Source organism: Pipistrellus hanaki (genome assembly GCF_964339955.1).
Source record: "Pipistrellus hanaki genome assembly, chromosome: 12".
NCBI classification, from domain to species: domain Eukaryota; kingdom Metazoa; phylum Chordata; class Mammalia; order Chiroptera; family Vespertilionidae; genus Pipistrellus; species Pipistrellus hanaki.
Genome location: NC_140514.1, coordinates 23054345 through 23126433, shown reverse-complemented (window position 1 = coordinate 23126433; position 72089 = coordinate 23054345). Strand labels below are relative to the sequence as shown.

Here is a 72089-nt window from a genome sequence, read left to right as displayed (position 1 = left end):
TCTGTTACATACTAACAAAGGGAATGACATGCGACTTTTTGATTTATTTTCTCTTTGGAGAAGTTCAATGTTTTCGAAAGCTAGGCCAATTTTTTTTTCCACCTTACTACTTTTATGAGATGACACTGTAATTCAGAGTCAGCTATGGATGTGTGATAACCACGCTTAATAAGAAAAATACAAATGCATGGCTGCATGAAAACATTTTTAATGAATAGTAGCATCAGCCATGAACAGCTCTCTAAGACTAAAGAATTTACTAAAAGAAAATGTTCACTTGAGTAGCTGTAGATCATGAAAAGTAAACCTTGAGCAAAAAAGCAAAAATAATAATAATAATAATAATAATAATAATAATACTGTCCGTTTCAAATGGGCATACATGTGCTTTGGTAACTTGTACTCAACATTCCGGTAAGAACACTTATTACTAAATGCCTCGTTTGCTACACTGACACTCAGGGAAGCAGACACTTGCCCACGGTCACACCAGCTCACTATTTCGACTCCCTTTGTCCCCCTCTTGCAGGAGAGAGAAAGTCATGCAAGCAATACAGCCATCTCTGCCTTCCGTGTGGGCAGGAGCTGGGGCCGGGGCTCCCTGTAGTTCAGGTTAGAAATCCCCAGGAAACAGCCCTCATAAACCAGCCCTAAGCCAGGAGCAAATGAGGATGAATCTTTCAAAAGGAGCAGCAATTCCGGAGTTCACACGGGGGTGGGGGTGGGGGTGGGGTATTGCTCGCTGACCCTCACTTCCTTTCCAGACCTGAGCCCATTTCACAACAAAGGGTTTTGTAAGAATGACGACTCCAAAAAGGAGCTGGGAAAGAGCCCCTGGCAATCACAGCGTGGCCATCAGGCAAACACATCACTTACCACATCCTCGGATATAATGACACCTCCGCTGGTGTTTGCTTTCTGTTGTCCTGGCAACGGCCATCTCCAAGCAGTCCCTCTCCCCAGCATCTCTGAAAGAAGATGGGCAGAGGGCTGGGGCGGGGGTTCGACCAAGACATTTAGACCAAGACATTTACAGACCTGAAGTAAAAGTTGCTTGACAATGATCTTGGGAGAAGGTGAAGATTTAAAACACATGGCAAGCCTTGCCTAAATGTGCTCGTTTTACACCCCTCTCTTTCCCCCAGAGGGATTCAAGGAAGCAGGCATAGCTCCTGGCAGAGTCCTACCCACAGAGAAGACAGTCAAGCAGCCTCTGTCGATTGGATGTAATGGAGTGACATGATTTTAGGAGGGTTGCAACATTTCCCACCCCCTTCACTGTGTCACAGATGAGAAGGCAGACACAGAGAGGTTAATCACTAGCCCAAAGTCACAAAGCAGCTTAACCACAGAGCCCAGCCCCAGAGCTCCTGACCATCAGCTGCTCCCCCACCTTCCCAGGAGGATCCCACTCGCCTCCGGGTTTGCACAGGAGGGTTCTCCTTACACACACACACACACACACACACACACACACACACACCACGTTGCTGGGCCAGGCTTCATGAGGGACACTGCTGCTTTGTGCTGCCTTCCTTGGCACAGAATGGAATCAGGTGGTCCCCACTCTTCCTGCTCCACGCTGCCAAATCTATCCGAACACATTTCCTGTGCACAAAGCCAGCTCGCCAATTATCTGCTCCAATTAGAGAGTGTGAGATGTGGTTAATTCAGTCACTCCTGTGAGGGGACCGAGGCGAACGGTGGGCTGGCCGTGCTGCTGCAGGCCCCCACGGTGGCCTGGGGGCTGAGCTGTCTGCCCTGGCACTCTTCCCCGACCCCCAGATGGCCACTGTGGGCTCTTCACCTCCCCTCTCCTTCCTTCCCGAGGCTCTGGAGTCCCAGAACTGTGCCTCGCTCTGCCTCCCCTTCTCTCAACAGACGATTCTGTCCTAATTCTGTGTCCTCTGACAAACCAATGTGTACAGAGCTGTCAGTGGTGGATCACGGACTAATACTCAAATCCCTCAGAGATAATTAGCTCTCAAATGACACTGCACATGAGGCATCTCCTGTGTTGATATCCAAAGCCAGACTCACCACCAATGAATGTAAAAATCATGCCTGTTTTGCTTTGACGTACAGACCCCAAACACTCAGCTCTCCATCACCAGTCCTTTCCGCCTCTTAGCGCCAGAGCAAAGAGGCAGACAAAGGCTGAGTGTAGGTCTAATTAGTTAGGACAATGGACACTGTCAAGACCAATGGCAGTCCTCCTCCCCTCTTTGTAGGGCAAATACTATGACCCTATGGTGAATTATGTGGATAATGAGCCTACCTGTACATACCTTCTCAAAAGTAATGGGCTTCCATGCAAGGCAGAGCGTGAAACCTCCTCACAATGATCTATTCTGACTAGATCCTGGTTCCTGGACAAATCTGGGGACAGCAGACTGACCTGAGAAGGGGCTCCAAACCCCAATTTAGCAGAGCTTCTAGTGTGAGAGATCAAGACCAGCCCTGGCTGGTTTGCTCAGTGGTTAGAGAATCAGCCCCCAGACCGAAAAGTCGTGGTTCAATTCCCAGGCAAAGGCAGGTACCTCTGTTGTGGGTTCCAAGCCCTGATCCCAGTCAAAGCACTTGCAGGAGGCAACCAATCTATGTATCTCTCTCCCCCCCGCCCCGGGTTTCTCTCTCTCTCCCCACCTCTTCCCTCCCTTCCACTCGTTCTGAAAATCAATGGAAGAAATATCCTCAAGTGAGGATTTAAAAAAAGAAAAAAGAAAAAGTAAGCCGAAACTGGTTTGGCTCAGTGGACAGAGCTTCGGCCTGCAGACTAAAAGGTCCCAGGTTCGATTCCGGTCAAGGGCATGCACCTTGGTTGCGGGCACATCCCCAGTAGGGGTTGTGCAAGAGGCAGCTGATCAATGTTTCTCTCTCATCGATGTTTCTAACTCTCTATCACTCTCTCTTCTTCTCTGTAAAAAAAATAAATAAAATATTTTTTTTAAAAAAAGAAAGTCGACAGTGGTTTAGCTTCTCACATCTGGCATTAGTCATTCAAATGCATGTATTTGTGTTATGTTTTCCAGAGTTTGTGCCAAACCCTTTAGGATTTCCCTCGGGGAGTTCTGTTCAGCTTCAGGAGTATGTATTGCAGCTACTGCACTTCTCCTGCTGTGTGCCAGCGATGCAAGATGAAGCCAACAAAGGCTCTTCCCTGGAGAGCCTTGGGCGTGGGAGAGGGGGAAGTGGGGTGAAGGGAGAGTGTTGGCTGGCTAAAGTGGTCAGTGCAGTGGAAAGGGACTGCAGGCATTGTCTGCCTGTGACAGCCAGCACAATGCCATTCCTTGTAGGTGCTCAATAAGCAGTTGTGTTTTGACTTGCAATTCTTCTCTGTGATGCTTGGAGAGAAACCTGTTCTATTCCAAGCAGGGCCTTCCCGGGCTGAGGAGTTGCCACTGTTTCTGTTACTGCGTGCTCTGTTTTCCCTTCTATTTCAGTCCACTATGCCCTAGAAAAGGTTTCTGAAATATGTTTTTATTTTCAACCTTGCAGAAATCCTTCTTGGGTTGAAGCTGTGCCAAAACTCTTGGAACTGGGAAATATCCAGAGAAATGCAAAGATGATTAAAAATAATCTCTGTACTTGGAAATTCCTAATTGTTCCTTTGCCTCCAAATCCCTCTAGAAGGCAATCTGGCAACAGTTTTCAAAGTTTTAAGGAAATGTTCATACCCTTTGACCCAGCAATTCCTCTTCTAAGAACTGTACCAAGAAAAGAATTAAGGATAGACACATAGATTTAAAAAAATAATAAATATGTTTGTTAGGGCCTGGTTTACAATCATGAAAGACTGGAAAGCACCTAGAGGTGGTTGTTTTCAATGTATTCTAACCAATAATAGGAGATCAATGAATACATATAATACATTCCATACAATAGCACTTGCATCCATTTGAAAATGATTCATTTGACAATGGCATATTGATCACCTGTTATGTACCAGGCACTGCTGTAAATAGAAGGATATACATTAGTGAATAAAACAGACAATGTGACTCTCACAAGTGGTCATGTGCCATAATTATATTTATTGACATAAAAATATGTTTAGGATGTATTGTTAAATAAAAAATCAGGTTATACAATTAATAATAATAATAGCTAAAAATTATATATACCATTTATTATGTGCTAAACATCACGCTAGAAGCTTTACCTATATTAAGTCATTTTATTTCTATAAGAAGCTGGGTAGGATCCAGCACTTGTTTAAAAATACTTGTGTACTTGTTCCCATTTTGTTGAACAAGCGGGGCACAAGCGCAATAATAAAGCAGGTGTTTCATTTCTACCACATTTGTTCTTTTCCTGTCCCTGGAAGAAATCTCAGGGAGGTCTCAAAGCTTTTCTGGTTCCTTTCAATCGGCTGGGCAGCTCACTTCGAAAATTAGAATGGCCAGTCTATTCTAAACTTCTTTCCAGTCAAAGGGAATCTCCTCCTTCAGGCCAACCTGTTTCCAGCTTAGAATTCTGGAAGGGTTAGTGGGCGCTGCCTCCCTCTCATAGGTCCTCCTCTTCCCTCCTCTCCGATTCCTCTGAGGCGGGCCCTTGGGTGGGACTGGGGGAGACTTCCTGTGTGTGTGGCAGCCGCACCTGTGCGGCCTCTTTCTCTGGCAGGCACCTTGTAGAGTGCTCCCAAGGTTATCTGAACAGGATGCATCTTTCCTCCAGCTGGAAGCTTCTAGTTCTGCCTTCACCATGGAGTTTCCAGCACTCTCCCTCCCACTAACCCTCTCCTGGGCCCAATGCCCTGCTCAGGTCCACAGGGCCCTTGGTGAAGCGCGTGCACCTTCGCCTGCCACTGCGCAAGTGCAGCCCCTTTCTCCTCCATGGCAGGCAGGCAGGCTGAGGTCCAGCCACAGTCTTTCACTGTAGGCCTCTCTTGGCCAAGGGGATTCCAGTCCCCAAACTCCAGGAAGCACATGTCAAGCTTTCTGATGGGCCTCTGGAAGGCTTGGGATGAAGAGATGTGCCCCTCTACTTCCTGTGAGAACTGGAGCAGGGCCCAGCCCACCAACGGGCTCCCCACGAAAGTTTCTCTCATTACTCTTCACCTCTCACTTTTATAGGCTAGAGGGGTGATGGCTTAATGCTGGCAGTACCTGCTTCTTCCTTCCTCCCTCCCTCCCTCCCTCTTCCTTCCTTCCTTCCTTCCTTCCTTCCTTCCTTCCTTCCTTCCTTCCTTCCTTCCTTCCTTCCTTCCTTCTTCCCTTCCTCCCTCCCTCCTTCCCTCCCTCCCCCTTTCTTTCTCTCTTTCTCTCTTTCCCTTTCTTTCTTTCTTTCTTTCTTTCTTTCTTTCTTTCTTTCTTTCTTTCTTTCTTTCTTTCTATTTCAGAGAGAGGAAGGGAGAAGAGAGATAAAAGCATCAATGATGAGAGGGTATCATTGATCAGCTGCCTCCTGCATGCCCCCTCCTGGGGATTGAGCCTGCAATCCAGGCATGGGCCCTGACCTGGAATTGAAGCATGACCTCCTGGTTCACAGGTTGATGCTCAACACTGAGCCACACTGGCTGGGCCAGACCTGTTTCATTATCTCTCAGTCTGCCCTGCATAGTTGCATAGGAGACACAGCACCTCAGTTTGGATGTTTAGGATGTAGGATCCTTGGGTACCTATTGTATTGTCATCTGTCATTAGGGCATCAGCCAAAAGTAAGCAGAAAGACTCCCATTTTAACATCCTGTTACATACATATATACGTACACTTTGAAGTTTCACTTCAAAATGTTATCAGTTATCTTCGGGTCATGGAGTTATTTTCCTCTTTTTTGTTTATCTTTATTTCTACCTGCATTGCACATATATTAAATGAAAAATAATTCTTAAAAGGAAAATATTTTTCCACATGCCAAAAATAGAAAGAAAAAAAAAAAAAAAAGGAATTGAGACCCAGACCTCACACCCCTCACAAAAATGAACTCAAAATGGATTGTAGACCTAAATGTAAAATGGAAAACTGTAAATCTATTAGAAGATTACATGGGAGAAAATCTATTTTGGGCCTTGGGTCTGGCAATGACTTTTTAGATACAACACCAAAAACACAATCCATGAAAGCAATAATTTATGAGCTATGCTTCATTAAAATTAAAGCCTTCTGCTCTGTGAGAGACAATGTCAGGAGAATGAGAAGATAAGCCACAGTCTGGGAGAAAATACTTGCAAAAGACAATCTGATATAGAACTATAACCCAAAATACATACACAAAAAAATCTTAAAACTCAACAATTAGAATAAAAACAACCCAGTTAAAAATGGGCCGAAGACTTTAAGAGACACTCCACCAAAGAAGATATACAGAGAGTAAAATAAGCATATGAAAAGATGCTCCACATCATATGTCATCACAGAAATGCAAATTAAAGCAAGATACCACTGCACACCTATTGTAATGGCCAACATCTGAAACACTGACAACACCAAATACTAGTGAAGATGCGGAGCAATAGGAGGTCTCGTAAATTGTAGGTGGGCATGCAAAATGGTACAGCCACTGTGCAAGACAGTTTGGTGGTTTCTTACAAAACTGAGGGTACTCTTATCACAGGATCCAGCAATTGAGCTCCTGGTATTTACCCAAATGAATTGAAAACTTGTGTCCATACAAAAACCTGCTTATGGAAGTTTATAGCAGTTTTGTTCATAATTGCCAAAACTTGGAAGCAACCAAGATGTAGGTGAATGAATAGGTAAACTGCAGTACTTCCGTACAATGGGGTATTCTTCAGCTCCTCCCCCCCCTCAAAAAAAAAGAAAAAAAAAAAAAGAACTATCAAGCCATGAAAAGACATGGAGGAACCTTAGTTGCATATACTAAGAGAAAGAAAGCCAATCTGAAAAAGCTACAGACCTGTACATTCTGGAAAAGGCCAACCATTAGAGACAGTAAAAAGATCAGTGGTTGCCAGGAGTTGGTATGTAGGGAGGAATTAATAGGTGAAGCACAGAGAATTTGAAGGGCAATAAAAATATTTTGTATGATGCTATCATGATGGATCCAGGTCATCATTAATTTGCCCAAACCCATAGACTGTACACCAAGAGTGAACCTTAAGGTTAACTATGGACTTCGGGTGATTATGATGTATCAGTGAAGGTTCATCAGTTTGTAACAAATGTACCACTATAGTAAGGGATGTTGATAATGGGGGGTGGGGAGGATATGCATGTGTGAGGACAGGGAATATATAAGAGATCTCTATCCCTTATTCTTAATTTTCTGTGAACATAAAACTTTAAAAAAATAAACTTTTTAAAAAGGAAAATATTCTCTTTTTTTCTTTCATTTTTTTATTAAGGTATTATATGTGTACATGTCTTACCAATTCCCCCCCCCCCATACCCTCTGTCCCCAGAGTTTTGTGTACATTGGTTATACTTATAGGCATGCATACAAGTCCTACGGTTGATCTCTTATCGACTCGATATCTCTCTACCCTTGCCGCTGTAATTTGACAATCTGTTTGTTGCTTTACTCTCTCTGTATCTATCTTTTTGTTCATCAGTTAGGAAAATATTCTTAAAGAAAAAAACATTTATGTACACACTTTTATTTTCTATTTCTTCTTGAGTCAGTTTCAGTAATTTTTATCTTTCTAGGAATATGCCCTTTTCATCTAAGTTATCTAATTAATTGCCATACTGTTGTTCATGTATTTCTTTATAATTCTTTTAATTAATTTCTGTAAGATTCATAGCAGCTTCCTGATTTCATTCCTGATTTCAGTAATTTGTATCTTCTCTGTCTCTTTTTTTTTTTCTTGGTTGGTCAATTAAGCTAAAAGTTTGTCATTTTCTTGACCTTTTCAAAGAATTCACTTTTGATTTCATTACTTTTCTCTATTGATATTCAGTGTATTTATTTCCACTCTTACCTTTGGATTTAGTTTGCTCTTCCTGTTCTAGTTTTTTAAGGTGGAAGTTTAGGTTATTGATTTGAGGCCTTTCTGATTTTCTAATATAGGCATTCAGCTATAAATTTCCCTCTCAGTGATGCTTTAGCCGCATCTCATTAATTTTTTGTGCACTGACTTCTTGTTTTATGCATTATTTTCCTACTTTTCTTATAAGTTTCACTTTTAAGAAAGCTTAGTTGACCAGACTCAAATTAATAATGGAAACCAGTCTAAATTCAGTCTACCTGTATGGTATCCCATCCTGCCATAATATTTTGGCTATCTTGGCTCCTCTTGGGATTGGTTTGAATAAAGGAGGCTGTTTTACATACCTATTTGCTGCTTAAAATTGCTCTCCTTCTGTTCACTGGGTCACATGGCTGTAGCCAGCTACCTCTTCAGTACTAAAATACAGGCAAATCTCCCATGTAACAAAAGCTTTGAAGATTTAAATGCATTTTTGTGTTTATTTTTAAATTTTACCCTTTTATTCTCTCAACAAATATTTACTGAACTAAGTACTGCAACAATCCCTGGAGACACAAAACTCTTAAGACCATTGGCTTTTCTTTTCTTTCTTTCTTTCTTTCTTTCTTTCTTTCTTTCTTTGTTTTTTTTTTTTTTTTTTTTTTTGTTTATTTATAACATTGGAGATCATATTAAAATACTTTAATTCAACACATGAACTTTAAGTGTATAGCACATTTACCTAGAAATGTAGAAATTTGAAAAAACTTTCCTCCACCCCTCATTCAAAGAATTCTAATACGTTACAGATGTTACAGAAATTAGTTTGTCAATTACTTTCCCCAGATATTGAATTTTGGCTGTCTAAAGGTGAAAAGTTTCATTTAGACATTTTTCATAAGTAATCTCAACATTCTATAGATAAACAAGGACATCCAATTCAGACTTGCTGATGTATACCTACCCAGTTTACAATAGTTAAATGCAAACAAGGGGTGTATGGATCAGGAAATGGGCCAAATGTTACATGGAGATGATACCATATCTGGGTGCTTAGGGATCATGCAAGAGGCACACCTAGAGAGAGCTTTGGGGTCAGAGAGAGAACGACAGCTACTGAGATCTGAATGTTGCTTGGTAGTCAGCCCTCAGGAGAGGCCAGGAGTGTGCAGCATCCTGTGCCACAAAAGACGGTCACAGGTCAGTTCAGCAGCCGGACTTGTCCAAAAAACACACACTACTTTAGAAGCTCACGGAGTGGTTGAACCCTTTGGAGTCCCTTCTACCCTTACCCTGTCATCTCTTGATGAGAGAAAATCCAAGACTTTTTTTTTTTTTTTTTTTAAGAAACAAACCAAAACAATTTGGACTAGATGAATCTGTAAATTCAGTTTGGAAACAATACCAGCAGTCTGACCTGCGTCTGTCCGGCCCTGTGCTAAATTCTCTAGCATAGCCGAGTGAAAAAGATGAAGGATAATAGTGTAGCACTTGCTGGGTAGTTGGAAAAATCAGCTGTATTTGCAGGGCCCCCCACCAAGAGCTCACACAGCAACTTGGTTTAAATTGGGGAAAAGCTCTCCCTTCCGGCAGAGAAATTACAAAATGGCACCCCATTCGGGAGATAAATTAGATGAAGGCACCTTTCTCGAAACTTCTGCAACAAGGGTCCCATGGAACTCAAACTGACTTCAGCTCCACTCCCCTCCCCCACCCAACAGCATGACTTTGTCCAAGGCACAGACTACACACCCGTGCGACAACCCGGCTTATGGGGAGTAACTGAGTAACCGTTCTAAGCACACAGAGGAGATAATCGTGTGGCTTATACTGTGACCCATGCGAAAAAGAGGCTTCAAAATGTTCTAACTTTGCCGATATTTTCTTTAAAAATCTTTTTTTTTCAATTACAGTATATATTCAATATTATTTTGTATTAGTTTCAAGTGTATAGCACCGTAACTTTACCAATCTTTTCAAATCAAGGAATATCCTTAGTCCTAAACAGAATGATTCTTCCCATTGCCTCTAGATACAGCTGTAGGGGGGGGGGGGGGAGGGAGCTGCATTATTCATATTAGTCCTTTTGTCCAGAGATTACTGCCATATCAGCAACAAGAAACCGTGACTGAGGGTGGGTTAAATGTTTGAAAATTCCCTTCCACCGAAGGCCGGATCCTGTTGCCTAGTGACTGCTGCGTTGCTGCTGCTGTCACTCACCTTGTCTCCAGAGAATTATCCCCCACTCTCTTAAGGAAGGTTATGATTGGACAAAGGTGACATCATAACACTTAGAGGAATGGCATCTCTTTGTCAAGACAGCGCCAATAAGATGACTCAAGAGTTGGTAGCAAAGTGTTTTGGTTCCTTTGTTTTGCTTCTTTAAGATAGCCTTAACAAATAGATGCAACACTTCTTTCATCTCTCGCAAAGCCAATTTTGCAGGTGGTAGTGGTGGATTTGTGCGCATAAAAATACTCCTCCGACAGCCCATGTGGATTATCTTCACATCCATTTAATCAGTGCTAGCCTAGTCAAAGCCTGTTCTCCCTCAAGCACTTGGTCAGCACTTGCAAAGTTGAATAGATTACAGGCAGAAAATGACTACCCCCGCAGCTCACTATCACACCATTGGTTGCAGAGTGGAATTTGACACAAGGCAGGTTCTTCTCCGTGCTTATTTGAGAGGTAGTACCTAAAGTGGTTCCAGAGCATCAGTTTCAAGGACAGCCCCAGAATAAGACTTCAGGGCACATACATAAGGCTTCAAAAGAATTCAAAACAAAACCTAGTCAAGTTGAAAGCAAGTCTATTTTTAAAATCAAGCAGTTGGAGAAATCCTTCTCATTTTAGATCATAAACAAGCATAACCTTTTTGGTTACTTTTGAAATCACATTACCCTTGCTGATACTGCTTTGAAAACTCAGCCCAATAGTCTTTACTTTTTTGTGCTGACTTGAGCTACCGGTGCACCCTTCAATATTTTAGCCATTGAAAACTAGCTATGTGATTGGAGTGTCAGTTGCAGACTCATTATGCCAGGCTGCTATATTAAATCATCTGTTAAATTTGTTCTTTTCTTGGTAAATATTCAGAATACAGTATAGGCACAGCTGGTATAAGTGGATAATTGCTTCCAATTAATGCTCTATTTGGAAAGCGGCGACTCCATATAAAGCTTATCGTTGAGCTGTAACAAAGGCAACCCCTCCTGGGAAACAGAAGAGAGCGAATTCCTTTCTGCAATTCTACTGGAAAACAGTTCCTTAAAGAGAGAGAGTGTGTACCAATAAATTATATATTGCTCTGCTCTTTACATCCACTGATAAAAGACCCTGTAAATATGGAAGTATACACTACGGGCCTTTCCTAAGAGCTGACTACAAGTATTTGAGTATTGCAATTTGTTTAAATAATCAACATTGTTCTTAAAATGAGGTAAAGCTGACCATACATTTCCTTGGGGGGCGGGCGGGGGGTGGGGGTGGGGGGGAGAGAATCAACTATAAGGAAGGAAAGGTAGATAGTATTTACACAGAATGAAGTTTCAAGGAATCACTTATTCTCAGAATTATCATCCAACCCTTACAACCAAGAAAAACCAATTTCATAGAGAATTTCCTTTAAGAATTCAGATTGGTGTGCAGGTGAAAGCAGAAAGTGGGTGGGGTTCTTTAAATGAAATCTTAGTAGATTGAAAGGAAAAGTTCTGCTGCTGACATGGTTCTTGCTCATTGGACTGGAAAGATACCAAGAATCTGGGCCTTATACAGAATTTGCTTGGTAGTAATAAATTATGGTGTTCTAAAATAGTGTTATAACTTGATCAAGATTCAGTTTTATATTTACTTTTATTTTACCCATTAAGAGATTTAATACTGTAAACAACATGAACAGGGTGTAAGCAAATATGCCTGACCTTTGCCCTAGAGTAGGGGTGTCGAACTCAATCAGAGAAGGGGCCAAAATCTAAAATCCAGCCTAAATCGCGGGCCGAATGGTTTACTGAACAGTCATAAACTGACAATGTCATAAACTGACAGCGGAGTGCAGTGATGACAGCGCGGTGCGGACCACATTGCAAGGCCTGGCGGGCTGGATTTGGCCCGCAGGCCTTGTGTTTGACACATGTGCCCTAGAGGGAGCCATTATCTTTATTATCCTGGATATCAAACAAATCTGTCTTCCACTTTAGAGAGAGACACTAGTCCTGTCTTCTTTGGCTGTTCACTATACAACCATCCCTGAAAATACAGGGTGGAGCAAAAGTAGGTTTACAGCCCTGGCATGTTTGGCTCAGTTGGTTGGAGGCTCATCCTGAGCACAAGTTGTGTGTCTGGTGCCTGGTTAGGGCACATACCTAGGTTGCAAATTCAGGAAGCAACCAATTAATGTTTCTCCCTTTTCCTCTAAGAAAAGAAGCACACACAAAAAAATATATCCCTGGGTGAGGATTAAAAAGAAAATTTTAATTGCATTTATTGGGGTGACATTGGTTAATATTATATAGGTCTCAAGTGTATTATTCTATAATATACCATCTATATATTATGTTTGTTCACCACTCACCAAATGGCTATACCATTTATTTTGAAGTATTTTTAAATTTTATTTTATTGTTACTACTTTGTTTTAGCACCATTTTTTTTATAATTTAAATTCTTTATTGTTTAAAGTATTACATGTCTCCTTTTTTCCCCATTGACCCCCCCACCCCCCGCCTACTCTCCCCACCCCCCACCCAGCATGTGTCCTCACCCCTCTACTGTTTGTGTCTATGGGTTATACTTATATGTATGCACTCAAGTCTTTGGTTGCTCTCTTACCCCCCTCTGCCTCCCCTGCCTCTCCGCTAAGGTTGGACGGTCTGTTGGATGCTTCGATGTTTCTGGATTTGTTTATGTTCATCAGTTTATGTTGTTCATTATATTCCATAAATGAGATCATGTGATATGTACCTTTCTCTGACTGGCTTATTTTGCTTAGCATAATGCTCTCCAGGTCCATCCATGCTGTTACAAATGGTAAGCATTTCTTTTTCACTGCAGTGTAGTATGCCATTGTATAGATGTACCACAATTTTTAATCCACTTATTTGCTTAGCACTTAGGCTGTTTCTAAATCCTAGCTATTGTAAATTGTGCTGCTGTGAACATAGGGGTGCATATATTCTGATTAGTGTTTCTAATTTCTTGGGGTATATTTCTAGAAGTGGGATTACTGGGCCATTTTTAATCTTTTGAGGAAATTCCATACTGTTCTCCATAGTGGTTGCATCAGTCTGCATTCCCACCAGCAGTGCACAGGGTTCCTTTTTCTCCACATCCTTGCCATTTATTGATTTGATGATAGCCATTATGACATGTGTGAGATGGTACCTCATTGTTGTTTTGATTTGCAACTCTCATTTGATTAGTGACTTTGAACTTATGACTCTTGGCCTCTGGTATGTCCACTTTTGAAGTGTCTATTTAGGTTCTTTGTCCATTTTTTTTTTATTGGACTATTTTTCTTGTTAAGTTTTATGAGTTCCCTATAAATGTTGGAGATTAAACCCTTATCGGATATACATTGGCAAATATGCAGTGGGCTCTCGTCTTATTGGTTTCTTTTGCTGTGCAGCTTTTTATTTTGATGTAGTCCCATTTGTTTATTTTCTCCTTCATTTCCATTGTCCTCGGAGTTTTATTGGTGAAGATATTGCTACCAAATGTCTGGTCTGATATTTTGCTGCCTATGGAGTCTTCTAAAGATTTTTATGGTTTCCTTTAAATTCCTTAATCCATTTTGAGTTTATTTTTGTGTATTATGTAGGTTGGTGACCTACTTTAATTTTTTTTGCATGTATCTGTCCAATTTTACCAACACTATTTATTGAAGAGATTGTCTTGACTCCATTGTATGCTTTTGCCTCCTTTGTCAAATATTGAGCACAATAGCTTAGATTGAGGAGGGAGAGGGAGATAGAAACATCAATGATGAGAATCATTGATTGGCTGTCTCCTGCATGCCCCTTACTGGGGATGGAGCTCACAACCTGGGCATGTGCCCTTAAATGGAATCAAACCTGGGACTCTTCAGTCTGCAGGCCGATGCTCTGTCAACTGAGCAAAACCAGCAAAAGCAAGCTATATTTTTAAAATGACTATTTCAAAGGGATGCCTTGAAAGAAGGGCTTAGAGAGGAGGGTGGCAGTTTAAAATCAAGATGACTATCTCACTGGATTTAAAAAAAACAATTCTATTGTAAATAATACCATTTAAATGACCAGTGCAGAACTTCAAAGGGAAATGGGGAGGGGGGATAAAAATCAAGATGTTGGTTGTAAATGATTCCATTTTACAATGGATGCTTCAATTTTTAAACATATGGTATTACTGGTATTTTAAGATAATCTTAATAATTTAATATATTCAAATTTTCTTAGTTGCATTTTAAAATATCTCATGTATATGTGACTTTGAAGTTCAACTTTAGGAAGAGAATAATTCAACACTACTTTAGCTGTCAATGATTAAAATGACATGTAAAAACCAAGAAAAACAATACTTTAAAAAAAAAAAACCAGACTTAAAATTTTCAAATTGAAACTTTATTTTTCTTCTGTATATTCCAACTTTGTAAAATGGAAAGTGTGTGTGTATGTATAGGAGTATGAGTCACATACATCTACACTACCCATACCAAAAAACAAAACAGAGAAAACACAAAAATGTTATAAAACAAGGTTTATTTTGCAATACTTTATCATAATGAATTGCATCTCTTTGATAAAAATAAACTTTATAAACATTTTAACAATCAGATTAGGTACAAAAACTAAACATCTGTTAAGTTGTTTTAATATGAGCAAAGACTGACAACTGAGAAATGGGTTCACTTGGGCTGGTCATCTACTGGCAGTTAAAACTCAAACTCAGGGCAATGTTTATGCTACATTAGAAAAGGGGATAAGGAAACAGTATCATTCAAATTTTTTTGAATCAAACAGCATCCTTACACTTTAATTAAAAATAAATAATAGTTACAATGAATTGGCAATTATACTTTTTATACACTATATGATGGCAACGTAATACTTTAAAATGAAGCACTTAGTTTAATAAGAAATGTACAATACAACACTTTAAAAATAAGTTTTGACAATGGCACTGGCAGTTAGATGCAAAAAAAATTGCTTTAAGAAAAAAATAATGGCAGGTATAACATTAATATACTTTGTTTTTCAATAAATATTTTGACCACATCATTAACATATTGAAGTAAACTTTGTTTAAATCAAAGTTTACACATTTCAAACAAAACCTATAAAATAGATGTAAACCAGAAAGCCTCAAAGTTATTTAAATGCTATGGTCTTCACAAAAGGTAAATTTGTCAAGTATTCACTTCTGTTGCTTAATTTGCTGGGAAAGGCCGGAGAAGGCCTCCTGGTCTACCAAGACACACACATTTCCTCTTTAACTCTTTCTCTAGCTTTGAGTTCACGCTAATATTATGTTTAACTGACCATCTAGTATGAACCTTTTACCTAATATACCAGAAAGTAGCAAAAGAAAAACATATATATCCTAAAACTTTACTATATACAAAGACACCTAAGTTAAGAGAAGCCATGCTGGCTATAAGGAGAGCAGAAAAGACTCAAAGGTGGAAAAAAGGAGGTGATCCACCAATAATTAGCTTTTCCATGAATAAGAGTATTGTTTCCTTTTCCTGAATTTGAAAATAAAATATTAACTAATTTAGTAAAATATTGCACAAATAAATTTGAAAACCATACAATATTCAAGAAACACTGATTATATTTGGGATGTGAAAGATGAAGATTGTGTTGAGGCTAAACTTTTACTAGGGATCTACTTATAAACTGGAATTGGTTTTAACAATTTATACTGGCGTAAGGCAAATTATAAGTTAGCTTCAGTCAGTTTTAAATTATGTTGGAAAATATTTACTTCTCCAGGATTGTTGCTTTTATTACAGTAAGATTTGTTGATGATATATTATTTATAAATACAATTTCCAGTCCACAGAAATTCAAGTGATTTTCCTTAACTGAGTGGTTATTAGCCATGTTTTTATTTCAATACACCTGAGAAATGGGATCATCATGCTTGTGGAAGTAATAACGAGGGACCATAATTATAAAGGTTCTTCCCTTTGAAAATAACTATGTTGGTAAATGGAAAGTCAGGCACTGAATTCTGTACAAGAATTAAGTGTAAAATATTGTGTAACTTTTCTGTTAGTTGTTAGTGCAAAATTGTTTATTGCCTTTGCTAGTGATAAATATAACTTCAATTTTTAAATTTCTGGGAATACATGAAGAGAAAAATCAAGCTTAAAGAATTAGTTACTCATATTAAGACAAAATAATTATGAAGATCTTATTAGAATTGAGAATGCCTCTCCCCCTCCTTATCTTCTTCTTCCTTTACTTAGAACAATTATCTCACTAACAAACAGGAACCAGAGAGCATATTTTTGGTACAGAATTTCAGCAGAGCCAGGCTTGTGTGGGTCCGTGGTTTAACACTGACCCACGAATTAAGAAGTCACTGGTACGAGTCCAGTCAGGGCACATGCCTGGCTTTTGGGCTGGATCCCCAGTATGGGGTGTGCAGGAGACAGCTGATTGATGTTTCTCTCTCATCGATGTTTCTATGTATCTATCCCTCTCCCTAATAATCAATAAAAACATATTTTAAAAAATTTCAGTAGAACAAAATAAACTGGAATCAGGTCATTGAAACACTGTTACTAAGGTCTATCGAGAGGGCCATGGTAAATAGTTTAGAAATATTGTTACTAAAATGATGTTTTATAATATGTGTATTATTTGATACTGTAAAGCAATTTTTGGTGTTAATATTCACTGTCTACAGTAAAAAGTGTCAACTTGAGTTAGCCACTTTCTGTAGTAGATGTCACATGTATGAAGAAAAATCCAAATAGCTTATCCTGCATCCTTAAGATTTTTCATTATTAGCAAATTTAAAAATTACTAAATTTCAACAGCACCGATTCTATGAATGTAGCTATCCAGGTTCTATTACAATTAACATAGAAACATAACAGATGACAGTTTTGCCCTAATAAAATTTAGAAGTTAAAATATTTATCTCTTTAAAAAAAATCCAAAAAATGCTTTATAGTCATAGAAATAGCTGAAAGTAACAAATCAAAATCATAAACCTATGTGTGTGTATAAATGTATATACACATATATGTATGTATATATGAAATTATCAGAAAATGAAAACAAGATCACTATGAAACAAGATGCTGGAAAGCTGCTCTGTCATTCTAAAAAGATATATTTAATAAATAAGTTTAGTTTTATTAGTATCCCTTATACCTTATGAATAATATAGTCAAACTATACAAATGATATGAAAAAAATGTCTCTTAAAAGCAGATTTGTTCAAATACTTAAAATGCCTTAGTCAATGTGCATTTGGAACTGTAATACAAAATCTTTAGGCATGGATTAATGGCACATAATAGGTATTATACTGCTTTCTCAAAAGGGTATAATGTGCAAGATTTAATTTTATATAAATTTTGAGATCTATGAAGGTATTTTATCTCTGTAGGTTTGTTATACCATTTTTAATTGGGTGTACACACACATTTAAGTCATACAAAGCTTGAACAGATTTTCTTTCCTAAATGATCTACCTTTATGTATAATGACATAATATTCAAAATATTTGCACTAGATACACTCCATTTGTACTACAAGATTTTCAGAATGCAGTATGTTTAACAAGCAAATAAAAAGGTTCTCTTATTGCAAGTGTGTCAAAATGGGTGTTAACTCCATAACACATTCTATGGCTATATCCTCTCATTGGGTAGTTTCTATTCAACAAAGACAGCTAGTGGCTAATATTTTAAACAATGGTTGCAATGCACTCTAGGAAAGAATAATTCAGTAAACGCTTAAGTTTTTGAAAAGTAAAATAAAATTTCAAAGATATTAAAATAGGAATTGGAGTGCTCTTAAATGAAATTATACCACAAAATGGCCTTTTTTACATCTTATAAATCTTTGCTGTACTCTCTGCCTATGTAACTAAAAGGAATTTTCTAGGCATTTAGGGTCTTTTCCAATTTATATTCAACTCTGTCATGCTTCAAGAAAAAAATTTAAAAACAAAAATTAAGACAATTAAAAATTCAAATATTATCCTACTGGATTGCATGTGTCAGGAGTATGTGAGAGACTGAGCAAAATTTTTAGCTAGATCAGCAGTTGATTACAGACTGAAAAAGAAAACTGAGTTGCCAATTACAATGTTTTGGCATATTAAGAGAATAAAAGATTTCTCCTACAAGTTTAAGATAGAAGCTATGGATTTTCTTGTATAAAAATTTCAAAAATCTTAGAAACACATCACCAAAACTACGCTTTTAGAACTTCATATCATGTTTATGGTTGGGCATGATCCTAACGGCAATTATTTAATAAAAACAAAAAAAAAACTGTTTTGAAATAAACAAGTAATTAGCATTCCTTCCCTCCCCCAAAACAAAAATAAGTCCATATGGCTTTGATATCCATTGTAAAGAATTAAGTAGAACAGTATTGCCACACTTTAAAATAATTTCACACTAACAGGTATTTCTATTTTTTCCGCTGCTTTTGATTTTGTGTCTTTGCAGTACTTATTAGGGAACCCAGACATGTACGAATTCCAGCAAGATGAAGTAGAGACCCAGCTGCCTCTTTGAGCTCCTCATCAATTTCTTGACATGACGTTTTCCGCATCTTTTTGCCTGGCTGCCCCTTTGCAGAGTTATCTACACAAGGCTGTGATACATAGCCACTGTCTCCAAGAGGATCATATTCGTAATCAACATCAGTATCTTCTTCACTGTGAAATCCTTCACTGCCATCACTTCCCACATGACTACTCTTTGGGATAAATTCATATACTTCATCCACAGAAGACAGAGAAGACACACTGGACCTGGATGCGCAACGCTGCGTTGCCATGCTATTTGCACTGTAATTGTGGTCTTCTTTTGGATCAATGCTGGTGGCTAAAGAATCACTCTCTTGTAATCGCATAGCACTGCGATGATTAAATGCATTGCCATAACTCCTTTTTTTCTGCATAGCTGTTTTAAGAGAAAGAGGCTTCTCACCTGTGGAAAATAAAACTTTCAATAGGTCAAATGCATTTGGTTGCAAAAACAAGCCATTTGAAACAACTATTGTATATCATTACTGAATATAAGGGCTGTAAAGTTAGAATGTTTTGTGGGTTCTTAAAAACAAAAACAAAAACATGCCCGCTGACATAACTCAGTGGTTGAGCATTGACCTATGAACCAGGAGGTCACAGTTTGATTCCCAGTCTGGGCACATGCCCAGGTTGTGGGCTCAATCCCCATTGTGGGTGTGTGCAAGAGGCAGCTGATCAATGATTCTCATCACTGATGTTTCTATTCCTCTCTCCTCCCTTCCTAAAATGAATAAAAATATTTAAAAAACACACAAAAAACAAAGACCATATCATTCTGTGGGTATTAATCTGAAACATTTTAACATCATTTAATGATATGTCTTGATCTTTTAAGGGAAAACAGAATTATTTTGAACTGCTTGCACAGAATGCCTCACTATGTATGTCTCTACTACATTAACTGTACCATTACAATGGTTTGCTAACCACCTCCTGGTTGGTATTTGTAGGTTGTTCCCAATTATTCATTACTACAAATAACATTGCAATGAAAATTCTTCTAGATGCCTTTTCTCACACAAATGCAAGTAATTTTTCGGAGAATATCAAGATATGGAATTATTAAGTAAAAGGATATGCACACTTAAAGATGCAATTAGTATTTCCAAATTGCCCTCAAAATGGCTGGACCAAATTTTATCCTACAGTCTAGGACAATACCCTGTTCCCATACTTAACACTTAACATTATAAATCATTTAAATTTTTCATAGTTTCATAGGGCAACAAAGCATTTCAATATTGTTTCATACTGCATTTCCTTGATTCTAGAGAAGTTGCATATCTTTTCAAATAAGTGTTGTCAATGTGTATTTCTTCTTGAGACCCATCTATAAAAAATGTCCTCCCAGTGTTTTTGCTTGTGTTACTTTTCTTAAAGACTTGTTTTGTCAGAACTCTAAAGTTTTTTCTTTCATGGATTTTGTACTTATATCATTTTTTAATTTTTTTAATTTTATTTTTTATTGTTGACTACAGACCCGCTGCACGAAATTCTTGCACTTGGGGGTCCCTCAGCCCAGCTTGCGTCCTCTCGCAGTCCAGGAGCCATCAGGGGATGTCCAACTGACAGCTAGGCCCACTCCCCTAGGCTATCAGTTGGACATCCTTAGCATTGCTGTGGAGATGGGAGAGGGTCCTGCCACCACCACTGTGCTCGCCAGCTGTGAGACCCTGAGCAGAGACCCTGAGCAACGCACCCCCTGTGGGAGCGCACTGACCACCAGGGAGCAGCTCCTGCATTGAGCGTCTGTCCCCTGGTGGTCATTGCCTGTCATAGCGACCAGTCATTCCATCATTCGGTCAATTTGTACATTACTCTTTTATTATATTGGACTAGAGGCCTGGTGCACGAAATACGTGCATGGGGGCAGGGTGGGGGGGTTGTCCCTCAGCCCAGCCTGCACCCTCTCCAATCTGGAACCCCTCAAGGGCAGTCGGACATCCCTCTCACAATCTAGGACTGCTTGCTCCCAACTGCTCGCCTGCCTACCTTCCTGATTGCCCCTAACCACTTCTGCCTGCCAGCCTGATCACCCCTAACCACTCCCATGCCAGCCTGATTGATGGCTAACTGCTCCCCTGGCAGCCCATTTGCCCCTAACTTCCCTCCCCTGCCAGCCTGGTCCCCCCTAACTGCCCTCCCGTGCAGGGTTAATCACCTTCAACTGCCCTCCCTCGCAGGCCTGGTCCCTCCCAACTGCCCTCCCCTGGCCATCTTGTGTCCGCATAGGGGCAGCATCTTTGACCACATGGGGGCAGCCATATTGTGTGTTGGAGTGATGGTCAATCTGCATATTACTCTTTTATTAGATATGATAGTATTATAGATGTCTCCTATTTTCCTCGTATTTTCCCACTCCACCTAGCTCCTGCCCAACTCGAGAGAGTCATAAGCATTAGGGAGAAAAGAGGAAAGAGATACTGAGAACAGTAGTTATAATTATTAATATGCCTCTGGACCTATTTTATTCATCAGTTTATTTTGTTCAATAGTGTCCACGTATAAGTGAGATCCTGTGATATCTGTCTTTCTCCGATTGGCTTATTTCACTTAGCGTAATGGTCTCTAGGTCCATCCATGCTGCTGCAAAGGGTAAGAGATCCTTCTCTTTTATAGCTGCATAGTATTCCACTGTGTAGATGTATCACAACTTTTTTATCCACTCATATACTGAAAGGTACTTGGGTGTTTCCAGATCTTAGCCACCGTAATAATACTGCTATAAACGTAGGGGTGAATACATTCTTTCTCATTGGTGTTTCAGGATTCTTAGAATATATTCCCAGAAATAGAACTGCTGGATCAAATTGCAGTTCCATTTTTAATTTTTTTAGAAAAGTACATTCTGCTTTCAATAGTGGCTGTACCAGTCTATATTCCCACCAGCAGTGTATTATGATTCCCTCTTCTCCACATTCTCACCAGCACTTGTTGTTTGTTGATTTAATGATGGTAGCCATATTTAAAGAAGACTTTTCCTATTCCAAGGTTATAATTATACTTTCCTATATTTTCTTACTTATAGCTTTCATTTTTTACTTTTAAATCTTCAAGCTTAATTTTTAAAAAATACGTTTGATTTTTTACAGAGAGGAAGAGAGAAGGATAGAGAGTTAGAAACGCAACCAAGGTACATGCCTTGACCAGAATCAAACCTGGGACCCTTGAGTCCACAGGCTGACGCTCTACCCACTGAGCCAAACCGGTTAGGGCCAAGCTTAATTTCTAAATACACTATTTCATTTCTTGGCCAATGTAATATGATCTATCATAGCATTAGTCTCAATCTTTCAAATGCTCAGTAAAGAAATGGAAATATAGTAAAACAGAAATTAAATTATTCAAATAAAAATTACAACTTAGCTGGAAAGAATAACTTGCTATACCATTTAAATATCTTACATTCTAAATTATATTGAAAAAGGCACTCACAAAAATGTATTTTAAAAATAAAGCATGATTACTTACATTCTAGAATTCCTTGTTCTATAGAAGTATTTAAGAGCATCATTGCAGTGGCAGCATCAATATCAGATTCTGAAAAAGGAAAACTAACAATTTTAATGTTTTTTTTATAATAGGCATTTGCATATACCCAAAAGTAACCAACATTAAAATTTTGGTATGTATTCTAATTTAAAAAAAGAATAGTGATGGAAGACTTGGGTTAGGATGGTGAACACACAATACAATTATGTAGATGATGCATTATAGAATTGTGCACCTAAAACTTAGGTCATTTTATTAACCAATGTCATCCCAATAAATTCAGTAAAAATTTTTTTTTAATTTTGTTTAAAAAAACTTAAACAAAATGAAGTACATATTTTGTCATCTGCTTTTGTTCACTTAAAATTATAAAGTTTTGTGAATAGTATTGAAAAAAGGAAGATTGTCAGGTATAGAGATAATAAAAGTTTTATTCTAAATTATTTACAATAAAAATAAAAACCTAAACTCCAGTTCAATGGTATTACAGATGTCTCCTTAAACAGACTAAATTACCTAGGAATATATATTAAGGCATTATTACTTTTTAACATTTAAAAAATATCCTTATCTATGCATATCTGCAGTTATAAAGTAATGCATTAATCACATGCTAAAGGAAATAAAAATAAATGTAATTGGGCAGTCTAGATCATATGACTCTACAGATGCTAAAGGAATAATTATTGCTGGCACAAAAATATTAGTACTAATATCTTTAGTCATAATTATATATAAACCTATGTGTACTATAGATTTATATAATATTCAAGGTCAAACATAATTATGAATATTCCATAAGAAAAATGGGCTGGTAAAACCAGCAGGTTCTTCTCCAGATAAGATCATTTGCTCTCATATCTATTTTTCTACTGAAAGACTCTCTCCATCTTAGTGATCTATTAATGTGAATAATTGTAACTGAATAAAAGTGAAATGGTATAACCTAAAATGTGAAAGAAAAGTTAAAAAATATTTAAACTTTTTAGATTATAAAGGATAAGTTAAAAATAAGACTCAGACATGAAACCTCCCATTTCTATCTGAAAGCTAGAAAACTTCTATTATCCCAGTTTTCCATTTTATTATACTTGCAATACCTAATTATAAAGTTATTTTAAATAATAAAGTCATGAAGATACTGACTTGTTCTTCCCCCAACTTCACTGTAAATTCCGTAAAGGCAGGCAATGTTTGTTGCTGACTTTAAGTAAATCAGAAGATGGTTGTTAGGAGGAAATACACATACTATTAGAGCTCTTTTCCCTTAATAAAATGTGACTTCATGAAACAAAGTCTACATGAATGCCTTTCCAATTAAATTGTCAGCTTCTTTAGGGTAGGAAACATCTTACCTTTTGTCTTCCACAATACCTGGGAACAACAGTAGGTCCTTAATAAATGTGGAAAGAGTAAGTGTATTATATCTTTGCCCTCCTTTCCTTAGATTAAGCTGAGTATCACTAAAATTACTAACTAACATTGAGTACTTTCAATTGTCTTGGAATATTTTAAGTACTATTAACTCATCTAATTTTCACAACTTTATGATATGTGTACTATTAGTATTTCCATCATAAAGGTGGGAAAACAGACACAGAAGGTGAATCTCTAGGAATGAGAAGTAGGATTTGAACCTCAGTAGTCTACCTCCAGAACTCAGGCATTCAATTTTTACTCCATCATCAGCCCTTAATAGGAAATTCTGCAGAAAATGATAGAATATACTGGAAATTCTTGATTCTGTTATTCATTCAATAAACCAAGTGTCCTATTATAAGCCTGACATCATCTCATATAGGAGAGAAAACAAAACAGGAAAATCCCTAACTTCTCAAAACACAAAGACATAATTAAAGTACAATAAGCCAGAGTCATAAGCACTAGGGAGAAAAATTAAGAGGAAAGGGAGATACTGAGAAAAGTAGTTACAATTTTTGATACAGAGGTTAGGGTAACAGTTGAGCAAAGACTTCAGGAAGGTCAGAGAATGAAGAAGCCATGTGCATATCTGAAGGAAAAGCATTTAAGCAGAAAGAGCAACAAGTGAAAAAAAAAAAAAAATCAATGATTCCCACATGTCATAGCCACGAGGCTAGCAAAACAAAGACCTCTCCTATTCCTTTTAGAAAGAGACTTGACTACAACTTTGATAGAGTTCAGAATTCTAATGTGTCTTTGAAGTGAAAAAGGTGCAGCCGCTAGCCCATATTGTATCTCTGCGTGAGTTGGAAAAAAGGCAATTCTGCCTCCAGGTGAATGCTTCCCTGTATCAAAGCACGCAGCGTGAAGACTGGAAGGTGGGCTGGATTTCAGACCCCACTCTTTCCTCAGCCCTGTGTCCTTATGCAGGACACAACTTGCATGGCATTATGCAAATACACAGAGGTTTTCCTGCTCCATGAAATAAATTTTCTTTTAACAGAAAAAGGTCTTCCTTATTTCCAATTATATATATATGTTATACATATATATAAATTTAATAAATAAATTTATATGTATATAAAGGATGTGGTGGGGAAGGAGCAAATCTAATACTGAAATTCATTATGAGGAAATAATTTCAGAAAATTTATAATCTTATAAAACTTATCTTACAAATGTAACATATAAAACCTTATTAAAATTTAGTGTATCTCTAACTTCCATTATAATTCAAAAAGTCATATTTCTGAACACTATACCTAAAACTAAAGAAAAATGATAATAGGCTTATTTTGGCAATTGTAAGTAAGCTGTATGAACACGATTTCTATTCTTAGTTTTTGAATATTTAAAGTGATAACAAAATGAGGTACTATTTTTGTATCAGTAGAATAATAGAGATGTTTTTCTTAAATAGATTTATTTCTTGTAGAAAACTTATTATACCTAATTAATTTGAACTCTCCCCATAAAACTAACTCTATAGAACCAAAAACTTCTTTGCAAGAAGATTTTATCTACATTTGATTTGTTTGGTTTAGAACATTTATAAGTATGCTTCCCACAATGCCTTGCCAATTAATGCTAACTCTGATTTAAAGTTTAACTTCACCATTACAATATTCATTAGAAAAAGAAACCATAACACTTGGTAATCAAGAACACCTGATTATCAATCATTTGTCCAAGATACAACTTGGAACAAAAACTCCCTGTACAGCTTTTCAACATTTTAAATAAATAAATAAATAAATAAATAAATAAATAAATATTTGATTTTTTACAGAGAGGAAGGGAGAAGGATAGAAAGTTAGAAACATCGATGAGAGAGAAACATTGATCAGCCGCCTCCTGCACACCCCCTACTAGGGGATATGCCAGCAACCAAGGTGTGTGTGTATGTATGTGTGTATATGTGTGTGTGTGTGTGTATGTATATGTATATATATATTTATTTGAACCTGGGACCCTTCAGTCCACAGGCTGACGCTCTATCCACTGAGCCAAACGGGTTAGGGCCATTTTTTTTATCTTTAATCCTCACCGGAGGAGATTATATATATATATATTTAATTGATTTTTAGAGAGAGAGAGAAGAGAGAAACATCAATGTGAGAGAGAAACATGTGAGAAAAACATCAATTGGTTTCCTCTTCTATGTGCCCTGACCAGGAATTGAATCCCCAACCTAGGTATGTACCCTGACCAGGAATCAAAATCACCCAATCTGTCTTGGTATTAAGATTAAACTGAAGACTTATTCATTGTTACAATGAAAAACACCTCATATTTTTCCATTGATAAGTATTTAACACTATTTTACAGGTGGTTCTGTTTTCATACACCTACTATTGGCTATATTACCTAACATATCCAGTTCCATGAAGAAAAAAATTTTTGTTTTTATAAGTCTTTTGTATATATTTTCTGACACTTCTTAGATTAAGCAAATAATTCACTTACAGTTGAAAGTCAGTTGTCATTAGAACCACAAAAGTGATCCAAATAGTGATTTTAAGAAACAAGAGTTTGAAATCATATTATTTCCCTTTTTAGCCTTCCTAGTTCTGATTAGAGTTTAAAATATACAACTGATTTAATGACTGGCTCAAATAAATTTCTGTCAATAGTGTGAACCTGCACATTTCCTTAGCCTTACTTGTTGCTAGAAAATTAATAATAGTTGAGAAAAAATGTAAAAGGCCTAAGTTTTACCCTGTGAGAGTGAGGATTATAAGATAACAAGTTTCTAATATCTAATTCTCAAGTCCATTTGCTTAAAAAATGATATGAGAAGCATAGAGGCAGAATTTAAATGGATATAAGAGCAACAATAATAAGATTTATTGCCTCCATCAAAACATACACATTTACAGAGCATCCAAATAGAGAAGCTGTCTCTTGTGATTCTTTAAAGGTTCTTTAGGAGAGCAATTTCAATAAATTACAACACTTTAAACTGCCTGGGCCACGGGTTTACTTTCATTTCAATAAAGATACAAATTATGCTAATTTGCAACCTTAAATTGAATTTAGATTTGCACTTAACCTCTAACATCACCATTTACTATCTAAATTTTATATCTGTTGTAGTACTAGTGCTTATAGATAAATACTAAAATCTTCTAATTAGAATGTAAGTTCCATTTTTGTCTGCATTGTTTTTCACTGATGAATTTTCAAAAAAGGTTTTGTTTTACTATCTCAGTATGAGATTCCTGTGCCACCTGCTACTGTTATACAATACTATAACATAGATGCTAGTATATATAATTAGTCATTTTAAGGTGAACAAGAGGGACAACTATACTTTTTATTTACTAGAGGCCCGGTGCACGAAATTCATGCAGGGGGAGGGGGTGTCCCTCCCAGCCTGGCCTGAACCCTCTTGCAATCTGGGACCACTGGCTCCTAACTGTTCGCCAGCTTGCCTGATCAACCTTAACCACTTTGCCTGCCTGCCTGATCGTCCTTAACCAACTCTACCTACCTGCCTGAACGCCCCTAATCGCCTCTGCCTCAGCCCCTATCTGCCGTGGCGCCGCCTTTGCCTCACCCCTGCTGCTGTGGCTTCATCTGGAAAGTCATCCAGAAGGATGCCTGAAACGACACCTGTGAGGTTGTTTGGCTGTATGGTCTAATTAGCATAATATACTCTTATTGTTATAGACTATTTAAAAAAATTTTATTTCTTATGTGATTTTATTAATTTTAGAGAAAGGGAGAGAGAGAGAAATGTCAATGAAAGAAAAACATAGATCAGCTGTCTCCTGCATGTTCCCCACTAGGACAAAGCCTGTAACTTGGGAATGTGTCCTGACTGGGAATTGAACTGACCTCTCAGTACGTGGGACGACGCTCAACCAACAGAGCCACACTAATCAAGGCAAGACAACTACACTTTAAACGAACTGCTGCACCCATTCTGGCTGATACTAGTTTCTGAAATTCCTATGCATAATGTATTACTCTCTTAAGTGTCTAAATATAGCTTTAATATAATAATTAGAAAGATGTTTCCATGAAGTGATAGATGAATCTAACATTGGACTCTTAACATTGGAGCCCAACAGTGTACCTAAGTAATCTTTACAAAACTGATAATGTCTCCGCATTCTTTAAAGCCCTTCAGTAGCTCCCCCAATGTCCCATATCTGGTAGGAGTGTAGGCTCTGAAATTAAAGTTCTTTCAATAGCATTTACTAATTATGTGACCTTGAGAAAGTTACTTAATTTCTCCAAACAACAGTGTCCTTATTTGTAAATATAGTAACAATACCTCAAAGAGTTGTTGTAAGGGTTAAACGTAGGGAACTATATGTTAATTAAAATTTTAAATACAGGGAAAAGTTCAAACTCATGTTAACTAAGTTCTCCTTGATTTGCTTAAGCTTTTTCATTTGTCTTGTTCATGTTAAATAGTCACATCTACAGCCACTAGACCAAGGCTACCTGGTCTTCTCCTATACTTGTAGGCTTCAGTCTGCAGTTCCCAGTAACTGCATCCTACCAACCTCTACCCAAAGTTAAGTATACTCCAAACTTTTGAGCCTAGCTCAAACACATTCTTTCTCTTCTCAAAAGGCCTTTCCTGAGTTACATCTCAGCTTAATTTGCCATTCTCTTCCTCTCCTGCCAGTGTACTCTGCATAATTCTAGCCAACCTTCTTCAGTTAAGCTGTATGTTTTCTGAGATCAGGACCTGGGTCTCTCTCATCTCTGTATATCCCAAAGCACCTACTACAGTGTAGCACGGTGTAAGAACTCAACAATTACTTGTAGAATAAATAATTGTTTATTCACTTAGTATTGTATTTTTCAAACTTTTCCCCAGAAAACATATCTAGAGAGAATAAAAAGCAAATCTCCTCAGAATTCTATGGAAATGCCCTAAAGCAACCTAATTTAAATATACATTTTCTTAAGTTTTTGTAAAGTCTATTCCAGGCTAGACCTGCATTTTTTTTTTTTTTTTCCTTATTCCAGAATACTAATACCTTACCCACCAAGTTACTTCTTACTAGGGGAATAGGTCTAAGACTTATGAGTAGAGAGATGTAGGGAAATAAAATGTAAGCAGCACTGGGGAGATGATGCATAACATATAGAAAACATTAAATGAAAGGGAAGTACCTACACAAATTATAAAAACTAGGGATTGAAACTAGCAGGAGAAACTTGTGAAAGTATCTGCTCCCGAAAGGGAATTTAGAAGCAGAATTTAGATGATGAGAAAAGAACAAGACAAGATTCTAAATAAACCCCAGAATTCACGAAGAAAATGTTCTCAAAATGTGTATATGAACTGAGCTTGAAAGAGTAAGCGTCAGAAATTAATGAGGTAACACAAAGATAAAGGAAGTTTCAACAATACATAAACATAAAGAGAAACTACATATACCCATTAGATAATAGAAAAATGGATGCTTAACCTTACGTTAAGCCAGAACATATCTAAAGTGGACTCCATATACACTAAACTTCCTTGCAAAGTTTTCTTAACTTTTTCCATTCTCTCCTTCCCTTGTTAAAGACCAACATTATACTGCTTCCTATGCTCAGGTTAGTGAAATTCCAAAGAGACAACGTGTCTCTGATATATGGAAATGCTTTTGGTCTGTGAATTTCTAATTTTTAAAAATCACAGAAATTTATCTAGGCTCCAAAGCAATGTTAGAAACTTTATATTAACACATTACTAATCTATAACATCAATTATGAATAGGGTAAAACCCACTAAAATTCAGAACTTTTATATACTTTCAAAAAGAAGTTTATGAAATTTTAAAAATTAACTTATTGTCTTCTTAAAGTTCTTTTAACTTAAATTAAAACCTATAAAAATTATCCTGAACTTTATGTATAATAATTCAGGAGCTGGCAAACTTCTGTAAAGGGTCAATAAGTTAATATTTTAGGCTTTGTGGGCCAAGAGGCAAAACCAAAGATACAATAGAGAGGTGCTGTTGCAGCAAATTTTCAAAAGCCTCAAAATATTATTTTTATTTTTTCAACTACTTACAAGTATAAAATGATCCCTAATTTACAGGCTATGCAAAAACAAGTGGCAGGTCAAATACTAGTATATTTCATAGGCCATAAATTGCTAACCTCCTATTCTAGTCTAAGACATATTTTGAGAAATATCTTCCTATTTTTTAGGAAAAAATGCATGTTAAAGGAAATGTAAATGGGATAAAAAAGTGTATATCGTATGAGCCCAGTATTTGGAGAAAAGATATGTATGTCTATGTGTGTGTCTGTGCATGTACACAAACATACCTACTCATGAAAAACACAAAAAGAACCAAAGCAATTATATCAAAATGTTTATAGTAGAAAGGGTAAGTTTTTAGTTACTCCTTTATAAATATTCTTATTTTAAAAATTCCTACAATAAACCTATAATTGTTTTATAATTATAAAAAAATTTCAACCCTAATATGGTATTATACCTAAAATTCTATGATTTAAAATACTGATCTTATACATACCTTTGAGGGTTTGCACCTGATTCTGCTTGAGTACAGAGCTTAAGTAGTGAGGTGATAAAGAGCCACTGAAAAAGAGATAAGACAAAAAAATTTATAAAAATATTTATTTTGCTTGTAACAGAACTTAGTCACAAACACAACTAATTTCTAAAAAAAAAATCCCAAACAATTTTTACCTTGTTTTCTTTGTTTAACACTACTCAGTTTAGGAAGAGAATGCCAAAGCAGAAAGAGCATAAGATCAAGATTAAATCACAACTATGTGATGTTCTTAAGCAAAATAATTAATCTCTTAGTTTCTTCATCTGTAAAGTAGGAATAATTAAACCTCCCACACAGAGATGCTCTGCCAATTAAATAAGAACAATGCATTTAAAATACTTGGAACAATAAAAACAAAAATAAAATACTTGGAACAATAGCAATACACAGTAGTATTTGGTCTGTATTGAATGCTTAAGTTTGACATTATTCACTATAGGTATTACCACAAAAATTAAAGAGTTTATGAAAACAAATGTTTAAGGAGCACTGAATGATAATGATGCAAAACAGATTAAGTTCCTGATTTTATTAATAAATATTATCACATTGAACTTTCTATATCCATGAAAAGAGACCAGCAATTTCTTTTTAACTCCAAAGATTAAAACATTTTTGGGACAAACTACTTCTGTTTTTTGGAGTTCGTAACAGTGTTAACAAATATATTTTTCTAACTAAATTAAGTTTATTTTCTATTCACAGTTTTATATACATTGTATCTCATTCTCTTCCTCAGAATTACCAATTATGAAAGCGCCACACAAAAGCAGGTCAGCTGGAACTATCATTTTGTCAAATAACGTAAAGGAAAAAAATGTTTCTAAAAATAGTTAAGTGCCCTTGTCAGTTTGGCTCAGTGGATAGAGCATCAGCCCACGGACTGAAGGGTCCCCAGGTTCAATTCCAGTGAAGGGCACGTACTTCAGTAGCAGGCTCAATCCCCCAGCCCTGGTTGGGGCCTATGTGGGATGCAACCAATCAATATCTCCCCCCCCCACCCTTACACTCTTTCTCTCTCTCTCTCTCTCTCTAAAAAAAAAAAAAAAAAAAAAAAAAAAATCAATGGAAGAATATCCTCATGTGAGGATTAACAGAAAAACTAAATTTAAAAGATAAAAATACTAAGTAATGTTTTAAGGTCAAAGATTATAGCCTTTATGAAGAGAGTGGAAGGGAAGGAGAAGAGGGGAAGAGAGAAAGAGAAACATCAATGTGAGAGACACATTGACTGGGTGCCTCATGCACCCAACCCATCCAGGCCAGGGAAGAATCTACAACTGAGGTACGTCGTGCCTTTGACGGGGAATCAAACCCTCTACCCTTCAGTGTGTGAGCTGACGCTATAACCACTGAAGTACACCAGCCAGGGCTCCCATTTAATCTTTAACTTAAAAAATAGCATCGCTAGCCGAGACCGGTTTGGCTCAATGGATAGAGCGTCGGCTTGGGGACTGAAGGGTCCCGGGTTCGATTCCGGTCAAGGGCATGTACCTTGGTTGCGGGCATATCCCCAGTAGGGGGTGTGCAAGAGGCAGCTGATCGATGACTCTCTCTCATCGATGTTTCTAACTCTCTATCTCTCTCCCTTCCTGTCTGTACAAAATCAATAAAATATATATTTAAAAAAAAAAAAATTGCATCGCTAAATAAAACATATAAGTGACCTTCACTGAACTTACCCATTTCTAAATTATCATTTTTTTAACCAGAATATAAGCACCAATATTAACTAATAAAGATATCAACTCCTAAACAATGAAGATATAATCTGATAATTTCTAGATTTCATTCATAAGAATAAATCACTCAGTAGTTCTTGTTCAATAATCCTTTTACCTACTATATGGTTAATAAGCTTAAAAATCTCGAAGAGTCCTAGAAAATAGAAGGCTAATATGCAAATCAGCTGCTGAATGGCAGAACGACTGGTTGCTATGATGTGCAATGACCACCAGGGGGCAGATGCACGATGCAGGAGCTGCCCCCTGGTGGTCAGTGCACTCCCACAGCGGGAGTGCCACTCGGCCAGAAGCCCTGAGCCAGGCTCATAGTTGGCAAGCGCAGTGGCGGTGGTGGGAGCCTCTCCCGCCTCGCCTCCGTGGCAGCACTAAGGATGTCCAACTACCGGCTTAGGCCCACTCCCTAAGCCATCAGTTGGACATCCCCCAAGAGCTCCTAGACTGTGAGAGGGCGCACGCCCAGCCGAGGGACCATCCCTGCGTGCATGAATTTCGTGCAACAGGTCTCTAGTATTTACATAAATTCTAGCATCAGCCTTATTTATTTTTTTTTTAACTGTATTTCAGCTACCTACAAAAGTTATCTAATAATATTTTAAGAAACTAGGATATGAAGGGGTGATAATTGTAGCTGGGAGTTCATTATAACTTTCTCCCTACTTTTTCGTATATTTGAAATTTTCCACTTATTACTTTAATTAAAAAGGTTTAAAAATTTCCCGCCGAAACCGGTTTGGCTCAGTGGTAGAGCATCGGCCTGCGGACTGAAGGGTCCCAGGTTCGATTCCGGTCAAGGGCATGTACATTGATTGCGGGCACATCCCCAGTAGGGGGTGTGCAAGAGGCAGCTGGTCGATGCTTCTCTTTCATCGATGTTTCTAGCTCTCTATCTCTCTCCCTTCCTCTCTGTAAAAAATCAATAAAAATATATTTAAAAAAATTTTCCCAAAAATCACATTAACCATTACAGAAACTCTTAAAAATATCTTGACAAAATCTGGCATTTTTAATTCAAATGAATATACATTAATAGAATTCAAAAAGATTCTCAAGGCTTCTCTAGAAAAAAGGAAACAAAATCAGATTTAAGGAAGTCATATCATTTTCAGATGCAATTTAAAATGGGAAAGCTAGTTGGTCTAAAGGTTGTGGGTTATTGTTAAGCTGATTAAAATGGGAAAGGTATCGATATAAGACAAATAGTCACTGAGTTTGAAAGCAAAAGGCAAGAAAATACATTACAACTGTATTTACCTGCAAAATCAAAACAAAATGTTACAATTACAAACAACTATCTTAAACATTTTAAAATATACCTTTAATTTCCCACATCATTAGGTCAGCATTAGTATTGACAATTAAAATGATTTAGCCTTTTGTAACTAAAATTATATAACTATCTTTAAAGTTTAGTTATAATATATTCAGTACTGACTACATTTTCCATAATTTATGCTCTTAACTATCCAATATCCTGTTTCCTAATAACACAAGTTAGACTATAAGTAAAACTGCCTTACACTAATGTCCTATCCATAAATAGCTGTCAATTAAAAAAATGCCAAACCTACACTTTGTTGAGTTTCTCCATCTCATACAGGGAAATCTTATAAAGCACCACTGATACTTATATGGAAATTTTCATACCTTTCTGGAGATGTTAAGGCTGAAGGGAAAGGTTGCTTCTTCAGTGCTTGCATAAGGTTGGGTTTATATTCTGGATCAACACACCATAAGGAACCTTTCCCATTAACCTAGAATAAAATACACAAGAATTAATGATCTGGAACTTTAATCTGTGAAAATTATATAAACCCTAAGTTATATGGTGACCAGCATGGAGGGCTGTACACAAACTGGCCCTCCATACTTTCAGATGTCAATAAATGTTAGCCATTATTATGTTACTGAATACTCAAAAAGGAAGTTTCTATGCAACATTATAGGGAATACTTTAGGGACTATGATATTAAATGAGGCATCAAAGAATAATTCCTTTTTTTATATTTTATTGATTTTTTACAGAGAGGAAGAGAGAGGGATAGAGAGTTAGAAACATCAATGAGAAAGAAATATATCGATCAGCTGCCTCCTGCACACCTCCTACTGGGAATGTGCCCACAACCAAGGTACATGCATGCCCTTGACTGGAATCAAACCTGGGACCTTTCAGTCTGCAGGCCAACACTTTCCACTGAGCCAAACTGGTTAGGGCTAATTCCTATTTTTTAATGGCATTAATAGCAAACAATTTAATTAAGATCTAGCTAATTTCTCAAAGAGTAATAAGTTGATGACACAGGTATGGAAAAAACTCTTGTAAAAAATTATAAAAGCTCTGGCTGGATGGTTCAGTTTGTTGTTGTACCATCCTATATACCAAAAGGTCCTGAGTTCGATTCTCAGTCAGGCCATATTCCTAGGTTGCAGTTTTGATCCCTGGTCAGGGTGCATAAAAGAGGCAACAGATTAATGTTTCTCTTTCACATCTATGTCTGTCTGTCTGTCTGTCTATCTCCACCCCCTTTCCTTTCTCGCAATATATCCTCTGGTGAGGATTAAGTATTATTACACACACACACACACACACACACACACACACACGAAAGAAGCATTAATTCCTTCCCGTAAGATAGTTAAGTTTCAACATTTGAGGGACTTCTGGATAATATGGCTGGCAATGGGCACACAAACTCGGGAGGCCATTAAAATTATCAATGTCAATGGAATCCAAAAGTAATAGAATTTATAGGATTCTGGAAACTAGAGAGTCTATAAATAAAAGAGCCTACTAAATTACAAACGGAAGGTTTGATTCATAGTTCCCATAGTAAGAAGGACCAGCTTATGAAGACGGTAAGTGAACAAGATACCTGAAGAACCTCACTAATATTATCTAATATGCCGGGGAAAAGTCAGGCTATGAGGTAACTCCTTTGAATAGTTCTGAAGATGCTGCATATTTTACCTCCCTCCTTCTTAAATTATACTACATATTAGTAGATTAAGGAATCTAAACAGTCCTGCTATAATTAAACCTGCTTTATGTGGTTTCCCAAAATTATTTGGCACAGAACCTCTTTATCTCAGGTAACATTTAAGAAGTTAGTGTTCTAGGGAATGCTGATGAGAAAAACTGATGTAACTAGTGAACTCTTATAGAATATACTTTCCAAATATAAACATTGACTATACCATGAAGAAAAATTAATTCCCTTTTGAAAATCACAATTTTGGACTCCAATACAAAAATAAAATAAAAACCATCTCACAACAACAAAATTCTCTGACCACTTGGAAATTTATAACCATTCTTGGATTAAAAAGCTATCCAAACTAAAATTACAGGTTATCTAGTATCTAAAGGGTATAAGAAACACTGTTTATCAAAACTAAGCAGCCAGGACTGGTTTGGCTCAGGATAGAGCGTCGGCCTGTGGACTGAAAGGTCCCGGATTAGATTCCGGTCAAGGGCATGTACCTTGGTTGTGGGCACATCCCCAGTGGGGGGTGTGCAAGAGGCAGTTGATTGATGATTCTCTCTCATCGATGTTTCTAACTCTCTATCCCTCTCTCTTCCTCTCTGTGAAAAATCAATCAAATATATTAAAAACAACAACAACAACAAAAAGAAAACTAAGCAGATGTGGCCCTAGCTGAACTTAAAGGCAATTGTATATCCTCAAACACTTTCATTCTTCTTCTTTTTTTTTTAAATGTATTTTATTGTTGTTGTTTTTTTTTTTACAGAGAGGAAGGGAAATAGATAGTTAGAAACATTGATGAGAGAGAAACATCAATCAGCAGCCTCCTGCATACCCCCTACTGGGGATGTGCCCAAAACCAAGATACATGCTCCTGACAGGAATCGAACCTGGGACCCTTCAGTCCGCAGGCCAATGCTCTATCCACTGAGCCAAACTGGTTAAGGCAACACTTTCATTCTTAAACAAGAACAGCAATATCTGAAGCATGCTTTTGTCACAGGGGAAAAATAAAAAAGAAAATTACATAATATTTTATAATGTAAATATATTATATAAAATAATATAAAAAGAAAATTGATAAATATGTAAACTAAAAATTAGGAAAAAGAATAGAATCCTACACAATAAAAGAGTAATATGCAAATAGACCAAACGCAGAACAACTGAACAACTAAAGTATAATATGCTAATGATATGCTAAGGCTGCTCAACTGCGCTCTATGATATGCATTGCCCACCGGGGGCAGATGTTAGCTTGCTGCTGGGGTCCAGCTTATCGGGACTGAGCAAGACAGACCAGAAATACCCTGGAGCCCTCCCATAGTCCCTCCCCAGATGGCCAACCTCCTGCGTCCCTCCCCAGCCCTGATTGTGCACGAGTGGGGTCCCTTGGCCTGGCCTGCACCTTCTCACAATCCGGGACCCCTCAGGGGATGTGGGAGAGCCGGTTTTAGCCCGATCCTGCAGATCACTTCCCTTGGGAGGGCACCAGACACAGGGTTGATGGCTGTCGAGTACTGAAGTGGAAGTGTGAGCCTCTCCTAATCAGGACTGATTGGGCATGAGCCAGTGGCAGGCACAGTAGGGCTAAGATGAGTGGGAGCAGCAGGTAGGAGCTTCGGACTGCTGGTTTCAGCCTATTACCTGCAAGCCACTCAGAGACCCTACCCATGCACAAATTCGTGCACCAGACCTCTAATTGATAAATAAACTCAAGAGTTTTAAAAAAACATCAGTATCCCATACACACTAGTTGACCTAGTCAAATGAAATAACTGACAGGCTCTGGGAAGACAGCTCTGTTGAAACATCATCCTGATGTATACCAAGATTGTGAGTTCAATCCCAGGTAGGGGAACATGCAGGAGTCAAATAATGTATAGATAAATGGGTGGAGCAAAGCAATGTTTGTAATTCATGTAAAGTGCTTAGAATACTGCCAGACATTCAACCACTCAACAAATGTTGGCTACTAGGTATTTTTCTCCACAAATGTAAAAAATCATTTAAGTATAGCCTGTCTTCTCTCCTACCATATGATGTTCAAAATTTTCTCAGAACTAACTCAGGAGATGAGTTAATGAAAGTCCAACTATTAATTTGGGTTAACCCTTTCTTTAATTGATTTACATGAACAATTACTTAGACAACAATATTTCTGTTCCCCTGCTCCTTGTTATTTATATTAAATCTTATATAACATAAGCTATTATAATTGCTGAAGATTTGATGTGATGAATTCTAGAGTGTTTCCATTTCCCTAAATCTTTTTTCAAGGTAATATTAATCTATTACTGAGGCTCTTTTATTTTTAAATATCATGTCATAATTATTATGGCAGATAAAAAAGAAGGAATTCTCATCATTTGCAGCAACCTGGATAGAACTAGAGAACATCATGCTGAGTGAAATAAGCCAGTCAATGAAAGAGAAATACCACATGGCCTCACTCATTTATGGATATTAAAAAACATAAACTGACAAACCAAAAGATAGATATAAAGACAGTAAATCAACAAGCAGACTGTAAAATTACAGTGGGGAGAGTAGGGAGATCTGGGGGAGATAAGAGATCAACCGAAGGACTTGTATACATGCATATAAGTACAACTAATGGACACAAAACTCTGGGGAGGGAGGGTATGTATGGGGGGGGGGCAATGTTAAAATATGTACACAGATAATAATTTAATAAATAAAAAAAATAGAAAAAAAATTTAAAAAATTTAAAAAAAGAAAAAGAAAAAAAAATTTATTATGGCAGAATGGCACGAAAGAATACTTCTACAGGTTTAAAAACTGAGGTCTTACCCTAGCCGGATTGGCTCAGAGGATAAAGTGTTGGCCTGCGGATCGAAGGGACCCAAGATCAATTCCAGTCAAAGATACATACCTCATTGCGGGCTCCTCCCCACCCCAGGGCTTGTGCAGGAGGCAACCAATCAATGTGTTTCTCTCCCAATATTGCTCCGTCTTTCCCTCTCCCACTACCTAAAAATCAATGGAAAAATATCTTCTAGTGAGGATTAAAACAAAAAAAACAAAAACTGAGGTCCTAAAAAAACAAAACAAAAAAACACTGAGGTGCTAAACAGTGCTTCTTGATTGGCTGTGATAATGAACAAATCATATCTCTAAGAGTCAGTCCTCTCATGCATAATTTATCTATAAAAAAGAAAACTAGGCCATCACTAAGTTGTGATGGTAATTCATACGTAAGTCACAGAGATAAAAAATGAGTTAATACTAGGATATTCTGAAATTGGCATATGTACAGTGAGAGATTATATTGTTTAATAACAGTATATTCTTATTCCTCTACTTCTAAGAGATGAGTTTTAAAAAACAGTAAGAACAAAAGTCAATTAATTTTAGCCTGGCTGGTGTGGCTCAGTAGTTGAACCAGAAGGTCATGGTTCAATTCCTGTTCAGAGCATATACCGGGGTTTGGGGCTTGATCCCCAATAGGGGGGCATGCAAGAGGCAGCCAGTCAATGATTCTCATCACTGATGTTTCCATCTCTATCTCCTACTCTTTTCCTCCCTGAAATCAATTTTTAAAAAGTCAGTTAATTTGAAAATAAAAATCAGGTAGTAAAGAACAAGGGCTAAACTATTAATAAATATAGAAGGAAAAAAAGCCCTTGTCTGAAAAAAATGTATGATAACTAATGTAAGGCAGTGTCTAGCATCCTAGCAACTTAAATATATAGGAAAAGAAAAACCATGGGTGTCCTATCTCACTGTAATATAGAAAGAAATGTACCATATATAAGGCAAAACTGTTTTTGCTTTCAGTGGCAAGATACCACACGAACTATGCTAAACAAATAGTTGAAAATTTGGGTTTTTTCCCCCAAAGGAAGTTAAGTTTTATAAATATGCTTTTACCCTGTTTCCTTGAAAATAAGACAGTGTCTTATATTAATTTTTGCTCCCAAAGATGCGCTAGGTCTTATTTTCAGGGGATGTCTTATTTTTCCATGAAGAAGAATACGGTACACATTTATTGTTAAATGAAAATAAAGGAAATTTATTACCTGTATACGGTACGGTAGTACGATAGTTGTCAACACAAACCAGACAAACTGTGAATCCTACAGTATCAAGAATTTACTCATTTATTCAATGACAATCATGTCATCCTATTCTGGAACATCATCATAACAATCCAATTCCTGAATTTTCTGGTGAATTTCTTTGACTCCATTTCTTTCAGAATCAGTGGACCAAATCTCATGTTTAGAAATAGCATTGTCTTTAAATGAGTACTTCTTGTCAAGGTAGCCTGCTCGCAGTGCATTTGCAATGCAACTGTCAGTGATTTTCTCCCATGAATTCTTCACCCAAGTCACAACTTCTTGCAGTTTAGGTTCCACAAAGTTTCCACGCTGATTTCTCTCCATTCTATTTTCAATGCTTTTTCTTTTTGTGCTCATTTCTAGGGGTAAAAAAAAGGAATTGGGGTATCATGGTGGGGGAGGGGGAATCACTTAAAATGACACAAGGGGGATCAGAGGGGGGAATCAAAATCAAAACCAACTTCAGTCATTAATTTCCATGCGCAAATTGTCTTTGAATAGCTTGTTTATTGCAATATCGAGTGTGGAGATAGGCTGTCATTCCTATGGGAATCATTATCTGGTCTATTTTTCTTTCGTGAAGAAATGTCTTCATGTCTTTAGCACGGTGAGTGCTGGCTGCATCCCAGACTAGCAGACCTCTTTGGCTCCCTCGCATAACAAGCGGCAGCATTAAATCAACCCACTTCCTTATAACTGCTTGTGTGGCCCAGGCTTTTTCAGTTTCAAGAATAAAAACACCCAAAACACGTTCAATCTTTTCCTTCTTGCCCTTAGAAATGATTAAAGGTGGAATTTTAGTGCCATCCAGACAAATTGCCAAAATACAGGAAACACGTGCACTTTGGTAAGCAGTGGAGGGAATGTACACTAAGGAGGCACCCCGCTGTTCAATTGTTGTTTGAGATGATTGGCCCATAAACACTGCAGTTTCATCCATAGCAATCATGTTGGAAAGATTGTATTTAGAGAAGTCAGCATCATCAATAAAGGACTTGAATGCAAGTGCTTGCTTAATAACTTGAGTATCTTCCAACCTAAACAATGTTGTAGATCTTCTTAAAGACAGTTCACTTCGCTGAAGGAAATTATCCAGCCAGTGTTGTGATGCTTTGAAGTCTTCGGGGGCTATGTCAAACTGTGGTGCCATTGCAAGGGCAAATTCTTGAATCTGAGCACTATTCACAACCAAAGCCTTTGCTCTCCTGTCAACAACGCATTCACAGATCAGGTCTTCCAGCTTGGAAAATAATGGTTGCTGACCTGATCCACACTTGCACTTTTTAGCATTTCCCTTGTCCACTTGTTCAATGAGGTTAGCATACTCTGCTCGCCATTTTCGAACCAATCAGATACTCAACATCTTCTCTTTGCAGAAAGCAGTAAGATTTTGGCCCCAAGAATCTTCCACGATTCCTTTCTTATACTCCACGGAGAAGCTTTTTCTTTTTGCGCTCATTTCTAGGGGTAAAAAAAAAGGAATTGGGGTATCAAGGTGGGAGGAGGGGGATCACTTAAAATGACACAGGGGGATTAGAAGGGGGGAATCAAAATGGCACAGGAGAATCAGAGGGGGGATTACCATTTTAGTAACCCCTTTTGATCCTCCTGTGTCATTCTGGTTGCTCCCTCTGATCCTCCTGTGTGATTTTAAGTGATCCCCCTCCCCCCACCCCTGTGCCACTGAACACCTTCACCAGACATCCCCCTTACCCCTTTATCAGACATTTACCCCTGGGGCCTGCCTGGGGACTGTCACTGGGCTTGCTGGATCTGGGCTGGAGCAGGGTCTGCCACTGAAAACTTCAGTCATCATGAGGGCGGCCGCGAGCATCAGGTAGTGTCACCAGAGACAGATCAGCACTCACCACCTTTGCTGCATCCTGTCTGCTCTAATCCTCCTGTTCTTCTACATGCATCTGGGAAAGTCTCCTCCTCTCTCCCGCCCCGCGCTCACTGCTCACTCCGACCTCCGCTCTGCCTCCACACAGCAGTGACATCAGGATTCCACGTAACATCACTGGTTGCTAGACGCCAGTCAGGGCGGCCCAAGCGACCAGTTTACAGTAAATTAATTTTCATTCTGAGACAGAGCCTAGGAGGGCCTTATTTTCAGGGGGATGCCATATATTTCACTCAGAAGGAAACCTGTAAGTAGGTCTTATTTTCGGGGAAAACAAGGTAGATTAAATGATGGAACTTCTTAATTAAATATATATTCAGTCACTTGGCCCAAATATTTTGCTGGGGAAACAAAATTATAAAATTTAGCACCCATAAAATGCTTTGCCCCCAAACCATTCCAGTTTCATAGAGAAAAGATATACGTAAATTATTTTTCATATATTTAATAAGACAATTAATTCTATCTATGTTCTATCTTGATATTTCTAAGATTACACTCCTAGAAACCATTTAAGTTTAAGTCTACTTTTCAAATTCTATTGTGAGAAAACTGCAAATTGTTTTGATAACGGTAGAATTGTTATTTCCTTGAAATAGCAAATTAGAAGAACTAGTACTGAAAACTTGAAGTTCAGGGCAGTTAAGTATCTTGAATAAGGTCTCCAAATAACAGTCTGGTTTATGTTACCATGGCAGCACTTCCTTTCACTGGGTCTGTTCATGAACTATCAGTAACAAGTGATAAAACTATGCATTTGCTAATCTGTTTTAGAGTCTACAGGAAAAAGGAACTTATTTTTAACTAACTCACTTCTTAAAAACTTTGTTTCTTCATTATTGTGCTTAGATGATAGAACACAAATAATAAAGAGCTTTAGAAGTTAAGAATTGTTTTTAACTAAATTTACATAGAACAAGATAAATCTTTTGTGCAATGGAAACAGGAAATGTGTATTATTTCAAACACTATTATGCATTTGGAAACGCTAAGGTTTTTGGACTTATTTGGTAAAGAAGGATGAAGGTTCTGAAGAAATGACCCAAATTTTAAAAAGATTTATCTTAATGGAAGTTGTAAATAATAGGGAGAAGAGGCAGCGTTCATTATTCCTGAGATGTTTTTAAGTACTTGCCCCATACATTTTAGTAGAGTTCCTCCTCTTGACTACCTTTTCAGTGGTTTTTAGAACCACTGAATTAAAAAGAACTAACAAATTAAAAATGGTATTCATATCTTTTGCTTTTAGCATGAACTTTTTATAGTAGCATAATTTCTACCTCCCTGGGATTCAGTTATTAAAATACGTCATCATCATGCAAATGTAAATTGTACTAAACCAGGTAAAATGTCAAATTTCATATTTCCCAGCGAAAATCCCAATTATAATATTTTAGTTTGGCTTTATAAAAATGTAAAAAGTAGATAAAAGGCTCGGATGCTAACATTTAAAACATAAAAACAAAAACAGAACCACCACAAAAAACCATGTCTAACTTTTATAATTTTAAAATCCCAAGGCATAAAAACACCATGCCAAGATTTTAGACCTGCCTTTTGAGGGTAGTAACTGTGCTATGAATGATAGGGGAATCTATCCAACCAGCTATACCAATTGGTTGGGTATCATTACCACTTTGTATCCTGAGCTGGACATTGCTATCTTGCCTTTTTCTTTTTAAATTAATCCTCATCTGAGGATATATTTTTATTGATTTTTAGGGAGAGTGGAAGGGAGAGAGAGAAACAATGATGTAAGAGAAACATCAATTGGCTGTCTCTGCATGCGCCCTAACCAGGGATTGAATCCGAAACTTAAGTATGTGCCCTGACCCGGAAACGAATTCACAACCTTTTTTGGTGTACAGACAACACTCCACCCAACTGAGCCATCTGGCCAGGGCCATCTTGCCTTCTTTTTTGGATTATCATTTCTAGTTAATGACCAGTCATCAGGGCATGTGAGCCCTGGTGTCCCAGAAGAGGGGAGTAGGGAGATTAGGAGCAAGCTTGGAAGACACCCTGCATTCTCACTGCACCCCCCTCCAGGTATCCAGCAAGAGGCCAGTGGGTCTCAGACGCCTGCAATGTTCTGTGATGCTCTCTGGTGGTCAGCGCACGTCATAGCGAGTGGTTGAACTCCAGATCCAAAGACCGCCCAAGGGGACAATTTGTATATTAGGCTTTTATTATATAAGGATTGAATTATGAGTCCCTTATATATACAGGTGTGCTGCTTACTGTAAACATCTCATCAACTTCACATTTGATGTTGCTAGCTTGAAACTGGCCATGACAGAAACATTTGTATCATGAATATCTGCAAAAGCTACATCCCCACCCCCAACCAACTGTAAACATTTACCACCAGCACACCACTGCTTATATATTTTGACTCTAATCTTTTGCCTCAATGAATTCTTCTTAGCAAATCATTTCCAAGTTTTCTGCAACATTTGACACTATTGCTCATACACACTTAACTACCTTGGTTTCCATTTCACCCTTCTTTTCTTAGATTCTTCTACTGAAAATCAATGGTGACTTACACATTTAGAGTTTTAATTCTACAACATCATCACTATTCCTGTAGCTTATTTCTAAATATCTAGTAGATAGTTCAACTTTTATGTCCCACCATAAGTGTAAACACAAACTAGAAAAGAATTAAGTGATATAATTAAAAATTAAACTCTAACGAAGCACATGGGAAAAGACTTACCCACAATTTCCAACACTTTAAGTCACGTGAAAGGAAAGTTAGACTGGGGCTGGGGGAATCTGCTTCCAAGATGGCTCACTCACATGGCTAATGACATAGGGTCTCATTTCCTTGCCACATGAGCCTCTCCCTAGGGCCACTTAGTGTCTTTAGGATATGGCAGCTGGCTTCCCTCATAGAACAAGTTATGCAAGAGCCCAAATTGGAAGCCATGTTTTTTCTGATCTAGTCCCTGAAAAGACAAACTCCCTCATTTCCATAATATCCTTTTGGTTACACAAGTCAAGCCTATTCGGTATTGGAGTAGACTCTCTAGAAAGCGGGGCTCATTTGGGGGCTATCTCAGAGGCTAACTATGACAGAGATTGATCCTTTAAAATCATTGAGGCTTTTTTAATGGCCTAATACATAGTTGGTCTTTGTAAATATTCCATGTATATAGTACAGAAATGAGACAGAAATGTGTTACATGGCAATAAATAACCAATGCAGGCAATGTGCCATGTGTCATTAGAAGAACAGAAAATCTGCTCATGCCCAGATCCCCCAATGACACAAAGCACAAATATGCTACACTGAGAAAAGAAATGGTCACTCACTTGTACATAAGACATTCCACTGCTATTAGCCAGTTTACCTACCATAATGAGAATAAGCAGGAAGCTTGCGTGAGCTCCAGAGCAATGTTGTTCAGTACAACTTTCTACAATAACAGAAATATTCTATATCTATGCTATCCAATATATCAACCACTAGCCACATGTAGATAGTTGGGTAGTGATAAATGCAGCTCTAGACTCCACTCTGAAAAAATGGGAGAAACTATCTGCTCCTGGAGGAGGCATGAAAAAATCCACTCATGAGTCAGAAGCATTCGTAGGCCTGCTAAGACTAAAATGGGAACAGAAGAACTAAAAAACCCACCTTAAAAAGCCTTGCACTGCCCTAGCTGTTTTGACTCAGTGAATAAAAGGATCTGGGGTTCGATTCCAGTCAAGGGCACATGCCCAGGTTACAGGCTGGATCCACACTAAGGGGCGTACAGGAGGCAGCTGACCAATGATTCTCATCATTGATGTTTTTCTCTCTCCTTTCCTCTCTGAAATCAATAAAAAATATATATATTTTTTAAAAAGGCATAGTTAACTGTCATTTTTTTTTTAAAAAAGCCATGCACCAAATAATAAGTAGTAACAATCTATAGCTATGGGAGGGGCAAGAGCATAAAAAGAAATGTCCAAACTCCCCTCCAGCCCCCAAATGTGGCACAAGCTGAAAGATGAAGGCAAAATAGAAACACTGAGAAAAATCATCTGATACTCCAGTTCTCACACATAGTATGTCGTAGCAGTCCATCCCTATAGGAATCTGAAACCCAATCCCAGTTCAATTATTAACTAGATTGACCAATACCTGTTCACACTAACAACCTAACAAAAGTAGAGGCATAGTCTACTTCTGGGCAGAAATATTATTTACCTCAGTCTCTACCTATCTCTTACACTGAAATTCAAGCCAAAATTATGAAACACACACAAAAAACAGTCAACAAAACAGACCCAGAGATGGACCAGATATTGAAATTATCGGACACATACCACAACTATGACTAATATATTTATAGATCTAGTCGAAAATTTTAGCAGAGAGATGGAGAATATTTTTAAAGGTAAGTACAAATGCTAGAAATAAAAAATATGACAAATTATTTGTCAGGCTTATCAGCAGAATGAACACAACAGAGGAAAAAGTGAACCTGTATAAAGTGCAATACAAATTATCCAAACTGAAATAAAGGGGAAAAAATAGAAAAAGGGGCACAGCAACTAAGAGGTGAGACAATAGCAAATGGTCTAACATATTTTTACTTAGAGCCTCAGAAGTAGAAAATGAGCCAAAAGAAATATTTGAAGAGACATTGAGCAAAATTTTTCTAAACATAATGAAGGAAAACAAACCATAGATCCAAGAACCTCTGAAAAACCAAAGCAGGAAAAATAAAGAAAAACACAACTAAGTACATCATAGGCAAACTACTGAAAAGTAGTGATAAAGAAAAGAATCCTAGAGGGTAAATAACTGGAGTGGGTGCCACCACATCTCTTGGAGAGAGACTGCTGGGGCACAAAGGCTCCACCAGGCACTGATTTTGATGGGTTCTAGCAAAAGGGAGGACAGGATGGAGATGTGGGACTGACAGCCAGCTGGAAACAGGACTTCTAAAAGGACAAATATGTCTGGAAGGCTGTGGTCCAAGGCCATTTTTGCTGGCTATCAACAGGGTCTCCAGAACCAGAGGGAGCACACAGCTCTTCTTAAAATTGAAGGTGTTTATGCTCAAGAAGAAACAGAATTCTATCTAGGCAAGAGATGTGTTTATGTGTACAAAGCAAAGAACAACACAGTGACTCCTAGTAGAAAACCAAACAAACTAAAGTAATCTGGGGAAAGGTAACTCGTGCTCATGGAAACTAAATTCCGAAGCAACCTTCCTGCTAAGGCTACCGTGTAATTGCTGTACCCCTCAAGGAAACTTACTGAAAATAAATAAAATGGATTTGTTTTCCTGAGGGGGGTGGGAGGAGGGGAAGGAGAATCCTAAAGACAGACAACTAAAAAAGAAACATAATAGAGGAACAAAGATAAGAAGGCAGTAGACTTCTCATTAGAAACTATGCAAGCCACAAGACAAGAGAACAACATCTTTAAAGTACAGTAGTTTCCCCTTATCTGTGGTTTTACTTTCCACAGTTTCAGTTACTTGCAGTTAACTGCAGTCCAAAAATATTCAATTTCCCCAACCATTGATATCTGCTCTTGACATCAAATATAGAGATTGTCATGGTTCAAAAATCCAGGATCACCTAAAGCAGGTGATCCTTCTCTGATGTATGGTCAGAAGGTCAACAGTAGCCTAGTACTAAGTCACAATGCCTACACCATTTATCTCACTTCATCTAATGCCGTAGGCATTTCATTCACAAAATAAGGGTGATTTCAGTAGAGTAAGATATTTCAAGAGAGAAAGAAAGGCCATACTCACATAACTTTTATTATAATATATTGTTGCAACTGTTCTATTTTATTATCATTGTTATAATTGATTACTGTGACTAATTTATAAAATTAAACTTTATCATAAGTATGTATGTATAGACAAAAATAGTATATTCATATATACAGAGTTCCATACTGCTTGCATCCACTGGAGGTCTTGAAACATACTTCAGCAGATAAGGAGGGGACTACTATACCTAAAGAAAGAAAACTGTCAACCTAGAATTCTAAAGCCTTCCATAAAAGGGTTGAAAAAAATATTTCATTGCTAGTGGACCTGAACTACAAGAAATGTTATATAAACTTCTCCAAGAAAAAAAAAAGAAAAAAAAAGAGATCCAGATAGGATATCAGCATTAGTCAAGTTTTTCTATGAAAGTCCAGATAATAAATAAAATGATATACTATTATTTGAAGGTAGAATGTGATATATATATATATATATATATATATATATATATGTACATGTATGTATATATCTATATACACATATACATACACCCCCCTCTCTCTATATATATATACATACACTGAAATTTTGTGTAATAAATCACTAAAAAATTTAATAGTTTATAAGCCAATCATAAAACATATTCAATCAAAAGGCAGAAAAGTGAGGAAAAGGGAATAAAAACAGACAGTAAACAGAAAACAAATAGCCCAGTAATAGATTTAAATTCAACCATATCAATTACGTTGCTATAGCCGGGACCGGTTTGGCTCAGTGGATAGAGCGTCGGCCTGCGGACTGAAAGGTCCCAGGTTCGATTCCGGTCAAGGGCATGTACCTTGGTTGCGGCCACATCCCCAGTGGGGGGTGTGCAAGAGGCAGCTGGTCGATGTTTCTCTCTCATCGATGTCTCTAACTCTCTGTCCCTCTCAATTCCTCTCTGTGTAAAATCAATAAAATATATTTAAAAAAAAAAAATTACGTTGCTATAAATGGTCCTACATTCCAATTATAAAAGGTCTACATTCCAATTAATGGTTGTAAGACTACATAAATAAGAATAATATACTGATACAGTGATGGAAAAACACTATAGAAACTAAAAGAAAATTGGAACATTAAAAACCTAATTTATGTACCTATGGTAGACTGAAAGCAAATGATGAATATAATTAAGATCAAGCTGAAGTAATCTGACTATTTTTGTCTTCCTTTGATTTCCCCGTATTTAAAATCTCAAAGTTAACTCTCCCCAACCTCCCCAAATATAGCAATGTTCATAACACTGACCTTGCCATGGCTTCTTTCCACTTTCTGAAAACATTTATTCAGAGACAGATTATGTCGAACAGAATTCTTCCAGCCTGTTGGTGCAGTAGCAAAATATGGGAAGCGGTCCAGAATCCAGCTATAAATTTCTTTGACAGGCAGACATTTATTTGGAGAGTGCTCTATAGCCATGTAAATGAGAAGACTAAAAGAGTATGGGGGCTTTGAAGTTGCTGATTTTTTTTCTGGGTTCTGGTAGCAAGATGGTCCTAAAGATGGCCTATCATCTCCCTCTATGTCATACAAAGGACTAACAATTGGAAGACCCTCACTTCCAAAGCTGAAGTTTGTTAGAAGATTAGTACTTTCATGAAGCCAGTTCAAGTTTGTGAGTTCATCATCTGCTGATTCACAGTCCATTAGAGTGGCCTTTGGCCTGGCAGCATCAACAGCTTCAGGCAAGCTTCCCATTTTGTAAATCTGGCTTAATCCTGCAACCTTTTCAGTTCCTGGAGTTTCAGCTCTCTTTTCTGGAGTCATTCCAATTATTGGACCCATTTACTCTTATAGTTCTGTAACAAAGGAAATAATTATCATTCAATGTAATGCTTAAGAATCTTAGGCTCATGAAAAATAAAATATATATTTAAATATCCCCAAATGAAAGAAATCTTGCAATTATCTCACATAATATTTAAGCATAGTAGTTGTAGAATTAAAATTTATAACATAAGAGAATTTAATATATTTGATATGGTTATAAATAATGCAGCATTATAATACCATATTGTATGAGAGATATAAACAAAATTAAATAATGCATATTGAGTAATTAAACAATATTCCAAATAAGCCCTTTCCTGAAATCTAAAATATTTATTATAAAGAGAAACCATTTCTCATATTTTTACATTATATAATACTATAACAATAACATTTCTTATTCATTATCAGTAAAATTATATTTATGTTATTTCTTTTGTAAATTCCAGTGTTTTTACATCTGCATTCTATATAATATCATCAAGTACTGAGACTGAAAGGCTGACATTCTCTTAATAAAGTCTGAAGTGTTACTATATTTTCAGAGAAAAAAACATTTCTAAACTATTCGTTTGTATTTCTATTTTCTCAAATGACTTCTCTTTTGCTTTTTAAACACACTTTAATTCAAAACACTTATTATGGGAGAAGTAACTGACCAAAGAAGAAAGTGATAGAGCTAATGTGCTATTTAATTTATTTAATGATTCAGGAAAGTATCTCATTTCTGAATTCAGTGAAAAAACTTCTATGTTTTCCATTAGTCTGGTCCAGTGGTTGACAAATTGTGGCTCACAAGCCACATGCGGCTCTTTGGCCTCTTGAGTGTGGCTCTTCCACAAAACACCACGTGCGGGCGTGCATGTACAGTACAATTGAAACTTCGTGGCGCATGCGCAGAAGTCAGTTTTTGGCTCTCAAAAGAAGTTTCAATCGTACTATTGATATTTAGCTCTATTGACTAATGAGTTTGCTGACCACTAGTCTAGTCAATATACTTATGCTTATATAACTAAAATAAGGTAAGTAACTCCAAAGCTTTCCTTTACCTAGAATATAGCTGGCAGGTTATTACAAGAATTATAAAAATTGATCAATTTTAGATGTAGAGCAGTATTTGAATTCTGGTAGTAACTAGTAGATATAGTCTTAGAGAACTCCATTTTCAATAGTAGTAGTTAATAATTTGGGAGTCAGCTATTTATTGTATCTCAAGTAACCATCAGTAAAAACCCTATAATACAGTAGGCACTATTATTAACTCAATTTTATAGATAAGGAAAATGATTCAGAGGTTAAACATCCTGTTTGAGGTTATCTGGCTAGCAACTGGATATGCCAGAATTTAAACCCAGCAAACTGACTTCAGAATCAAAGATCTAACCACTACATTATCCTGGTGACAGTATATATAAACTACCTATGAGGACCAGTTGTCCAATCCTACCCATTTTTTATTTTATCATTGTTCTCTAACCAGTTCCTCTCTCTCACATACACCTATAACTTCACACAACAAGACACTGTAAAAAGGAAAAGACCAAACTATAATTAATTTGATGTCTATTTCAATCAGTAATAAAAACCACACATACATAAACATATGCACATATGTGCACACAGTAAGTCTCTCTACCCATAGAAAACTTTAAAAATGTGATGGATGAGAATTTGTTGAAGAAAGTCTTGTTTCCTTTAAAAAAATGTATCTTAGTATTTACTGTCCAAAGAAGGAAATGACTAATTTCTAATGGTCCACTTTTGCCTTTTCACCTATATCTTACTCTATTTATCTTCAATGACATATAGAAATTAGAGAGTACCAAATAGCACTGACTAATATTACAGACACTATGTTATGGGCTTTGAAATGCATCATCTCTACTTACTCCTCCCTATTATTTAGCTCTATGTATCATCCTTTCTTTTTTACTGTGAATTCCATAAGGGGCAAGAGCCTTTTATTTTTGTATTCCTAATAAATCTTAACAAAATGTGGGCATGAGTAAGCAATCAAACCATAATTATTTAAAACTAAAATTAACCAATAATCACTATACCTGTTTATTCGGGACCAAATGTTATGCTATCTACCTTTACAAGCTATTTATTTTTGAAACAAATTCTTAATGCTAGGAAACATGCTCACTGATAACAATAAGAAAATTGAAATTCACTGTTTATAAATAAAAAAATGGAAATGAAATAAGGCATTTGCCTAAGTTCTAAAGCTAATAAAAAGGAGAGACAAAATTATAAACCAGGCCGAGTTCAATACTCAAATTTTTTGTCCATTAAAGTACACTCGATCTCTTAAGGAATTTATATTTTAGCAACAGTACCTAAAACAAATAGATACTGTTGACAAATACGAGAATATATAGTGATAGAAACTAAACAATATGTTTGCAAATACATGTTATTCCTCTGAATTACAAGTTGAGAATAAAATCTTATTTGAAGCTATAACGTAATATTATGTGATCAAATATGTCAAAGATTACAGCCAAGCAAAGTTAAAAAATCAAGTACTGACAGTGAAAGGCTAATATGCTCTTAGGTTTGAACTGTCACTGTATTTTCAAGGAGAGAAGAGGAATGTTCCTAAACTACCATTTCAGAATACTTTTGAACACCATCCACTTAAAACACTAAGTCTACACAATAAATAGGCAATTAATTTTTTCCACAAATAAGTATATAAATAGAAAATAAATGTAGTAGAAAAATCTTCAACTCCACTGATGATCACAGAAATGCAAAGCAAACAAAATGTGATATTAAATATGATAATGTAATACAGTACCTAAGATGCAATAGGCACAAATACTAGTAGTAATAAAAGTAATAGTATCTATTTTTGGTTTACAAATATAAACAATTTGGGGCAAGGGCCAGGCCATTTTGGACAGCTACCTAGCAATATGAACCCAGAACCATTAAAAATGTCATATTCCGTCTACGGCCATACCACCCTGAACGCGCCCGATCTCGTCTAAAAATGTCATATTCCTTGACCCAGTAATTCCACTTATGAGTCACTTCAGTGAAATAATCCTATGTAAAGTAAAAGACCCTCTCTTCTCTTTCTTCCTCTCTCTTACACAACACACACACAGACGTCCATCCAAAAATTATAAAAGTTAACAGAAACTTTAAACAACTCACATTTTTTATTATAGAGTAACTAGTGACCCACTTCATAGATTTGTGCACTTTGAAAGGAAAAGTAGAAGGTGGGCGGGGGGGCGGGAGTGGGTGAGATGGGCTGGACAAGCCCTGAAGCAAACCTCCCTCGGTCCCTCCCCACCTATCGCACCTGGGGTGGCACTGTGGCTCGAAGGGCATCTGTATTGTGAGCAGGGTCCCTCCAGCAGGTGGGGTCCCTTGGCCTGGCCGGCAAGAACCAGGCTGAAAGTGGCTCTCTGACATCCCCTGAGGGGTTCCAGAGTACGAGAGGGCACTCTGCAAAGTTGCTGTCAAAGGCAAAAGCAAGTGTGCAGTTTGTAATAACACATTTTCAGCAGAGATATTATTTTTCCTATTAGCAGAAATAATCTTAGAAAGATCATTTTGTTATCCTTGGTGACACTAAGGCAATAACTTCTAGATCACTCTTACACCTAAAATGTACAGCCCTATGGAACTACAAATTAATGGGGAAGACTATTTCCTGCTTGATGTTCTACCTTGGCTGGGTCTGGGTTTTGCTTCCTAATCCTTGAGCCCCACAAAGCCAGAAAATGGAAGTTCACTTAATTTGGTAAATACCTTCAAGGCAAAAGCCAGGTTCAGCATTCAGCTTACCTTCACTAGGTTTCTAATTAGTGTTTGGTCTAAATATTCTTTATTCTGTGCCAGAATATTGATGCATTTTAGGTTATCTTCAGCAGAAAGGCTGGTCCAGGTATTAAGTTCACCATTCTGTGGAAAACAGATATTTACATTAATTTATAATGGCAATTTATCTCTAACATGCATTAAACTGTATGTTAGAGCATTGATTCTTAAATTTCTTCTGCCTCAGCATACTGGAGGAATTTGATTTACTCCTATCAGTAAGAGTTGCTCATTATAACCATGATTCCCAACTGGAATTAGGTACAGAACATTTCCCTGGATGCTGAAGTTGATTATCAAAAACTCGGTGCAGAATTTTAAAGAGGGTGCTTTCATCACTTTTGAAAACCATACTCTAGCCGAGACCGGTTTGGCTCAATGGATAGAGCGTTGGCTTGGGGACTGAAGGGACCCGGGTTCGATTCCGGTCAAGGGCATGTACCTTGGTTGCGGGCATGTCCCCAGTGGGGGGTGTGCAGGAGGCAGCTGATCGATGACTCTCTCTCATCGATGTTTCTAGCTCTCTGTCTCTCTCCCTTCCTCTCTGTACAAAATCAATAAAATATACTTTAAAAAAACAAAAAACAAAAAACCATACTCTAAATACAGTAAAGATATTTTTATCCCTTAACTATGATTCAGTCCATAATAATAAACAAGTATTACTCTCTTGATATAAGTAATACTTATAGAGGCTGCTAAATATATAGGGCTATTTGCCAGTTTATCAGTGTTTCTCAAATCAGAATGTCCCGAGGATTTTCCTGGGGGTCACAAGCTTTGTAAATTTTCATTTTTTGTTTCTGAGTATTTTCATTTCAATTAACAGTATAAAAATGCATTTTTACTGTTTTCAAAGAGAAAAATAAAAAGACTTAAAACTACTCAAGGAACTAAAGTCAGTGATTCCTCAAAATGCGACCTATAATTTTTTTCATAGAAAGATCCTTACATTACTCAAGTTGGGGCCTTACATTGCTAAGTCTGAGTTACTAGATTAATCTTAGTTCAATATCTCAGTCTTCATTGGTACTGTGGTCACTGTACCTGATCATACAGGTGTATGACCAACTTAGCAAAAATCTTTAAGGGCAGACACACTTCAGAATTCAGAGTATTATTCTAGAAAGGGACTACAATGCAAATATATGTTTTTATGTGATGTGTCAGTGAAGTATGAGGGAGCATCCCATAATAAACATGTTAATATTTCTGTAGCATAGTGTATATTCACACTAAAAAAGGGTTTAAATAAAGATCAGCAATAGTCTTATATCAATTCAGATCATGTTTTGGCAATAAGAGAAAACTTTAGGTTTTCAGAGCATTTTGGATTTCTAAATTATGGTGAAATTATACAACCACTATTTACTGGAAAGCCTGACAAATTTAGAATTTCATATAAGATCACACTTAAGTAAGGTCAAAAAATGGTAAAGAGCTCACCTTAAGGTTTATAAATTTAATGCATAAACTTGGTAATTTTTTCTCCCAATTACTTTGTAGTCTCTTTTTGTCTATTTGTGGCTTAGTAGCGGAAGATACAAAATAAGCTCCTGATAAGCAGAAAATATTATATTATTAATTCTAAAACGTCAGAAGTACCTCAATATATATAGAAATTTAAAACACATTCCAAAGCCAACATATAGCCAAATTGGATTACGATTACAATGCCTCTTCAGCTAACAATGTGGATAAAAGGTAGAGAGAGAAGTATAGTAAATATATTGTTCAAAATAACCTTTCCTGATCCTTTTCTAAGAAGCTTTAAGATAAAATCTCTTACTCCTACGAAACTCATGGCTCTGTTGTCATAGTTGTTAGATTCTATGGTGAAATAGTGTAAAATGAAAGGCTTCTTCCTTGAGAAAGAAAGTAATATGTTTAACACTAAGAGAAATTAAACAGAAACTTGAGGGGCCAGTATATTTGAATTATAAAGAATAAGCAATTTCAGCTGAGACTGGTTTGACTCAGTGGATAGATCGTCGGCCTGCGGACTGAAAGGTCCCGGGTTCAATTCCGGTCAAGGGCATATACCTTGGTTTCGGGCATATCCCCAGTAGGGGTGGTGCAAGAGGCAGCTGATCAACGATTCTCTCTCATTGATGTTTCTAACTCTCTATCCCTCTCTCTTCCTCTCTGTAAAAAATCAATAAAATATATTTTTAAAAAAAAGAATAAGCAATTTCATATTATAAAAAACCATAAAAGAGAAATCTAAATCATTCTTCTTGATATTATAATCACATCTGGAGGCAGTGAAGCAGAGTGTTAAGAGCCTGAACCTTAAAGATATATTGTGTAGGTTCAAATCCCAGCTCTGCCAAACAATCTATAATAACATAATAATAATGAGGATAATATGCTAATTAGACCGGACTCCTTCCTGAGGAAGCGAGGGCCAGAGGGAAGCCAGCCCAGACCCAGTACTAGAGGGAAGCTGGTGCTGCAGCCTACTCTTGCACGAATTTTGTGCATCGGGCCTCTAGTAGGTTATAAAGATCGATCAATTTAGAATGAATAGTACCTACTTCCATAAGATTGTTAGTACAAATTAAAGGAGAATAAATATACTTAGAACAGAGGTAGTACAATAAATATTAGCTACAGAGATGGTAATTATTGTCATTAATTTTTAAAAATTATTGATATTGTATTTTCCCTAAAGTAATACTGTCGATTTATAAATGTTACATTTCTCAAATAAAAAGTATGGCACAAAATTAGTAACAAAACTTTGTTTTGAAGTTTAAATTTTTTAAAAATCTTCTGTTATTAAGGATAGGTTTCCCTCATGACCAATGATACCCATTGGCAAAACAGCCAACTGAAATGAGGCCTTCTCATTTTCTTTATGATGCAACTTTCACTTCCTCACTCTATTTGATGCACTTTATTTCTTAGATTATTATCAATATTTTGCTCAATCATGCAACATGGCGGAACCCTTCAGATCTTTCTAGTTAAAATAATATAGAAGAACTTGCCCTGGCCACTGTGGCTCAGTTGGTTGGAGTATCATCCTGTAGTCCCTTATACTAAAAAACATTGCAGATTTAATTCCTCAGGGCACATACCTAGGTTGCAGGTTTGATCCCTGGTGGGGGGGGGGTGGGGGTGGGGGGGTGGGAGGCAACTGATTTCTGTTTCCTCTCATATCACTGTTTCTCTCTCTCTTCCTTCCTCTCTCTAAAATAAAAACATGTCCTTGGGTGAGGAGTAATAATAATAATATAAACTTAAATCACATAAACTGTAAGAACTTTTTTAGTATTTTATCATCTAGTGTCTCCCTCCCGGTAAAGTCTAAATTCCTTTATTTACAGCTTTGGCTGGTAACATTCTTACACACACACACACACACACAAAAAAAAAAAAAAAAAAATCATAAAAAATAATTAACTATCTCTGAAATAAAAATGTTGAGTTTTCACTAGTAACATTCTCAATAACAAAAAGAAAAAATATATGGCAAATATAATGCTATAATCAAAACAGGACAAAAATATAAATACTTACATATACATATTGTTATATTCAGGCTCTCAGTCCAGCAATTCTCGTGAATGTAAGGTTTTTTAGTGTGTACTTTAATAAATAATATAGCACCATAGCAAATAAGACATAACTGTAATTAACTCAGTTCTGTTAATGTTAAAATACTTTTAAAAAGTACTTTTCAAATTATATTATTGAATATCTTCATGTCACATTTTTCAATTTTAATTATTTTTATCTTACCCACATTATAATTAGAGCCTGAAATCTGTCATTATTTGCAAGATAATGTAATAGTTGAAAATTTATATTTAATCCATTACATTACTAAGTAACACTGAAAAAGGACTCAGATCAAAATAAGATAGTCAATTTTTTATATCCCAAAGCAAATTAATTACAATTAAGTTTTTCCTTGCACCCCTAAATCAATCATTGAATATTTCTTTCCTTATTACCTAGAAAGAGTAATAAGGAAAATCAATTTTGCTGTTTCTAAAAAGTTTTTACTACACTGGCCACAGTAGTAAAAGGAGCGACACCACCTGTTATGTTCTACTAGAATTGGAAGAAGTTGAAACCAACACTTGAGCAATTATACCGAGAGACCCCGAAGACTTGTAATCAGTCCCATGCTTAAAGCAAGGGATGATTAACTATGAACTACATGGCAACATCTGACTTACAGATGTAGTTGTTTACATCTTTTCATCACCTACTAGTCCAACTTCCTATTTAAAATCAGTCTCACTGTACTTACTTTAAAGATCCGAATTCCCGAATCATGTGACGAATGATCATTATATTTTTTATTATGTTTAATTAAATGCATCTCCAATTTCTAATTTGGTCAATTTTACATAGTCTTAAGACATTTGGAAATTTTTTTATTGTCTTGCCATTTTATTTCCCATTAAGAACTTAATGTCATAGGTAAATCAAACAAATTTTATAAATGTCAAAAAAGCAACCAGAGATTAGAACCCTCGCTCTCCTCCCACTTCAGATTTGTGGCTTTCCCATACAATCACTTTAAATTAAGCAATATTAAAAAGCTATTTGATTTGGGCTAATACACCCTAACAAAAGGAAACAGGCAATCAATCATTCACTGAATTCAAATCACTAAACAGTGTTTTTAATAGAAAAAATATATATGACAGAGCTTGGCATACCATAGAAATAAAAAATGTTTGTGCATTTTATTATAACTGCCTGGCAATTATCTCAATTCTTTATTGTAAGTTAAACATTGTCTTTGATTAAGCTATACTATACAATTAAAGAAATTTACAATTTCCCTCTCCTTTCTTCATCTCTAATCTCCTTAATGAACCATTTTTACTTACCTACACTAATAAAAGAGAAAAATGCTAATTGACCATATCTTCGCTACACCCATAGCCAATCAGAGTGAGTATGCAAATTAACCCAACAATGATGATGATTAATTTGCATACACTGAGGGAGGGAGGAGTGAAGACTGAAGACAGCACAGAAGGAAGAGGGAGGGAAAGTGGAAAGCAAGGTGGCTGCTGGAGGAAAAGCTTGGGCAGCGTGTGCAAATGCAGTGGTGGGCAGGGTGGGGATCCCCGCTCCCCCTCCCCGTCCATGGCAGCGGGAGAAGGGGGAGGGGGGCGGCGAGAGAGGTGGTGGTGGCAGGAGGGCAGCCCGCCGGAAGTCTTGCAGGAATCTTAGTGCAATGGGCCCCTAGTTAATTATAATGAAGTACCATTTCTTAAGACCGAAAGCATCCCCTTGCATTATATTTCTCACCAGTACACTAAGTTTATTATAAGTTCAACACAAAATATTTTAGCAGTTTACAGATACTAATAATTTTCTAAATCTTGGGAATTATTCCTTTTAAAAAAAAAAAACAAAAACAATTTTCTTCTTGTTAATTTATCACATCAGTTCCAAAAATCAAGTGTAACATTTATTGAGCACATACTATCTGCAAGGCTTTGTGTGATAAATCTAACAAATGCTAAAACCTTAAAAATATTCTATTAACTCAAAATATCTGTTAACTTTGGTAACCCTCAACAGAAAAAAACAAAACAAAACACACATATAAAAGAAACTCACAAACTTTCCTATTGAATTAACAATACATTCTTTGTTTTTATTAAGATTCTCAATTATAAATACTGTCCATCCCATAAAAACCAATTCTGAGATTAGGGGGTGGATTCAAATCCCAAATGTACTGCAAAAAGATGTATGTTTGATTATAATGCTACATGATGTCATGTATCCAGGACAACTGAAGCATTATGGTCTCTTAGGAATAAAACTGCCTCTTGGTCATAGATTTAGGTGACACAGCATGTGATCCATTGTCTCTAAACAAAAATGTGTGCAGCTGTATTTTCCAGTCAAGAAAGGGGGGTGAGGAGCAGAATACAAAGGGGTCAAAGATTTGTTTCATAGGGAAACAGTTTTCCAAATAGGGGTTAAAAAAAAAAAAGGAAGAAAATTGAATGGTGGAAAAAAACCTTTCTCCAACTCAAACTAAAAGCAGAAAACACTAAAATCTGGGGGAGAGACATCTGTTGTGGTAACCTTCTACTGAATCCACTTTTCTCCTACACTAACTTGCCCAGATACATTGTGTAAACCGTGGCTTAAATGTCACTTCTATCTAAATAATTTTGTACTCTTTGTACACAGTATGTAGAGTTCTTCTATACATTGTTGCATCATTTGCCTCCAAAAAACCCAAAAGTCTCAATTGTTCATCAGTTTCTTGAGGAAGTTAAAATGAAGCAATAATTTAAAAAAAAAAAAGGAACACATTTGCTTCTAAGCAGTAACAAACCTAATATTTTCTGCATAAAGATCAAATACTTCTTTTTATAATGAATCCCTAGCATATAACTTTGTCTTTTACACAGAAATACTGATTTAAAAAAAGAACAACAGTGCCACAAGATATCTAACTTGAGTGAAAATTATTTTCGTTAATAAAAAGTTACTTCTAATAAATGTTAAAAAAAAAATGTTGACACAATAACTTGTAAACTTCCATCCGTATCTAAAACATAACATTAATTACTTTATATGGTATAAAATACTAGAGGCCCGAGCATGAAACTTGTGCACCAGGGGTAGGGGGGTGTCCCAGTCTGGTCTGCACCCTCTCCAATCTGAGACCCCTTGGGAGATGTTCAACTGCTGGTTTAGGCTGGATCCCTGCGGCATTGGGCCTAAATCAGCAGTCGGACATCCCTCTCACAATCCAGGACTGCTGGCTCCTACTTGCCTGCCCAATCGCCCCCAATGCCCTCCCCTAAGGGCCTGATCACCCCACTACTGCCCTCCCCTGACAGCCTGATCACCCCACTACTGCCCTCCCCTGCCAGCCTGATTGCCCTCAACAGCCCTCCCCTGCTGTAACCTGCCTCCTCCACCAGGACCCTCCTCCTCCACGTGGAGCTGTAGGACCCACAAGCCTGCCTCACTGCCGGGAGTGGCCTCCGGTCCCCACCTCTGCTGTGTGTGGCCATCTTGTGATGATGTCATGTGAGAGGGCGCAAGGACCACCTAGGCTTTTGTTAGAATAGATAACGACAGAAAAGAAGCACTACTCTGAGAAGCTAATAGCTCTCAGGGTAAATCTAGTTTAGAAACTCATCTCCTCAAACTTTGGGATAGAAATCAATGTGGTGTCCAAACAAAAATATTTTGAAGGCTGAAAAAACTGATCACACAGAAATAAAAAAATTAAAAAAAAATCAATAATGACATTGAAGTATTATCACCTGTGCTACAAACCATATAGTGACCAGTTAGCCAGCCGGCCAGCACTTTGGTTCTTTGAGAGCCTTGTACACTGTACTTGAAAAATAGCGTGGAAAATGAACAAAGTAACAGAAACCTAAAAGTCAACAGATCTAATGCTCCAGAGTACAAAGGTAAGTATGGTTAACATTGGAATACAAACAGCTGGTATTCTTTGTTGTCAAAATTTCTGTGTAAGATGATTTTCAATGCCTTGAACATAAGCCATTATTAGTCAGTCATGGAGTAAATCTCTCCCAGCCAACTAAATTCCACTGAAAATAAACATTTTTTAAGAGCACACTCATGATCAGTAATACATTTAATAAAGGCATAAAATGATATCTTCCCAATAAGTCCCTTGTGTCAAATTTGGAAATAATAAAACTATGCTGGTTGATTTAATATACTGATTTTATATGTAGTTCTAAAACACAAAACTACGAATAATTTAACCCAGAATTAAGTTCATAAGACTATACTGACGCTGTATGTACACTTACTGAAGTAAAATATATTTATGCTAAAAACTATTAAAGATATTTATGCTATTAATTATCTACAGGGCATTTTAGAAAATAACATTTACCTTAATGAACACTCAAGTTCCTAAACAAATTTTAATGGAATATAACCTAAATTCTAAGTAGCCATATTAACTACAACTATATACAACTAAGTAGTCTAGTAGTCACTACTAGGAGACAGGATCAGCAATAGAGTTGATGCTAGATTTACTTGATAATATAAATAATACAGCCGAAACCGGTTTGGCTCAGTGGATAGAGCATCAGCCTGCGGACTGAAGGGTCCCAGGTTTGATTCCAGTCAAGTGCATGTGCCTTGGTTGAGGGCACATCCCCTGCGGGAGGTGTGCAGAAGGCGGCTGATCGATGATTCTCTCTCGTCGATGTTTCTAACTCTCTATCCCTCTCTCTTCCTCTCTGTAAAAAATCAATAAAATATATTTAGAAAAAAAGAATACTGAAGGGGAAAATGGCTTTTTTTTTTTTTTTAAGGTAGATCAATGTATGTTATTTTTTTGGGGGGGGGGTGGTTATGTTGTTGTTTTGCCCTATTGACTTTTTAAAAAAATATATATTTTATTGATTTTTACAGAGAGGAAGAGAGAGAGATAGATAGAAACATCGATGAGAGAGAATCATCTATCAGCTGCCTCTTGCACACCCCCTACTGAGGGTGTGCCCGCAACCAAGGTACATGCCCTTGACCGAAATCGAACCTGGGACTTTCAGTCCATAGGCCAATGCTCTATCCACTGAGCCAAACCAGTTTCGGCAACTTATTGACTTTGAGATGTTTGTGAGACAATCAAGTGGTGTATTTGGGATACATGTGATCTAAAGTTTAGGAGACAGGTCTGGTCTGGAGATAGATTGTGGAGTATTAATATCTGTAATCTGCCCATCCCTCTCCATTTTCATGGTCACACTATAATCCAGGTCAATAGTATCTCTCATCTTAACCACCACAATCATAGTCCACATGAACGATACGCCCTTGTGGTTGTGTTCTGCACACAGATACACAGTGGCTCTGACAGTATCTTCATAAAAGAACAACCAGAGTAGACCCTCCATATCTGATTTGTGGCTTTCCCATCCAAAAGTCTAGTCTCCCTGCATCTATGCCTGATCCTCTTTATTCTGAGTCTAGAACAAATGTAACTAGAATAATCTTGTAAAATGCAACTCTGACAATGTTCCTTTCTTGCTCAAATCATCAAGGGAACCCTTGGATCAAAATGTAATTTGTCCCTGACATGGTATATGAGAGGTTCTGTATAACTTTGCCCCTGTGTAACCTCTCTGGACACATCTTTTGCCACTCTTTCCCCTGTTCTCCCCATTTGAGATTTCGGAAAAGGCCTTGCTTTTTCTTTGGGCCTTTACAAATGCTACCCCTTTGCCTAAAATACTCTCCATTTCACCTTGCCCTGGCTAACCATTTATCACTCACAGCTTTAAAATCTTAAAGGCAATCTTCTCTAACATCCCACACTAGGGGGGGCCCCCAAATTATATTCTTTCTTAATATCCTGTACTCTTTGATAACATTTATCACAGCTAGGATGGTTTAATACACATCTTTTCCTGACTTACTAAAAGCTCTATAAGGTAGATTTGGTTGTCTGTTTTGCTTACTGCTCAATTTTATATGTACATTTCCTACATGCCTGAGTGAATGTCTAAATTCTGTACATACTAGAGGCCTGGTGCACGAAATTCGTGCACAGGGGTGGCGACCCCTAGCCCAGCCTGCACTCTCTTCAATCTGGGACCCCTCAAGGGATGTCCAGTAGGATCGGGCCTAAACGGACAGTCGGACATCCTCACAATCCAGGACTGCTGGCTCCCAACTGCTCGCCTGCCTGACAGCCTGATCACCCCCTAACCACTCCCCTGCCAGCCTGACTGATGCCTAACTGCTCCCTGCCAGCCTATTTGCTTCCAACTGCCCTTCCCTGCAGGCCCGGTCACCCCCAACTACCCTTCCTTGCAGGCCTGGTCCCTCCCAACTGCCCTCTCCTACTGGCTATCTTGTGGTGGCCATCTTGTGTCCACATTGGGGCAGCCATATTGTATGTTGGAGTGATGGTCAATTTGCATATTCCTCTTTTATTACATAGGAAGTGTAAAGGTAAGAACGAGTACTTTCATATATGTATTGTTTTGTTTCACTAGTATTAACTTCTTTAATCTTCATAACAGCCTTACCAGGTAGTTGCTATAAGTAGTGCCCATTTTCTATATGGAAACAGATAAGAGATTAAATGATATGCCCAATATCACAAACCTTAAAGTGGCACAACTGGAATACAAGCTCAGGAAATATAGTTCCAGAACTCACACTCCACACTCCAGAAGAGTAGAAATGAAGAATCTTGCTCACCACTATATTCTTAGCACTTAAATACAGTAGCTGCTCAATAAATAGCTATCCAAGTTTAAATGTTTATTTATTGAAAAGAAAATTAGGTTGAGGAAAATAAAAAATACATGAATCTGCCCTGGCCAGTGTGGCTCAGCTGTTTGGGAGTGTCATCCCGTACGTACATCTAAAAGTTTCAGGTTTGATTCCTGGTTAGGACACATACCTAGGTTGCAGGTTTGATCCCTTTTAGGGCATATACAGGAGGCAACTGATCAATGTTTCTCTCCCTGCTCCCTCTCTCTGAAGGCAATTAAAAAAACAAATACATAAATCTACATTACGGCCTAAATCATGGGCTGTGCTTAGTGACTTGTTTCCAGAATAGAACATGGAATGAGTGGATATGGGGGTGAAACCTGGCAAACCAAGACCTCAAAAAGGTGATGGTGGTTAAGATAATTTTATATTGTTTGCAAGTAACCTTGATATATTGTGATGAGAATGGCTCTTCACCTCTATTGTCTTGCTCCCTAAAAACCATGACCCCAGTCTAATCAAGAAGAAAACATCAGCAATATCAGCACACACCTGTCAGAACGGCTATCATAAAAAAAAAAAACAAACAAAAAAAAAACCAACAACAATGTGAAGAAAAAAAACCCTTCATGCACTGTTGGGGAATGCAGATGGGTGCAGCCACTGTGGAAATCAATAGGGAGTTACCTCAAAAAATTAGGATGGCCTGCAGACATCCCCTAGGGGTCCTGGATTGCAAGAGGGCTCAGACCAGGCCAAGGAACCCAACGGTGCACTATCAGGGCCAGGAGGACTGTGGGAGGGCTCCAGGGCATGTCTGGCCCATCTCGCCCAGTCCTGATCAGCTGGACCCCAGCAGCAAGATAACCTACCATTTGGAGCATTTGCCCCCTGGTGGTCAGTGCACATGATAGTGACTGGTCGAATGGTTGGACACTTAACATATTAGGTTTTTATTATATAGGATTAGAGGCCTGGTGCACAAAATTCGTGCATGGGGTGGGGGGGAGGAAGTTACCTCAGCCCAGCCTGCACCCTCTCCAATCCATGACCTCTCAGACATCCCTCTCACAATCCAGGACTGATGGCTCCTAAGTGCCCACTTGCTTGCTGGCCTGATTGCCCCTAACTGCTCTTCTTTCCCCCCCCCCACGCCAACCTGATCACCCCTAACTGCCTCTGCCTACCAGCCTGATTGCCCCCAACTTTGCCCCCCCCCCGCCCCCCCCCGCCAGCCTGATCACCCTACACAGCCTGCTGTTCAGTTGTTTCTTGAGGGCATCCTGACCAATTTGCATATTATCCTTTTATTAGTATAGACAGCCAAGATTTGGAAGCAGCCCAAGTGCCCATCAGTAAATGAATGGATACAAAAGCTGTGGTACATTTACACAACAGAATACTACTCAGCCGTAAAAAAGGGAAGGAAATCTTACCTTGTGCGACAGTGATGGATGGACCTGGACACAATTATGCTAAGTGAAATAAACTAATCAGAGAAGAGCAAGTACCAATAAACAAAGTGGAGACAGACTCATGGATACAGAGAACAGACTGACATCTATAAGGCAAGGGTTGAGGCTAGGTGAAAGGGTGACTCAGGGACACAGACAATAGTATAGTGACTGCCAGGGAGAAGGGAGGGTGGAGAGAGGTAAAAGAGGATAAAGGGAGTGGGAGGATGAAAGGTGATGGAAGGAGATTTGATTGGGGTGGTAAACACACAATACAATATGTAGGTGCTGTATTGTAGAATTGTGCTGAAACTTGTCTAATTTTGTTAATCAGTTTCACCCAATAAATTCAATTATTTAATCTCAATCGAGGAACATTCTATAAAATTTCTGACTAGTATTCCTCAAAATTGTCATAATCATCAAAAACAAGAAAAGTATGAGAAACTGGAATTCTGGAATCATAGATGGACACTAAGGGAAAACTAATGAAATCTGAATAAAGTGTGTAGTTTAATAGTAATGTAGCAATTTTGTTACCTTAGTTGTGACAAATGTACCATAGTAATGTAAGAAGTTAATAATATGAAAACTGTGTACTATCTTGCAACTTTGTGTAAATGTAAACTAGCCTAAAAGAAAGTTTATTTGAATTTTAAAAAGTTTATTGGCTCAGTGGATAGAGCGTCCGTCTGCAGATTGAAAGATCCCGGGTTCGATTCCGGTCAAAGGCATGTACCTTGACTGCAGGCACATCCCCAGTAGGGGGTGTGCAGTAGGCAGCTGATCGATGGTTTTCTCTCACCGATGTTTCTAACTCTCTTATCTATTTCTCTCCCTTCCTCTCTGTAAAAAATCAATAAAATATATATATAAAAAAAAGTTTAGGGTAAGGGAATAAATAATCAAAATCCCTTGGAAGAAAATAATAATAAATATTATTCTAGTTCCTTTATATTTGGTAGTAAAATAGATAGCATTCTCATGGAGTGGAAATAAAGTTATTAATAAAACAATTCCACAGTTATTATACAACTCTATAATATTGATTATGAAGTCACATGTGACCAAAGCAAATGCCCCTTGAATTCTAATTTCTCACAGTCTTTTTCTCAGTCCTAAACACTTCAATTAACTCTGACAAAAATTCTTATCAATAGCTGTCAGCTCTATATTGACTGAATTATCCCATACTCCCAGCTTCTAGTCACTAAAGGTCAAATTTACCTTACACTCAACTAAACTCACCTCCTTCTTGTGATGTTTCCTTTCTAAATCTCCTTCTCAAAGTTTATTTTTTTTTCCAATAGATCTTTCCTTCCCCTTCATCTTCAGTCCCAGTTAATAATTAGTCCTACACATTGCTGTCAAATGAACCTTCCTCAAATAAAGATTTTATCACATCATTCCAGGTTCAAATGCCATATTTAAGTTCAGAAGTGATGTTTTCAAGGTCATCCATAATAATTGTTTATCCTTTTGTGCCCATCACATGTAAAGAAAGACCTTCCCATCATCTTTCTACCTTATAACGTAAGTCCTGCTTTTCCTTTATTCACAAAATAAAATACCCACTAAGCAGATAACATATAGCTGAGAAGATTTTATAATCTTCTTGGAGTAATAAAACTTAAAAAGATAACTAACATGGGCATTTGTCTATTCAGGGATGCATCTTTAGTTCCTATAGAGTGCCTGGCACATGGTAGGTGCTGAAAAAAACATTTATTAAATGAAAACAAGGCAGTACAAAATGTTACAGTACAAAAGAATTCGGTGTTATTAGAGATGAGAGTTTTCAGTTGGAGAAAGGCAGATCTAAAATTGTATTATTTTAAGGCTCTTAGGGCAATCAAAATTACGACCAAACCTCAAGCCTGAGCAGATCTTCAGCAGTTAAGAGGATGTGTGCAGGTGCATGTCAACAGAAAAATGTTATATCAACAAAGGTTTAAAAAAAAAAAAAAAAAAGAAGTAAAATTGGTATAACATGTTAGAGTACCAGTGAATAAACAGTTCTTATAGGTTAGTGGAAAATAAGATGGGAGAAGACAGGAACCAAAGTTTGAAGCCTTTAGAAGAAATCTGGTATTCATGCTGGATCTTCTTCAGGATGAGTAATTTAATGGGAGTAACACTTTAGAAAGCAAGAGAGCCCTGTTTCTTCAAGAAGCCTCCCCTATCCACTCAAACCTCTAGTTTTCTTTCCCTCGTAACTTACAGCACCTGCCAGCATCATACAATTCCTAACTATATCATCTCACAAGGTAAACTCATTTTCACGTGTCTCTTCCACCTAAGAAGAAGGTTCAAATCTTAGGACTCTTTTTCTTCCCTAAGAAATCAGCAAAGCATTAGACCTTCAAATAATGTATCCTCAAAAGTTTGTTTTTGAAGGACCTTTTTGCATTTATACAAAAATGACAATTGAAGAGCAACACATATAGCTAAGCCATAAAATGGCATAAGAATAAGACTTTTTTTAAAGTTTCATTTGATAGGTTGCATAACTAATGATGTAGTTATCTTCCAGCGTATGTTTTCAATGCTTTCTGCTTTATGGAATTATTTCATTACCTCATTTACTTTTCTTTCTCACCTAAGCATTGCTCTCAGTGGTCAGCACACATATTCATTTCTCAATCCCATTATCCTACCTGCACTGAAACCTTCCTGAAATTTTTATGTTCACTTCATTAAGAACCATTATCATGGTATAATTAAAATTCTAATAAACATTGATGCTATAATTGCTCTACACAATTCTAAATTTCTCTACACATCCTTAACGTTTCCTGTGGTTTAACACTCTTCAAGTAAAACTGGTTCAAATAAAATCATATGTTACGGAAATAATTCTAATACACAAAGTATTCACAAAATGAAACAAAATCATCAGTAACCAGGGACTGTATTTAAATTCTAAAATTTTCCAAATGCTCCAAAAGTTTGGATTTTAAAGTTTTCAATCCTTCAACATTTAATTTTACATAGTCTAAAAATTAATTTTTATTCCCTTAAAATCTGTTCATGTTAGCATTCATGTTAATACCTATCAAAAAAAAAAAAAGCCTACGAAAGTATGTTTATATACATCAAACAAGCCTTTATTTCAGCCCCAAACAAGTATCTTGGTAATAATTTTCTCAGATCACAACTTTTATGTAAAAAGAAAAAAAGTTAGATTTTTATAAAACGATAAAAAAAAATCCTCCAGAATGTAATTATTTCTGATCACACCAAAACCTCATTAATGGCTTTAAAACTCAAACATCGCCCCAACTCCCGAGGTTGCAGGAAACTATACATAATGTACCATCCTAATCCCCACTACTCTTTAATGGGTACCTCATGCTGCTGAGATTTTAAAGATGAATCATCAAAACCGCAAAGGACGGCAAAAATATCAATATATACCTTACAGGGACTGCAAGGAAACAGTTAAGTCTTTCGATTGGGACATGTACAGTTCAGCTTTTTTCCACTTCCCCACTTCAAGAAAACACGAAAACAAATGTGGCTGGAAAGCTACATACAGCACGGTGACAAAGCCCCTGGCTTCCAGGGAAGTGTCACCCTGCTGGCACCAGGACAAGCTCCTCCACTCGGCCGGCCACGTGGCTGTCACAATCAGGAGGAGGACGGGAGAAACCGTGTAAACTAACCAGAAATAAATAATAGCACTCCTCCCCCCACTTTGGAGTTCGGGGAGAAGAAGTATGTGGGAGAAAACTTAGCACAGAGGCCGCTTCAAAGAGACTTCAAGTCCAAGGAGATGCCGAGAGTGTGCCCCCCAATGAATTGGGTACCCCACCTCCCCTGAGCTGTGGTGGGAAAGAGCATTCCGGAAAAAAAAGGGTGAAAGGGGGTGGAGTAGAGCAAGATGGAGCAGAGGCACATGGGCCGCTCTCCCCGGACTCCCACCGCCCCCCACCCCGTCCCCCAGGGTGCGGGGTTTGCGGCCGCGGGGCAAACGGAAGGCGTCAGCCCTCCCAGCTCACACCCAGGAGGGGAGCCTGGAGGGCAGAGGTAACGGCGGCCCCGAGAGAGCAGGCGAACAGGAAGTGCCCATTTTGTAGCCCCGAAACACTAACTCCCATCCCACCTAAGACAGCCACCCTAGCAGGCCCCCCAGGGGCATCGGCGGGAGGAGGAGGAGCCCGAGGGTGCCGGGGTCGGCCACCCCCACATCCGGGATCCGAACCCGTCCACTCCGGTGCCCGGGCACCCAACCGCCCGAAGTTCACTCCCGGCGGCGTCCGGCGCCTCCCGGACACTTCTTGGCCGGGCTCCGTCCGAGTCCGCCCGGGGCCGGGCGCGGACTCCACAACCCGCACGTCCGGTTCCAGGACGAGCCCGGGGCAGGGGCGCTGCAAAGACTCCGGGGGAGACCTGGGGCAGCCACTTCCCCGCCGAACCCCAAGCGTCCTCGGGGTCACCTCCAGCCTCCCCGAGAGACGGCACCCTCCGCCAGTTTCCTCCCGGGCGGCCGATACCTTTCAGGAAAAACTCCGAACTCCTCGCGGGGCCGCACGCCCGCCCGTCCGTCCGATCGACGCCGCCCCCGAGGAGCCCACACACCACCCCAAGCAGCGCCCTGGGGAGATCCCCCCCGAGCCGGAGCCAAAGCCTTATAGGACGGAAATGTCCGGGCGCGTCACGGGACAGCCGCCTCCGGGCCCCACGCCCGGCGCCGGCCGCACGCGCCGCTGGTTGTGCCCCGGAGCTGCGCCGCGACCCCGGGGCGGGGAGCGCGGGCGCCGTTCCACACGGGAACTCACCGTCAGCTCGGCCGCCGCGGCGGCGGGGAGGCCAGGGACGGGGGAAGGGGAAGACACAATATGGCAGAGCACCGCAGCAGCTGCTCTCGGCAGCTTCCAGCAGCCGCCTCCGGGAAGACGCCGCCACGAGCAAGGCAGCAGCAGCAGCTGCGGTGCCGGCCGCGGCAGGACCACATCCCCCCTCCCCCTCCTCCCGCTGGCTTCCTCCCTCTCCCCCCGCCCTTCCCCCCGCTGCCATGGCAACGTGGCGCCAAGGAGATAAGCCCCGCCCCTCCCCTCGGTTCCCGCCTCCCAGAGCCTCTCGGGAGGAGCGCTCGCCCCGCCCCTTCCCGTCCCCGCCCACCTCCGCTGCAGGGCGGGGCTCGGGCCCGGAGGCGGCCCTGGAGGGCGGGGAGGGGAAGGAGGGGGCCGCGGCGTCCGGAAGGGCGGGGCTCGCCCGGAGGTAGGGCGGAGACGTGGGGTGGGCCGGTGCGGGTTTCGGGCGGAGGAGAAGCTGGAGGGGAAGGGGGGAGGCGGGAAAATGTGAAGGCCGCGCCCGTCCGGGGAAGGGCCTATCGGAGCGCGGCGGGGCGCGGCGCGGCCGCTGACTGGCCGAGCAGGCGCGGGGCGGAGCGGGGCGAGGGTGGCTGTCCCGGCGGGTCGCACCGCGAAGCGGGTGCTCTTACTGCAAGGACAGCCCCCAACAGCCCGAGCCTCTGCGGGTTCCACCGAGAGCCTTCCGCCTTTGGCCAGGCTTTTTGAAAGCGCTTTAGGGACCATAAAGCTAAGGTGACCAGACGTCCCGCTTTGGGCGCGACGGTCCCGATTTCTAACAATGTGTCCCGCGTCCCGTGGCGTTTTAAAAAAGTCCGGAATTTTGGAAAGATTCCTTAAAATCTTTTGGACTTTTTTAAAACGCCGCGGGACGCGGGACAAAATTGTTAAAAATCGGGACATCTGGTCACCTTAGATAAAGCAGGAATATAAACTTAGGGCCTGAGTACCCCCTCGCTGACTGAAATGTTATGTGGAAACTGAACTCAAAAAACATGACTTTGGAATCAGAACCAAAAAGGTACTGAGCACAGCATTTACAGAGTGCACACCAAGTGCTGGGGACAGGGCTAATTCTCTTAGGCGCACAGTCATAACCATAATACTAACATTGCGTTGCCAGATAAAATACAGGAGAGTGCCCAGGTACATCTGAACTTCGGGTAAAAGTAGAGTTATTCTTTAAAAAGAAAATGTTCCACTTGATATACTCTTTCTAAATTTTTTTTGTTTGCTAAACCTGCCAACCCCTATCCTAACTCTTACAAATTTCCAGAGAAGGAAGCTGAGGGTTAGAAAAATGACCTGTCAGATATAAAGTAAGTGGCAGGACTAAGGCTCTATTTTACTAAAATTATGATGCTGATAATGAAATCTCTGGATATCTATAGTTACATCTCCAAAAGCTACAGTAGTGATACCTAGGCCCTCACACATATGTTGAAAGGGTTAAAAGGAAAGGTATATGAAAAAGACCTGCGCAGTGACTGGCATAGCAGGTGCTAATAGAAGTTTACTTTCTTCCTGAACCATCAGTGTTAATTGGATATTCACTGTGGCGCCAGGCTCTGCGTGTAAGTGAGCTAGATATGGAACAAGCTGCCTACTAACAAAACCAGTTAAGCTAAGGGGATGACGGTGACTAAAAAAAAAAAAATTAATAGGCATCAGGATATATAAAAGCAAAAATAGAAGTTTGATCCCTCTCGTTTCATAGATGAAAACACTGCATTTATATGATTTGTCCAGTCATCTGCTAGTTGCATTTGTTTTCTTTTTATTTATTGTTGAGGTTATTACAGATGTCCCTCTTCCCCCCCCCCCATTGTCCCCCTCCACCTGATTCTCCATCCCCCAGCCCCAGGCCTTTGCCACCCTATTGTCTGTGTCCATAGGTAATGATAGCCTATCTACGCTATTACCCGGGACAGCAGGTGCCCCATGCCTGCCTCTGAAGTCCACCAGTCCCCTCAGTTCCCCAGCCCCCCAGGGCGGCCCAAAGCTCAGGTAACCAGGTCCAGCTGAGGCATGTGCTGCCAGCAGTGGCAGCAGCAGAGGTGTGATGGGGCATGCCTTACCCTGATTGCTGGGTCGCCTCCAACCCCTGAGAGCTCCCAGAGTGTGAGAGGGGACAGGCCGGGCTGAGGGGATCCCCCTCTTCCAGTGCCTCTAGAATGTATATTAGATCTTTGTTTAATCTCTTCCTGGCCCACCACTCCCCTTCTCTCTGAGAATCATCAGTCTGTTCCATTCCATGCCTCTGATTCTATTTTATTCACTAGTTTATTTTGTTTATTAGATTTTTTTATTTTTAGATTCAATTGTTGATAGGTATGTATTTGTTGCCATTTTGTCTAGGAGGTGTAGGAAGAAACTGGACTAAAATCGTACACCTATGGATGAGGACAATGAGGGGGGGGGGAGGTAAGGGCAGATGGTGGGGTGAGAACTAGGTGGAAGGGAGCTATGGGGGGGAAAAAGGAGAAACAATGGTAATAATCTGAGCAATAAAGCTTTATTTAATAAAAAAATATAATAAAATTAAAAAATTGAGGCAGAGCACTAGAAACTTAAGAAATAAACACATGAAATTTTAGAACCAATAAATCCTCAACTACTAAAATGCTCTGTACTGGTCTTTTCTACTCATTGATTCACCTCAGAGAGGCTGGGCCCATTTAAATAATCTCTGTGGGTAAGGTTCAGGTCTCTTAGGAAATCTGTCACAATTTAGAGATAACTAAGTGCGACAGATTTCCTAAAAGATCAATAAAAACTTATTTTTAATTGATCTTTGAGAGAGAGAGGATCGAAGCAGAGAAACATCGATGAGAGAGTAACATCAATCAGCTGCCTCCTGCATGGCCCCCACTGGGGATCTAACCTGAAACTAGTGCATGTGCCCTGACTAGGAATTGAACCAGCAACTTCTTAGTGGATGGGATGATGTCCAACCAACTGAGCTACACTGGCCAGGGCCATAGTAGCATTCTTTAGGCAGATGGAAAATTATCCCAGTTGTAAGGTCAGATATACATGAGAAAATAAAGATCAACCTAAATAATAAATATGTGGGTAAATAAATGAATATTTATATTGTCTATATAAGATAATAGTAATGTCTTCTATATTTAAAAATACATAGCAAAAGGCTGAAACCGGTTTGGCTCAGTGGATAGAGCGTCGGCTTGCAGACTGAAGGGTCCCAGGTTCGATTCTGGTTAAGGGCATGTACATTGGTTGCAGACACATCCCCAGTGGTGGGTGTGCAGGAGGCAGCTGGTCGATGTTTCTCTCTCATCGACGTTTCTAGCTCTCTATTCCTCTCCCTTCCTCTCTGTGAAAAATCAATAAAATATATTTTTAAAAAAATACATAGCAATGGTATTAAACTCAGAAGAGGGTAAATGAAATCAAGTGTCT

The 72089-nt window shown here is 38.3% G+C and overlaps 1 protein-coding gene across 5 annotated transcripts; it reads right to left on the bottom strand.

Moving 5' to 3' along the window:
• Nucleotides 1-14446: 14446 nt before the first annotated feature.
• FOXN2 (forkhead box N2) lies at nt 14447-68861 on the bottom strand. Of its 5 annotated transcripts, none has more exons than XM_084901016.1 (7): nt 68349-68602; nt 52145-52261; nt 47816-48366; nt 33472-33578; nt 30041-30105; nt 22101-22169; nt 14447-19029 (listed from the first exon to the last, which is right to left on the bottom strand). In XM_084901016.1, exons 3-7 carry the CDS (start codon nt 48350-48352, stop codon nt 18506-18508), a joined length of 1302 nt encoding a protein of 433 aa, XP_084757142.1. In that variant the 5' UTR covers nt 48353-48366; nt 52145-52261; nt 68349-68602; the 3' UTR covers nt 14447-18505. The 5 variants fall into 5 exon arrangements, with proteins under 5 accessions (XP_084757142.1, XP_084757141.1, XP_084757139.1 ...); XM_084901015.1 differs by lacking the exon at nt 68349-68602 and adding an exon at nt 53624-53728; XM_084901013.1 differs by lacking the exons at nt 52145-52261; nt 68349-68602 and adding an exon at nt 68634-68861.
• Nucleotides 68862-72089: the final 3228 nt, after the last annotated feature.

What these genes read in the sequence shown, in the direction of transcription:
- FOXN2 (XM_084901013.1), bottom strand. Translation starts at nt 48,352, where the DNA reads ATGGGTCCAATAATTGGAATGACTCCAGAAAAGAGAGCTGAAACTCCA. An exon ending in TCAGGTGCAAACCCTCAAAG is followed by an intron (nt 22,170 to 30,040) that starts GTATGTATAAGA and finishes TTCCTTTTTCAG; the next exon opens with AATCTGATATTGATGCTGCC. An exon ending in AGAACAAGGAATTCTAGAAT is followed by an intron (nt 19,030 to 22,100) that starts GTAAGTAATCAT and finishes TATTTTCCACAG; the next exon opens with GTGAGAAGCCTCTTTCTCTT.